General features: G+C 47.1%; 3 protein-coding genes and 1 long non-coding RNA gene across 6 annotated transcripts; 3 read left to right on the top strand and 1 right to left on the bottom strand.

The window, feature by feature from the left end:
• Nucleotides 1–19,929: 19,929 nt before the first annotated feature.
• Nucleotides 19,930–23,625, top strand: LOC125546379 (pectin acetylesterase 5-like). Of its 2 annotated transcripts, none has more exons than XM_048710635.1 (11): nucleotides 19,930–20,180; nucleotides 21,352–21,484; nucleotides 21,632–21,711; nucleotides 21,785–21,874; nucleotides 22,007–22,131; nucleotides 22,205–22,265; nucleotides 22,518–22,571; nucleotides 22,671–22,748; nucleotides 22,836–22,941; nucleotides 23,045–23,190; nucleotides 23,297–23,625. In XM_048710635.1, the coding sequence occupies exons 1-11, from the start codon at nucleotides 19,962–19,964 to the stop codon at nucleotides 23,405–23,407; spliced, it is 1,203 nt and encodes a 400-aa protein (XP_048566592.1). In that variant the 5' UTR covers nucleotides 19,930–19,961; the 3' UTR covers nucleotides 23,408–23,625. The 2 variants fall into 2 exon arrangements, with proteins under 2 accessions (XP_048566592.1, XP_048566591.1); XM_048710634.1 differs by having other exon boundaries at nucleotides 22,202–22,265.
• An 868-nt stretch (nucleotides 23,626–24,493) lies between these two features.
• On the top strand, nucleotides 24,494–31,817 carry LOC125546378. The gene is made up of 2 exons (XM_048710633.1): nucleotides 24,494–24,537; nucleotides 28,179–31,817. Exon 2 carries the CDS (start codon nucleotides 28,856–28,858, stop codon nucleotides 31,589–31,591), a length of 2,736 nt encoding a protein of 911 aa, XP_048566590.1. The 5' UTR covers nucleotides 24,494–24,537; nucleotides 28,179–28,855; the 3' UTR covers nucleotides 31,592–31,817.
• Nucleotides 31,818–44,537: 12,720 nt separating this feature from the next.
• On the bottom strand, nucleotides 44,538–47,727 carry LOC125546377. The gene is made up of 3 exons (XR_007300619.1): nucleotides 47,400–47,727; nucleotides 45,145–46,618; nucleotides 44,538–44,750 (listed from the first exon to the last, which is right to left on the bottom strand). It is a non-coding gene; the product is annotated as an uncharacterized LOC125546377 (long non-coding RNA).
• Nucleotides 47,728–62,639: 14,912 nt separating this feature from the next.
• Nucleotides 62,640–67,460, top strand: LOC125546376 (pectin acetylesterase 5-like). Of its 2 annotated transcripts, none has more exons than XM_048710631.1 (11): nucleotides 62,640–62,783; nucleotides 63,402–63,531; nucleotides 63,883–63,962; nucleotides 64,059–64,148; nucleotides 64,882–65,006; nucleotides 65,488–65,548; nucleotides 65,673–65,723; nucleotides 65,830–65,907; nucleotides 65,998–66,103; nucleotides 66,215–66,360; nucleotides 67,123–67,460. In XM_048710631.1, the coding sequence occupies exons 1-11, from the start codon at nucleotides 62,769–62,771 to the stop codon at nucleotides 67,246–67,248; spliced, it is 1,008 nt and encodes a 335-aa protein (XP_048566588.1). In that variant the 5' UTR covers nucleotides 62,640–62,768; the 3' UTR covers nucleotides 67,249–67,460. The 2 variants fall into 2 exon arrangements, with proteins under 2 accessions (XP_048566588.1, XP_048566587.1); XM_048710630.1 differs by having other exon boundaries at nucleotides 62,659–63,316.
• The last annotated feature ends 3,789 nt before the right edge of the window (nucleotides 67,461–71,249 follow it).

The raw sequence follows: 71,249 nt of genomic DNA, 5'->3' as shown, positions 1-71,249 counted from the left end.
ATCATCATCCTCAAGTTATGGCGTTGGATGTTCCTGATGGTGACTAAGATGGCCTATCCAACCTGGAGATTCTTGCTAGCAAGGAAGTTGTTTCACCCCCAGCGCTGAAGACAGTGCGACCGTCTGTGTCCACTACATAAGCATAGTTGGTGATGGAGCCTTGGCGGTAAGGTGTAGTCCAATAATGCCCGCTTCATCTGGCTTGATGCCACAACTCTCACTTAGCCTCTTAGGTAATTTCTAAAAAAGACATATATGATATCTGAGCATGTCACATTACTACAATAAGTCTATATCACATTACTACACTAAGCATATCATCAAATTCTATACTAAGAATATCACATCATTACTACACACTAATAAGCATATGATGCATCACACATTACTACACTAATTAAGCATATCATCAAATTCTACACTAATCATATATCATCACATTCTACACTAAGCATATCCTCAAATTCTCCACTAAGGATATCACAACATTATTATACCAAGCATATTACATTACTATACAGTAAGCATATCATCAAATTCTACAGTAAGTATATCACAACATTACTAATTAAGCATATCAAATTTCTACACTAAGTAACATACCATGACATGGTGGTTAACATTCATCCTTGTCAGGCGGGTCCCGAATGGCATACCAACGTAGTCATCACATGGAGGAAGTATGTACCAGAGGTTGCCCGATTTGTCCTCGCCCAGCCTCATTCTTTGGGCATAGAGAGCTTCATCAAGTGGGTCCTCATCATCTTCGTCCTCCAATTTGAGGTAGATAACAGCCAGCCTTGGAGTTTCTCTTTTGATGGAGAAGTTGATCAATTCACCCAAGTGAGATGCATGTGGGCGATCAACGATTCCATTCATCTCTTCCAATCTGGGATATCTTCCGTCCCTTGTCGACCTCCATAGTGTAGGGTCCACTAGGAGCGTTGAAGATCACAGTGTCACCGGTAATGAACTCATTGAACTACGGGAAACAGCTAATTTGCCGTCAGGGGCATCTTTGCCGTCAGCTTTTCGTCGCGCAGACGACAAAGAAAGGGTTTGCCGTCATCCGCAGACGGCAAAGAAAAACTAACGGCGAAGTATACTTTGCCGTCAGCGAAAAAAATACAGACGGTGAAGAACTCACTTTGCCGTCTAAAAAAATAAACATGAACGGCAAAGATCTTTGCCATCTGCCTAATTTATTACAAATGGCAAAGAGGTCACTTTGTCGTCTGCAAGAAGAAACACATAGAGTAAAGATCTTTGTCGTCTCCGTTTTTTATTACAGACGGCAAAGACAGCTCTTTGCCTTCTGTAATAGAAAAAACACAAACGGCAAAGAAGAAGCACACCATGCGGATTGATCCCACGGATCGATGACAGCTCTTTGCCGTCTGTAATAGAAAAAACACAGACGGCAAAGAAGAAGCACACCACTGGATTGATCCCACGGATCGATGACGTGGCGTGATCTGGTCCACCCAAGGTGCACTCCCACGATGGGCAGCCCAACCCACCGATCTCTCTCTCCCTTATCCCACGATCTCTCTCTCTCCCACGTGACTCTGCCTGTCTCCCACGTACCCATCTCTCTCTCTTACGGGCAGACTACAGCGGCAAGATCGAGTGGCGCAGGCGAGGAGAGAAAGAGACGCGGGCAGCGCGGCACGGGCCGGCGAGCTCTGGCGCCTCCTCCCTCCGGCGAGCAGCGCGGCGGGGCCTCCTCCCTCCGGCGCCTCCTCACTCCGGCGAGCAGCGCGGGCGGCACGGCACGGGCCGTTGAGCAGCGCGGTCTCCTCCCTCCGGCGCCTCCTCACTCTGGCAAGCAGCGCGGGCGGCACGGCGCGGGCCATTGAGCAGCGCAGCCTCCTCCCTCCGACGCCTCCTCACCCCGTCGCCCGTCCCTGCTCGCCGGCGAGCGCCGCCAGCTCGGCCCCCGTCGCCCCCGGTGTGGCCGCCCCGTTCCCCATCCCACTGGCGGCGCGGCTGGCCCCTTAACTCGTCCTCCCGACGCGGCCGTCCCCGTCACCAGCCGGTCCGGCGCGGCCCTGTCACCAGCCGGCCCGGCCCGGTCCCTCCTCGCCCCCGGCGCCGCCGGTCACCGCTGACCGCCAGCCTCTGCGCTTCGGAAGGAAACCGCGTCGACGCCTCGTGATACCGGCATGGCCGGCCCCATCCTCCGTCGCCCCCGGCGCGGTCGTCCTGTCCCCCGTCGTGCTTGGAAGGTCTCCTCCCCATCAACGCCCCGCTCCACCGGCCACCGCTGGCCGCATCGGCTTCTGCCCGTCATACTCGGAAGGTGTCCATGCAAGCTTCGGGTGAACTTGGCAGCCCTGTGTAATCTGATTTTTTTGTCTTCATAGATGATTGTCAGACTATTGAATGATTGATTGTCAAACTACTAGTAAAACGCAAAAACATAAGTGAAGATTTTGCCTACGCCTTGTTATTAGCTGTTTTCATAATGAGCAAAAAAATCCTACACCTTTGATCATCTAGGAGGGTGTCTGTTTCCAGGGACTTATGGGTCTAGGGATTTAATAAGTCCCTATAAGGTCCATCTAAACCAAATAGGAGGGACTTAAAGTGGGCATTTGGGACTTATGAAATAAGACTCTTAAGGAAGGACTTATAGGGACTTATAATTGTAATATGGTTTTATAGAGACTTATAAGTTCCGGGAACCAAACAGGTAGGGACTTTTTAAAGACTTGAGATTTATAAGTTGTGACTAAAAAAAGTTCTATGACTTATGAACCAAACAGGGCCCTAGGGCCACTGTACCTGGACTATTGTTACCTATGTTTTCTAAAATAATAAAAAAATGTTTGCTGTCTGGGATGTATGAGGCAGACGGCAAAGGCATAGTCTAGCTTACGGCAAAGATGGTTTTCTTTGCTGTCTACTACTATCGGGCTTGATGGCAAAGAGAGAGTTGGCTGACGGCAAAGTCTTTGCCGTCTTTCCTATGAAAAGCTGACGGCAAAGTATTCTTTGTCGACTTATCTTTGCCGTCTGCTTCCTGACGGCAAAATCTTTGCCGTCTGGATTTAGGTCTTTGCCGTCTGGGACTCACAGACGGCAAATTACCTGTTTCCTGTACATTGCAAGGGACGATCTGTGTAAGAAAAATCAATAAACAAACACATTGCATTATTGGAAATAGCAACAAAAAAATAACTGACTGTTAGAAACTTCATATGATATGTTGCCCCTGCAGGAACAAAATACGGCTAGAAGTAGATGCCAAACTGCGTGCCAGTTGCAAGGTTGGTTGCGCACCTTGACATTGTGGTGGCTGCGCTATTCTACACAAAATATTATTGAAAACTAAGTATATAATCACTCTGTACACTAGTAAACCAATTTCTACTAAACATAATTGGAGTTTATTTTACACAAAACATACTGAAAACATATTGAAAACTAAGTCCACGGAGGGAGACACAAAGCAACAAATTCTACACTAGTAATTTATAGGAGTTCATTTTATATATTCCTAATATTCTAGACACTCAAAATATTTCTAATCAAAATGCATTATAAATATCGGATTCTACACCGGATTATCACTAAAATTTCTACACAAAGCAATCCATGCAACTAACTTTGGATTCTACATCACACAAGCAATCCATGATATCTATACCTATACTAACTTGAGACTCCCAAAGAATTCCCACATTAATCAGTACTTGGGAGCCATTAATCTTGTGGGGCCGAGTTATTACGCTCGAGATCAACCCGTATATCCAATACAGACATCTTATTTTTTCGATTACAAAAAAATGAGATGACTCCTTCACCGTGATCTTCCCTAGAGTTCGTTCAAACTTTATCAAATTATCAATCTGCTTGCACCGGTAAAAAATCAATCTCTCTTTCGTAGAAAAAAAGAAAATTAATCTCTCCACGACCCCTCTCCTCTTTCTCTACACCCCATAAAAAAATCAATCTCTCCACGACGTCTCTCTTATTTCTCTCTCCATGTCACCCGACCGCCGTCCACTCGATTTCTATTAGTTCCAGCCGCTTCGAGAAGTGCGTCCTCCAGCTGGAAAGATCAGGCACACATTTTCCATTAGGGAGACTACACGTGAGTGTTTAGATGAACTAAGCCAGGGTTCTACTGTTGTACGTCACATATTACAGGGTGAACTACATCATAGGATCGTGCAAGATTGCATTGGGAAGGAATCTAGCCGACTGACATTATCGTAGTGATGTGGCCGCTGATCTGCATGTGGTATCTCTGCCAAAATCATCCAGACTGCCACAACCTTCTAGAGGAAGGAAACATGAGCTGCTGCACGTATTGCTGCGAGACCATGGGTTTCCTGGTGGACTTTGATCCTCCCATCTTAATCTTAACTAGCAAAGTGGCCCGCTTAATGCGTGAGCTAGGATTTTATGAAATTAAATGTCCAGAATATATTATTTGATTTTCCAAGGGAAAACTGAAATCAAATGTGGTGACAATTTCAAATATCAGGATTTTGCGAACAAAGTTTTATCTTTGGTAAGTTCGGATTTTTATTGATAACATAAGTAGATGTGTTGTCTGGTAATTCTTTACATTCTAATCATGCATACAATACAAACTGTAGTATTATGATCGACAACATTCTTAAAATTATAGTTGTATTTTTTTGACATTTTTATCATGTTGCTTGGTTTTTTATGTAAACAAAAAATTAATAGTTCTGATTGTTTTCGTGTAGTCATAGGTTAATTTTCTCCCGGTATGCAAGGTTGGAATATTTATTTAGTAATCTTGTACTAAAATTAATTTAGTTTATTTATATACTATATACATTTTATTGAAAACTTTGTTGGTAGGTATTTGGTTCCATAGATGTGGACCTGTCAGAACCAAGGGTGGCTTATATGTTGACTTTATATAATTTGCTGGACATACAAATCACTTTTTCTAATATAGGTTTTTATCAGATTTTCTTACATAGTGTTCCCCAGTACGAAGGGTGGACACTGCGAGAGAAAACTTTGTTCTTACTACTAACTAACCCTTAATATATTAGGCTTAATGTGTATTCATAGTACCAAGCTGCATTTACAAAACGTCATTTGGTTGATGGATCCCATCACTATGATTCTTCACTTTCCCATTCTGTAGTCTTGTTGACTTCTTGGTTCTTCTTTCCCCTACGTACTCATACTTTCACACAGCGAGAATGTTCATCTTCCCCGATCCCGTTGCATTTTCCTAATTCTCTCTGCTCACTGAATAATTGTTGTTGCCGGATAGCTCCCATCAACTTACTTTCTTGATTCGTTGCATTGAGGTTAGTGGTCATGAAGAATCGAATACAGGGTTCAAATTAATGTAATATAACAATGTCCCAATGCTCTCATTATCGGTTTGCATATTTTTTGCAATATTTCACAAAGAAAAATCAATATATAATAGCAGAATACGAGAAACAGGTATGATTCATTGCACATATGAAATATGACAATGTCTCGACGCTCTTACTATTGGTTTGCATTAAATAATAAGCTTGTAGAATCAAGAATCACATAATATAGAATCAGGAATCACATAGTACTTTCGCATGGTAGTACACCATATTCTACCTGCCATATAATGTTAGAATAGGTAAGTCAGATTTTAGTTTCAGGTTATTTTATTTAATAGGAAGTGGCCTCCTTTAGTGAAAGAAACATCATGCTGAAATCATGTTATTCGTTCATTCCATTAGAATATTTTTTGTATAGACTATGTTCTTGACAACATCATCCTCATTGTTACCTTCATCATTTACCATTACCCGCATTCAATCCCTTTTTGTTACTATTGAGAAGGCTACGTATAACTATCCATGCGTGAAAACTTGTTCAGATAGATATAGTCCTACCTTGTTTAGTGATTGCCCCCGGTCTTTGTTGATAGTTATAGCAAAGAAAACTAATATTATCTCCTTTTTAGAACAAATGACAATGTTGATTTAGTTGTTGATATGACTATTCTTGCAATATATGACTTTCTCCAACATGTGTTTCAGTTATTATCTGTGTGCTTCATTGAATCTTCTTCCAAGTTGAAATCGTCATGCGTGTACCATTGCGTAACCTAGAACTTTGGTTGATACACAATGCCGAAATGCCAGTGGGTGGAGAAGGTTGACCCAAATTGTTGTTTGCCGGAGGAAGATGATGTAGATGTTGTATTCTAAAACAGCATTTTTGCACAATGGAGAGATATTGTGTTTGGAGAGATCGAGTCCCTATATACTATAAGTGAGAGTTTGTATTTTTTCCGAGAGATTGCGTCTATGTTTGTCACTGACAATCTGTATTTCTTTGGAGAGATTGTTGTAGAAGTTGTACTCCAAAATATTCTGTTTGGTCAGTTTTTCCCACTCGAGCCGGTTTCGGCCTTATTTGATCATATTAACGAGTTTGCCGACTAAATCCGATCACTTCTCGAGTTGTTGGCCTAAAGTGTGCAATCCGTTTGAGTTTATGGACTAGTGGTGCATTTCACTTTTTTTGAAACTGTCACCGGGGGGGGGGGGGGGGGGGGCCCCCCCACCTGAATATATTTCAAAAGTGTAATCAACAAAGTTTAGGCAAGACGAGAGGATAAGAAATCCCGCCACAAACCGGCATGGATTTTTTGGTCCGCCTTTGAGAGGCGGTGTGACCAGAGTGCGAGGTCGGAGATTACTGCCCTAATTACATCATGTGGGGTTTGGTTAACCCCTCTAAAGGTCATCGCATTCCGTGCATCCCAGATTTTCCAGAGTAGTAGCAGAAGAATGAATGGCCGCACAGACTACGGCAGGGTGGGGTGACATGGCGTGCTCCACAGCTCTGCAAGCGGTGAGCAAACTGGTTGTAGTCCGAGAGCATCCCATATGGCAACAACAGCGGGGCAAGTGATGAAGAGGTGAGCACGATCCTCCGGTGCACCGTCGCAACGGGGACAGGATGATGACTCGATGATGGACTTATGGCGTAGATTGGCTCGAGTGTTAAGCCCGTCGAGATAGAACAACCATCCAAACACCCTCACCCGGCTAGGGACCCTCGAGTCCCATATGTGGACAAGGTTTGGGTCGGCAAGCTGAGAGGCAAGGGCGTCGTAGGCACCCTTGGTAGCGAAGGCGGCCCCGTTGAGCAGCGATCTTTCATCCGGAGCTCCCGTAAGGTGCACATCCCGCAACAACAATCTCAAGGAAGCAAGTTCATTGGTAGCAGTTAAGGTTAGCCGGCTATGCAAGCCCAGATCAATCCCATCCATCAAAATATGTGCAACCATCGCATTTGGCTTTGTGTGGTGGGAAAATAATGCTGGGAAGGTGGTGGCAAGAGGCTCTGAGAGTAACCATCTATCTAACCAAAAGAACGTGGAGGAGCCATCTTCAATCCTAACCTGAGAGATCTCACGTAGAGCATGGAGGTGTTTGGAAATAGCCCTGCCTAGGAAGGAGGCATTTTTACCTAGACCTATATGCAATGGGGAGTGATGTATAATCTAGTTTTTCCAAGGCAGAGGGGGAGAGTGTAGGAATTTGAATGCAAATTTCAACATAAGGCAAAAAATTTGTGCTCGTAAGTTTTTAACACCTAGACCACCTGCTTGCTTTGGCATACACACCCGGTCCCATGCACCTAAGCATTTTGCCCCCGAGAAGGTGTCACCATTTGACCAAAAGAAAATGCGTCTACGCTTATCAATTTCCTCCAGGACGCTTACAGGGAGGGAGAAGCACATCATGAAGTATGTGGGGAGGCTATCGAGGACGGCGGAGAGCAAGATCAGGCGTCCTCCGCAAGAGAGAAGGAGGGCACACCATCCGGCCAAGTATATATCGCAACGGTCTATGACTGGTTGGAACGCGGAGGGGGGCAATTTATGGGGAGAAAGGGGAAGCCCAAGGTACTTTTGCGGGAAGGCAGCCACGGAGGTGCCAAGTGTGGCCGCCACCGCGGTGGCCATTTCTGGCACAATATTTAGGGGGACGAAAGTGGTTTTTGAGAAGTTTATGGTTGGCCCGGTGGCGTTAGAGTAGTCATCGAGGATACGCTTTAGGTTGGCGGCTGCGGAAGCGTCTGCCCTAATAATAATTAGGGTGTCATCGGCGTACTGAAGGACCGGGCAATAGAGGCCTGGGGTGCAAGCAGGTTTTGCTCACAGGCCTTTATGATCATTCTTTGGAGCACATCGGCAATTATTATGAAGAGAAACGGGGATAGGGGGTCCCCCTGTCTTAACCCATTTTTGCATTGAATCCATGGGCCGGGGGTTCTGTTTAGAAGGATGGCTGTTTTGCCAGTGGTAAGTAGTGATTCTATCCATTTAATCCATTTATCAGGGAAGCCCCGGGTAGCAAGGATGGTAAGCATGGAGGGCCAACAGACGGAGTCGAAAGCTTTTGAGAAGTCGAGTTTGATCACATGTTCTGCAGGGAGGGCCACAGATGAGGGCTTTCCTTCTAGCGCACATGTGTAGGACGTCGGCCGCATATGGGAAGTTCTCAGAGATAGTGCGACCAGACAGAAACCCTGTTTGATCCTAGTGGACCAACAACGGCATGACAGGCTTAAGGCGGTTGGTGAGAAGTTTTGCAATGGCTTTGATAGGGCAGCTTTGGAGCGATATGGGGCGGAACGCGTCCGGGGTAGGGTGCCTGGAGCTTTTGGGAGAAGGATTATGAAGGCTCTATTCAAGAAGGAGATGTCTGCAGACTGGTTATAGAAGCAGTGAAAGAGGTCTATTATTTTTTGCTTCAAAATGGGCCAGAATTTTCGGTAGAAACCAGGTCCAAAGCTGTCCGGACCAGGGCTGGCAAACATGTTCATTTTCGCGAAAGCATCATAGATTTCCTGACCCGTAAAAGGAGCCTCCAACTAGAGAAGTTGAGGGTAAAGAGATTCTAGTGAGAAGTTCTATGTTGGGGAGAAGGGGGTCCCAAAAATGGAGGTGTAGTAGGATGTTAGGATTTGGCACTTGTCCTCATGGGCAGTGTAATCCTGATTATGAAGAGAGATAGAGAGAATTTTATTGTGGCGGCGGCGGTGGGGCGCCGAGGCATGGAAAAACCTTGATTTTTCGTCCCCGTCGATAGTTTTCTTGATTTTCGCCTAAGTGCAAGCTATGGAGGAGAGAGGAAGCGGGATTCCTCGGTCTAATCAAGGAGATTTATCGTTTACCTGCAGTTTGTCTCGCGGGTGTTCAGAGGGATTACACTTTTACGCCATACTCGAAGGGCAAGGCGACATTTTTTTAGGGCCCGTGCGATCGTGAGGGGTGCCGAAGGACGGCGTGGAGCCGATGCCCAGGAGGAGGCGATAACCCGCCTACAAGCCGGGTTTTCGGCCCAGCCAAGTTCAAATCTAAAGAAGGCGGTGCGGGGGCAGCAGGTGCTAATCGAGATGATTAGGGGCACATGGACGGAGACATAGCGTGTGAGGCTCGAGATTGAGGACTCGGGAAAGGTCCGATCCCAAGAGTCGTTTACAAAGACACGGTCAAGGAGTTCTAAGGTCGGCTTATCCCGTTTATTGGACCAGGTGTATCTCCTATCAAGGAGAGGTAGCTCAATGAGGGCCAGGTTATGAATCCATTGGTTGAAAAGATCTGCCTCACTTTGTCAGAAGGAGTCATTGTTTTTGTCCGAGGCATATCTCATTAGATTGAAGTCTCCGTAGATCATCCAGGGCATCTTTTGGCCGGGGGCCGCCGCCTCAAGTTCCGAGAGGAAATCCAACTTAAGCAAGTGGTCTGTTGGGGCGTAAACATTGGTGATTGTTAGTGGGAGTGGTGAAGCTAATGATGAGAAGGAAATTGTTTGAGAGAAACGGGATTGGGTGTATGTGACCGCAGAGAACAGTGAAGAGGAGCAGGAGGCCATCATCCCCCCTGATGTGCCATCCGCATCTTTGTGATGAGATATGTCAAGATGAGCAGGGATGAAGGATCGAATTTTTCGAACGTCGGGAGAGTTTAGTTTTGTTTCCTGAAGGAAACATGCATGTCATTTGACGGAAATTAGTTCTGCGAGAACGTCCGAACATTTCTGTGTTTGGCCAAGACCCCGTACATTCCAGCAATAGAACGTAAATTTTGTGTTAACCATAACATTTTGGGGCACAAAGGTGAGGCGGGGAGCAGTAAACTAAATGGCCGATCATATTGAAAATAAACATGGGCGAGGGGCGGTTATAGGGAATATAAAGGGGAGACTAGAGGGGCTAGCACAAACTACGCACGGGAACGACACGTGCACCCTTGACTGTTGCCACAGTTCGGCAATGCAAAAAAAGCTAGCGAGGGTCTGATCCTCTAGTTGCTGAAGTGAGGGGGGATGCATGCATGTTGGCCAACGGTGCCAGGGAGATTGGAGCGGCAATTCATGGCTCCGGTGTGGTCACCGCAGAGATCTCACGGACGTCCTCCGTTGTAGCGCCACACTGAACGGCAATGCGGGATAGTGCAGCAACGTTGGCAAAGGGGGTGGACACAACATCATCAAGGCCGACGTCGTTGATGGCCGAGGCGAGCCCGCGGGACGTAGAGGAGAGGTCGAACTTCTTGGCCTTATCCTTGATGGCCTTGGTCCTCATGTCGACGAAGGCAGGGCCCTCGATTCCAGCAAGGCGGCGGCTGCGGCGCAGGGTCTGGGTTAGGTCAGCCTCGCGCTTGTCGCAGGCCCAGAGGCGATGAGCGATGATCTCGTGGTCACCCTCGTCCCCAACTGGTCGTAAGAGTGGAGAAACGGGTTCATTAGACGAGGGAGGTAGGGAAAGCAAGCTGATGGAGTTTGAGGGGGGGGGAGGGCGTACCAAGCGGGTCGTTGAGGTGGGCCTCGTCGCCCTCCTCGTCGACGGCAAGGGCGGAGAAAGAGTTCTCCACCATGATGCCGTCGGAGGTGATGGAGTTGGCACTATCATCATCGCCGTTGGCGTCAATGAAAGCATCGTCGTGGACGGGGGTGGGTGCGTGAGACTCATGGAAGAGCGGGGACTGGCTGTCGGTGGCGTCGCCGCTGCTGGGGGCGGCGGTGGGTGACGGAGGGGGCATGAAGTTGTCGTCGTGGTGGATTCCGTTGCAGGGGCACGGTTGAGTGCCGTTCACCCAGACCCCATGGACGTGGGGGATGGCCTCCAGCTCGGGCCCATGGTCGTCGTGGTCACCGTCCAGGGGGACAGTGAGCCCGCCGAAGATGGCCAAAGTTTTGATGATGGAGAGCCGAACCTCCACAATTTGCATCAGCGGTAGACGCAGGATGCAGCGGTCGGGGAGGCTCGTGGACGACTCCACTTGGACGAAGGCCCGCATGGTGGTGAAGTTTCCAGGATGGAGGCAGTGGCGGTCAACGCAGCAGAGCATGCCCAGGTGGCCAAACACGAAGTTGGCCCCCTGGTGGTGCCACAACTCGAGGGGGTAGGCAGCAACATCGATCTCGACGAGGCGGTCGTAGACCATGGTGGCTCGGTTGTCGGCGTCTTCAGGGCGGAGGAGCTCCATCTTGATGCCTAGGAAGGAGGTGGGGAAGAACTCGACGACCTCCTCCCTACCCTCCGCGGAGTCGAACACCAGCAGCGCAGAGCAGCCGGAGGCAGCCGCGAAGTGGAACTCCGCCGAAGGAAGGCGCGAGTCGAAAAGGTGGCGGATAAACTCGTGCGGCTCCACCATAGCCGTGTTGAGGTCCGTGAAGGCGAAGTGGCTGGCGTCGTACACCAGCCCATGCGGGACAAAGATGTCCGGGATGTGGGCGGGCGAGGCGCCGACAGGTGGGATCCCCGCCGGCACGGCCGAGGAGGCCGAGGTGGCAAGGCCGGGAGGAGGGGCGTGGCTGCTGACGGATGACGCGCGCATGGGTGGTGGGGACGCATGCTGGGAGGCCGGGGCGGAGTCGCCGTCAGATGAGGGCGTGGTGAGCATCGCGTGGGGGATGGTGACGGCGGGCGAGATGGCGGGAGGCGCGTCTAGGTTGATGCGGACGGAGCCAACGCGGATGTCTCTCTGCTGGCCATGGGCGATGGCCCTAGCTTGTGGGTTGGTCATTGTGGGAGGGGAGCGTCGGATTGGGATATGCGAGAGGGCGAGAGGCATTGCAGAGAAGCACTCGAAAGCTTTGTGTCCATTGAAGCCGCAGCGTGCACAACGAAGAGGGTCTCGGCAGTCTTTAACTAGGTGGTCGCTCGCCCTACAACGGAAGCAAAGAGGCCTGGAAATGATGCGTGGCGGCCGGCCGACGTGGTGTGGTCTAGCCGCTGGAGAGGAGAGAGGGGCGGGCAGGCGCAATGCCTCGGGAGGGGGCGCATGTTTTGGGGAGGAGAGCAAGGCGTCAAGGTACGGGGTGCGTGATCCCGGCTGAGCTCCGATGGGACCTGGCGAGGGTGTGGGAGGACGGACCAGCGGCGATGGCAGGGAGTTCTCGACAGGCCTGCATGTAGGGGATGGGTGGGCGTCGGTTGCTGGGTGGGCTAGGTTCACATGCATGACCAGCTGGGAGCCCGGGGATTGAGCGGTGGGTGTATGGGCCGGGGCCATGGAAGGCTCGTCTGCATGGTCAGTTCGCATTAAATGCGAAGCGATGGGCGTCGCTGAGGGGGAGCACGCGCCGAGCGCATGCGCATGCGCGACCGGAGCGACGAGTGAAGGTACGGCCACGCAAGCCAGTTGTGTAGGAGCGTGGGAGGCAACGGGGCGGTGTGCGGGGCTAGGCTGGCAGCAGCCACGTTTGGGGGGCGGGGCGGGAAGGGGCGCGTGCGGGGCGCCAAGGATTGAGGCGACTTGGGCGGCACGCAATCGTCCAGGGGTGTGTTGGGCCGGGTTTGCGTAGCAGGCCAGGGCAACCAGAGTTGGAGCGGCAGGGATTGGAGCCCCGGAATCCTACGCGACAGACCTGGAGTGGGCTAGGACAAGCGACAACCCAGGGAGAGCTAGAGGTGACCGTTGAAGCATTTCCTTTTGAATTTGAATGGATGACACCAACGTGAGGAACAAGTTCTCTTGGTAGTGAAGGACAGCGAACGCGGATACCCCAACAAAACAGTGGTCTAGGGATGTTTTAACTAAGTAAGCACTAGGTTTTGCCTTAGTTGAGTGAAATGCAATCCAAATGAGTAGGTTTGGGTCAGAGTGAGGTGTAAGCTGAACATTTGGTGGAACTAAGGGTAGTTTGAACTTGCGATGGATGTAGAACCGAAAGCTGTGACCATGGCGTAGCAGACTGACCTTGGTGGCTACCAATGACGAGCTTACCAGGGATGTTGGAGCAGAAAGGCAAGCTGAAGGGAGTTCCGTCGGAGAAGACGGCCGAGACGGGAACCGGATCATGATGCCTGCAGCCTGAAGTCGCCACAGGAGCGGATGAGCCCGGCAATGGCGAAGGAGAAGACCGTGAAAGAGAGCACGTCATGCTCGTCCACGATGACGCCATATTGACCGAAGGCACCATCGAAAAGCGCACAGAGTATTAGCTCAACTGTGTCCGCCGAGAGCAGCAACGGGAACTGGATTATCCTGGCCACCATGCGATAGCCAGAGCGACTGCTAGGCGCCCGGCCAGCCACATTGGTGCCGAAACGCCGGAGGGCCTCGGCTTCGAAGTCGAAGCTTTGGAAGGGGCTGATGTGGAGGAGGTCAGCCATGGTGGAGCAAGTGGCAGCAGCGGTGGCATTTTCAGAGCAGAGCGGCTGCTCAGGCGGGGGGAGAAACCGCATTGAAAAGAGGCGGTGCTGGAAGGGTGTGTCACACACGAGAACCTCAGCAATGGCTGGCGAGGCGACTCTAAACAGGAAGTGTTCGCCGTCGATGGCACGGACCAGGAGGTCAGCGGAGAGACCCCCCAGGGCGGCCTGAAGTAGGGCAGCCACAAGGAAAGTGTCGAACTTGAGGCTGGCCGACGAGACATGGACAAGGACGTCCACCGCCGAGTCCGACGGGGCAGAGACACATGGCACGGCGAGAATGCGGCGGAGTTGGTCTTGGAAGTCTAGCCCCATGGCATCACCTACGCGAAGGAGGGCGCGCATGGCAACAGCAGAGGCATTGATGTAGCGGCATGGGGGGTGAAGCAGGGGGTCGAGCTGCTCCCCTTCGTAGAACGGCGTCGGCGGCAGGGTTGCCGGCACCTGCGGCCGGCAGGCAGACGAGGAAGGCGCATGGCAGGGCGTGGCGACTTTGGGTGGGGTGGCCTGGTGGTCGCCGGGCGGCGGCGCATGGGGGGCTCAGGGCTCCGAGGGGCGGGGGAGGGCATGGCCATCTCCCATTTCACTCTTTTTGGTTGGGACTATATGTGAACTGCATTGTATCTCTGGTTTCAAAAAAAGAAAAGAAAAAACACCTGACGACGGGACGAAGAGGTGATTTGGAGCTTGCATAGGAGGCTCGTGGTGCGGTTCGAGACGGTAGAAAGCCGGTCTTTCACCAGCGAGCAACTGCCTCCTCTGGTCGAAGGGCGGCCATTTCTATTCCTCTTGGCCGTGACATCATGGTGGACTTGGTGTGCAAGGGCTGCGCTGATGGCAGCATCGTTTCCTAAGTGGTCTGTCCAAGGCGACGGTGAGGCTGTATCCAAGTGAAGATTGTGCTGTGCCCGAATGGAAGCACACCCGACGACGCATGAGCTGGATCCAGCTCGTGTCGTGGCGGAGCCATGTGCGGTATGCACATTTAGCAACACCAAAATTGTGGAATCACAACAAGTGAAGATTGTGCTGGACTCATTTTTCGCTATGTTAGTCTCTAGGGTCCTCCTTATAAAAGACACATGGACCAGGCCCGGGCCGAGGGGTATGCAACCAGTGCGGCCACATAGGGCCTCCAGTTCAGAGGGGCCCCCAATTTCCTAGCACTACACTTCACAGGCCATATATAGGTTACAGGACTATTGATCCTTTGCGCGGCTGCGTCAAGCCCGTGCGTCTATTCGCTCAATGCTACCATATCCTGCGCGTCGGTGACGACTCGAACCAGCGCCGCAACGCCTCCTCGTCAGTTTGCCAATCGACAAAATTTCTTTGCCATCCATGCGCTATAGGCCATGGCTATCGCCAATCAATCCTTTGCCTTCCCTGAGCCGTCGTTTCGCCAAAAGCCGGGTCCCGGCCAACCTTTCAGCCACCATGGAGGCATGGACCTCACCGGGAGAAGGTCACATGGCCACCGCTGGCGCTACCAGCGCCACCTTGACCGCTGCCGGTAGTTCTTCCGGCAAGTCAACCACCTGGTCAATGGTGATCTCAAGCTCACGTTATGAATTCTGTATCGGAATTTTATAAGCACATCAATTTCTATTGCACGTTTTTCTAATCCAATTCGGTAGAAAGTGCAGTACATTGCTGTACCAATTTGTCACAGTCTATCAATTCCGGGTCTCTAGCATTATTCTCCGACAGAACTACAGTCCATCAGTTTTCTTTTGCACATTGCGCCATCTAATTTGATTGTTGCCAAATTTACTACTCCCTTAAAGTTGCTCAATTAGTTTGGATCGGAGGGAGTAGTTGATTTTACTCTACACTAGTGAGCCCGTATCACTATTTGATTTTATTCCATGCAATTGGAAGGAATGTGGTATACACAATATTAGTTTCTTAGAAGTATCACTGAGTGAAACACTACTGCATATAGTAGTTCTGACAAAGAAGATAATATTTGTTAAGTGATGTCTTATTTATAGATTATATTTGTTAGCGATAAAGAAGATTTTTTTTAAGAAATAGGCCCCATTTTAGAGTTTGGCACGGGGCCTCCAATTTCGCTGGCCTGGCCCTGACAGGGTCTAGACTGTAATTTTATATTTCTAGTAGGACTATGTGTGAACTGCATTGAATCTCTGGTTCCAAAAAAAAACACCCGACGACGGGGAGAAGAGGTGAGTTGGAGCTTGCAGAGGAGGTTCATGATGCGGTTACGCGCCGTTGAAAGCCGACCACCAGCAAGCAACTGCCTCTTCTAGTGAAAGGGCACCCATTTCTATTCCCGCTGGCCGTGACGCCATATGGGAGGCAGGAGCAGCTTTGGTTTGGTGGGGCTGCACCGATGGCGGTCTCATCTCCGTAAGTGATCCCTCCAAGGCGACGACGAGGCTGGATCCAACCGGAGGTTGCATCGGACCAGATTATTTTTCCTTCTCTTAATTTGGGGTCCTCCTTGTAAAAGACAAAGGGACTAGTCTATAATTCTGCTGGAACTCTTTGTGAACTGTATTGTATCTCTGGTTCTTGTTTAATGCAGTGTGTGGATCCATGCCACGTTCCAAAAAAAAAGGAAAAAACCCGACTGGCACATTGATATCTATCCATATGCTAGCTTGTCCAACTGCTCACTGATTGATAGTTGATCTTGACCGGCCTCCCTCCAAGGATCACCATCATACAGCTTGATCGCTCTTACTGTATTATTCATATCAAGAAAATGCCCTCTCAACAGTTACTCTAAGGTTGGAGTGTCTGAGATTAAATAGCTCCCGTGCAGTCCTAGGAAAGTTCCTACCAGAGAACTCGTTGAGATGGTATCTTGTTTTTCCTGAAGGGTGAAAGAATACCCGGCCGACATGCATAGCCAGCATCTCTAAGGTAGAACTTGCCGTCGGGGATGTTGATCCCATCAGGTCAACTCATGCTGTCAGTGAGAATGTTTGCATCATGCGCTAACCCCTCCCAGCCATCCAGCACATATGTGAACTTTAGATGAAAGTCAACAGCAGCAAGCACATTCTGGCTTGTGTAGTGCTTCCTCCCCCTGTATGCTGCAGACTGTGACTTAGAAACTTTGGCAGTGACATGAGTACCATCTATTGCCCCAATGCAGTCCTGAAAATGGCATCACTAGCCTGTGTTAGTGCTGAACTTGAACAATACAAGCATATCAAGCCATGAAAAGTGTATATTGTCAATGCTCACCTTAAAGTATGGATACCATCTTGGGCTTCCGCGAATCTTGGGTGGAGTCTGGCCAGATGGTCTCCTGATCATCTCTCCTCTAAGCTCCCCAACAGCAAAAGCACCTTCTTGAAGTACCTAGAGATGGTCTCCATTGATCTCCTGAACGTGTTGTGAATGACCCTGAACCTCTGGTTATAGCCAACAACATGGAGGAACATGGCCACTTGCTCTTCGACACTGGTGTTGATGCTATCTTGTAACAGGCCCCTGCTCCTGAAGGTCTCGACAAGCCTGGCAAATGATGCTCTTTTCATTCTAAGCATCCACAGAGCCTTGACGTCATTGCAGTTGTAGATGTAGTTCAGATTTTGGATCCTCTCCTGTTCCCGGGGAAACAATGGACCATAGCGGATCAACGGTCTCCCAGCACGACAAACAGCTCTCTGGTGCGTGAACATGACCCATGCCTGAATCACACTAATCAGTGCTGCTGCCTGGATTATCAGCCTCATCCATGCGTCCATAACCTAGTCGATATCGACGGTTCGTTCAGTGGGAAATTGATCCTACACCTAGCTTAAAGGCCTAACCACTGAGCTAACAAAGGGGGAGGGGGTGCTGCTTACCGGCATCGGAGACGAGGACGGCGTAGGGGGGGCATGGCACAGAGTAGGTCGACCAGACAGTGGCCAACAGCAAGGGGAGCACCAAATCTGCCGCAAACGCCGCCGCCTCTTCCGCCGCCGCCGCCTATAGCACAGATCAGAAATCGCAGCCGCCGCCGGTGGTGAGGCAGTAGCGAAGAAAGGGGGCAGTGGCTATGGGTGAGCGAGTGAAAGGGAGGTGAGGCTAATTTGACGCCAGGACAGCGCGCCATATTTCCATCTCCCGCCATCCCCCCTCGCCCGCGCCTTGCTCCCGCCCGTGCGACCTCGCGCCGCACTCAGCCTGGCTCGCGAGAAACTGCCGCCCGAGGGTTTCCAGCGAGCCAGGCTCTGGGCTACTTTGAGAAGCGTGCGATGCAGGCCCAACAAGAAAACCAGGCAACCAAACAGGCCTCTCCCTTCCCGTGTGGGCCTGGTTGGGCTTGGTGCGGGCAATCAAACACGCCCATAGTTTTCTCCTAGTAAATTTGTAGAAGATTCCTTTGACAGCCAACAGGCTGCCCGAAAACGGAGAATCCCTAGATTTTTAGTAGCTCTCGATATAAATTCATCAACTCCATATTTTGTTTTTAACATATACATCGATTTCTCATACACGACACGACAGCAACACCTTTTCACTGCGAGGCACCTTCAAGTAACATCATCGTCGACACACCATTGCAATGCCATCGCCGACACTACATCACCAAGGTCCTCATGAACATGGTCTTCATCACCATCATCGTCAACACAACGCCGTCACCTCGTCCACAAGATGGACACTAGCGTCCTCTCGCAGACTTTTTTGCAAGACGCGACCTCGACGATGGCAATGACCATGTCACGACGACGGCATCAACTATGTCACCCACAATGGCATGACTACATCGACACGGCGTCACTATAGTGACGACCTCTTTCACGGCCACACGGTTCTGGCAAAACAGATGTGTGCTCAATGGGTTTCCTCTGGTCCTGGAAAAATCGGTGTACTCCTCGCCGACTACACCCTCTGACATCCGCAAGGTGCATCCTCCACATCCGTAGCACTACCATGGCGTATTTTTTTTGCGCCTCAGGCTTTGTGTGGCTTCATCATCCATGACGACTACGCCCTCGACCACGGCTACATCATCATGATCAGCTACCTCGACATCGACATTAGTGGCTACGTCTACAACAACTCATCGGCAACAACTCCAGTCAACAATGTATGTGTTGTCACTAGCATCCACGTCACTCCCGTTGTGACTATGGGAGGGAATAGAGGAGAGACAAGGCACCAGAAAGGGACACAGTCACCGCTCTAGGTGTCGACCCATCAGAGACGCAGTTGATGATGGCGCGGCTGAGAAGACGACAGGAGCGCACAACTTCAAATCCAGCCGCAATCGTCCGCTTCACTACCGCTATGAATGAGGGAGGATGTTACAAGTATATTGTGTTTAAGATAGAAATAGGAGTTAGAGATAGAATATATTAAATCATGTATGACTTGCCCTCTACTCGAAGTCTCTCTCACTCACATGTACTTCTATATATACCCCATATGAGAGTCAGATCAATACGGCAAACAACACAAACATTAGACATCCTATAATTTCCACATATCCAAGCGGAGGTTGCATTGGACCAGATTGTTTTTTCCTTCTCTTAGTTTGTGGTCCTCTTTGTAAAAGACAAAGGGACTAGTCTATAACAGAGCTGGCCAAATGGACCAGCCCGGCACTACATGGCCCAGCCCGGCCCGGCCTGCCGTGGCGCGTTTAATAGTCGGGTCATGCCGTGCCAGCCCATGTCCGCCGCTCCTCGGCCCACGCATGGCCTGGTTATTAAACGGGCCGGCCTGTGGTTAGCATGCCGAGACGCATGTTTTTCAGCTTATTGGGCTGTAATTTATGTCATATATATAAAACAATTTTTGGAAAAACATAAAAGATAATTAACGGGCCGTGCCGTGCCGGCCCGTGTGCACAGCCTCTAGGCCCAGGCACGATCGAAGGCGTACCACGTGCCAGGCACGGCCCGTTTAGCCCCTGCCGTGCCTGACCCCATGGCTGGCCGTGCCGGCGTGCTCGTGGCCTGGCCTGATTGGCCCGGCCCGTTTGGCCAGTTATAGTCTATAATTCTGCTGGAACTCTTTGTGAACTGTATTGTATCTCTAATTCTTGTTTAATGCAGTGTGTGGATCCTTGTCACGTTCCAAGAAAGAAAAAGAAAAAAACATCCGACTGGCACATTGATATCTATCCATGCTAGCTTGTCCAACTGCTCATTGATTGATATTTGATCTTGACCGGCCTCCCTCCAAGGATCACCATCATACAGCTTGATCGCTCTTACTGTATTATTCATACCAAGAAAATGACGTACCAGCGGCCCTTCTTCTTCTACTTAAGCAAGAAGGTATTGGAGCATTCAAACCGTGCAGCTTAACAAGAAGATATGGCGCCAATAGCGGCCCTGCTCCTGCTCCTGCTGCTGGCTGCTTCCGGCCCTCTTCGTCCTATGCTATCCGGCGCAGCGCCGCTGGAGCCCGTAGCGGTCAGCCTCCTCGCCGGCGCACAGGAAAAGGGAGCAGTGTGCTTGGACGGTACCCCGCCGGGGTACCACCTGCAGAGAGGCTCTGGTGATGGATCCGGCAGCTGGCTCCTCCATCTAGAGGTCCGGAGTTTCATCCATCCCTTCATCAGTCACCCGTTAATTTTCCTATTTCGCCGTCTTTTTTCTTGTCTCGCACAAATTAGCAAGCAGTGAAACAACAGCAACAAAGATCTAGTGTCACAGGCTCACAGCCCTAGGCATCGTCTTGGAGTCATCTTGGTTGCGGAGTTCTGCCACTGCTTGTTGGGGTGGCGGCCCTAGGTCAGTGTGGCCTGGTCTCTTATTCGGCAATGTTGATGGTTTCGAGCGGAGTTGGGTCATGGCTGGGTTTGGTAGTCGGTTTCTTCCAGTGTATTTCAGAGCCCCTGAGCCATCGGGTCTTCGTGGAGTCAAAGCTGCAGAGGAGGAGCCTTGGTGGTGACCATGACACGAGATTGGTGGTTGGTTGTGGAGGCCAGTCCGTGCAGGCTCTGTGCTTTTGCCGTGCAATGTTCTATGTTAGAGTTATCTAGTCACTGACATCTATAGTCGATTGCTTGGCATGGGACGACATGGTTCTCAGCCCCTGTTGCCATGAGATATTCGTTGGTGGTCGTCAATGGTGAAGTCGGAGTTGTTGGCTCGCGATGGAGTTATGCGATTACGCTTGATGACAACTTCATGGTGTTTTTCTCCTAAACGGTGTGTGTGTCTTCGTGTGGGTAGTCGGGTTGGCCGGTGTTGCCTTGTGTTATAGTGGGGTGTTGTGATAGTTTTTGATTGGTTTCCGGCTAATTAACTAGGAAACTCTACTTACTAATAAATGAGATGATGTATAGATTTTGCCTTCGTTTTGAGAAAACAAAACAAAAGAAGATCATAACTCAGCATACAATTTTCATGTCTCACCATTATTAGCCACCATCCATCCATCATTCACCCGTTAATATTCTATGTATTGCCATGTTTTTCTTTATCATGTCCAACACAAGTTAATTAGCCAGCAAAAATTAAGATTATATTGATGATGGGACGATCTTGTAACGTTCTTACCCACACAATATTTCAAGATATATACAGACCTAACTCCCAAATTATGTTTGGCATCACGCACATGCCGCCCACTCCACGTCATTTTTTGGACCAAAAGATGCCTTCCTAAATGCATGATGGGATGGGATGTTTAGCAAGTGGACTCAAGGCAGGCGAATTAATTAACTGACATGTATATTTCCTCAACTGAAAAACCCAGGGGGGAGGCTGGTGCAGCACACTCAAGGATTGTTCTGGTCGCAGAATGTCTGTTCTTGGTTCATCAAACTTCATGAAACCACTACAGTTCGCCGGTCATGGGATTTTTGACAGTGACGAGATATATAATCCTGGTGATTACTGGTGCTTCATATCCAATCCACTCGCTATATATTTGTTCCATCTTTTTCCATGCCCTCGTTCTGTTTGTTTGTTTGCGTAAGTGATTCTGTAACCTCTTTGATATGTCCTTGCACTAATTTTGATCATCACATTATTAGATTTCTACAACTGGAATAAAGTCTATGTGCGGTATTGCGATGGGGCGTCATTTGCTGGGGATGCAGAAGGTCAAGCGCAGGTGACTTTCTAGGTCATGGTCCGGTGTTGTTGTTTTGGTCGCTAGAGGTAATTCTCTGTTGGTAATTTTTCAGGATGGAACCACAGTTTACTTCAGAGGGTTGCGCATCTATGAAGCAGTTATTGGCGAACTCATGGAAAAAGGACTCGCCAATGCCACACAGGTCATACTTCATTTACCGAGTTCACAGAATACCAAGAACCATTGGCACAAAAGTATTCTGCATGACAACCATTAGTTTTGACAATAACCATGTGAAAATTTAAAATAAAACTCATATTTCTACATATTTCAGGTGCTCTTTACAGGTTGTTCTGCCGGAGGTCTAGCCACGATACTGCATTGCGATGATTTTAGTGCACGGTTTCCACAGCAGGTTTCAGTTAAATGCTTTGCGGATGCTGGGTTTTTTCTTGACGTGTAAGACCCCTGAAAATAAATGTAGTCCACTAGCATTGTATACCTGAACTAAAGTACCACTTTTTTCTAGCAGAAAGGATATTTCTGGAGAAAGGTCCTTTTGGTCTTTCTACAACCGAGTTGTGCAGCTCCAGGTTAGCTGTCGGGCTTGCTTGAGACTTTAAAGGATATGTCTTATTTATGATCAAACATTCCGGTCATCTTCTAATTTTTTATGCACTTTCTCTGAAACATGAATACAATAGTAGGCTTTTGTAAAACTCTAGTTCTTCATGTGGTTAGTCTTGTGCAAAACTGCAAAAAAATTCTGTCCATGTGATTGATGTCATTTGATAATAAATACCTTTAGTAATTTTTCTCGCCTTCTTTTGCTAACTTAATTTCAGAATGTTAGACAAGTGTTGCACAAGGACTGCCTTGCCAACAAGGACCCAACCGAGGTAGTTTCCGCTGTATATTTTGAATTGCTTCCCACACTTCCGCATGCCATCACCAGATTATGTCAGTAAGTTTGTTATCTGAAATAATGTTGCTCCTAGTGTTTCTTCCCCACAGAGCTTATTAAGAGCATCCGCACCCCCATGTTTATTCTCAACTCTGCGTATGATTCATGGCAGGTATTTTCAATATTTTTTATTGTTATTCTAATATCTACTTATGTGTATTGATGTTATGACTGTTTTATATGTGGTTCTTCACCATAGATACAGAATGTTCTCCTACCGAGTTCATCTTCCCCTGAAAAGTCGTGGTTGAGTTGCAAGGACAATATCGGAAACTGCAATTCAACCCAAATTAAAGTTCTTGATGGTTGGCTAAGCTTGTCAATCTACTTCCTTTTTACCCTCTCATTCATCACCGGTGCTCTTCCTGTTGTCTGGAACACTAAATAATATCTCTTCTTCTTCGATAGAAATCAGGAACACAATGATCAATGATTTGAAGGTCATCAATGATAAGGCAGAATGGGGCATGTTCATTGATTCATGCTTCACTCACTGCCAAACGCTCTTTCGCATCTCTTGGAGTTCACCAACATCCCCAAGGCTGGGAAATAAGGCAGGGAGTTCAAAATTCTACTAGAAACTTGAATTTTCTGTGTTATATTTGATGCACCATATTGTCACTTGGATTGATATAATTTCGTTACCATTTTGTGGAGCAGAATATTGCAAAGGTTGTTGGAGATTGGTACTTTGGAAGGAGCCAAGGAGTGAAAGAGATTGACTGCGAGTATCCATGCAATCCAACATGCAATAGTCTGCCACCACCATGATCTGTTACTACTCCCTCCTATCCATATTAATTGATGCTGCTTTAGTATTGTACCAAAGTAGCGTCAATTAATATGGATTGGAGGGGGTATATTGGATTGTGTTGATATTTACTATGTAAAGATTCAAGACAAAAACACAATCTTCATATTGGATTGTGCATCAAAGAGAAAAGCAATGATCACACATAATGAAATTAAATATGGCAGATGGGTTACAACATATGGAGTAAAAATAAAAATAAATATTTCAAGTACATTATCATTGGAAATTTTCCCAAAAAGATGCATTATTTTGTTGATTCGTCAAATGTTGCTTCAAAATTTCAGTTCATGTTTATTTTTGTCCAGAGAAAATAGGGAATAACAGAAAAGTATAAAAAAAACTCATTGTGAACAACTATTATCTCAATTTGTACTCTATTTTTTTAGGAGTTGTTTAATATCTCCTCAATATTTTTGAAAATTCGGTGTTGAGTGACATGTAAAACGACATTTAGTCATGTTTGTAAGCATGAACGCAAGTGAAAGAACATGCGGTGCCCCCATGTTTGGTTTTGGTAATTGATGACAATCTCTATGGACTAATGGTTGCCTTGAGTTATATTTGAAGGTTTTTGTCCATAGGCTTTTCTTGGAGTACATGTGTTGGTTTCAAGGAGAGTTTGTGTCGACCAAGGTGCTATTCAAGGAATTACCTAAAGATTGGTCTTGTGAGAGGTTGATCAAGACTAAGTCAAAGAGTGAATCAAGTTGACCAACCCACAAAGCGTAGAAGATGTACCGAGAGGGATCAAGTGATCCCATGGTATGGTATCCCATGGTATGGTAAGCATTGTCAATTACACTTCGTGTACTAACCCATGGTCTTCGTGAGGGTTCTTTGTGGGGTTAGGTTGCGGTGTGCAAGTTCAAGTGGAGCATCCCCGAAGAGATCAAATGCTTGAAGCTTGCCGTCCTTTGTGGTGACAATGGACTTGTGAAGATGTGCGGAAGAGTGGCTCACCCATAGTGGAGTATGGGGGAGCAATCAACTAGTCTTCATCAAGTCAACCCAATCAAGAAAGGTGGTCCAACTTGAGGGAGTCAAGATCGTCTTCATCTAGCTCAAGTGGACCATGTGCAAGGCAAAGGTTTGCCCTTGATAGGTTTTCTATTTTACCGGTCTCATGATGGTAGTTGGGAGACTGGGTTATAGGATCGATTGCCGTACTATCAAGGGGGCTCTCGATGAGTAGCTTGATCGTATCGTTCGCTGAGAGCTCAAACCATTGCATCCTTGCATCATATTTCTTGGTTCTTGTTTGGTTCTCTTTGAGAGTCTTAGAGCTTTTGGTCATCTTGATGACAAGCTTGAGTTCATCGAAAACGGAGTTCGCTTGCATACTCTATGATGTTTTCATTGTTGGAGGTTTTGCCGGTTCTTCTCGGTTGGAGGTTTCACTCCTCTATTTGTTGGCATACCTCCACTGCCTCTTCTTACTATAACCAGTCGTTGTTTTGATGCTACTCGTCGTCTTGTTTCCAACAAGCTTGAGTTTGCTCAATTCGGAGCTCATATGCAGAAGTTATGGCAGTTCTTGTTCTCTTGAGTGTGGTTTTGTCAGGGTCCGCGTTGGAAAGGTTTGGGTGGATTCATCACGTTCACGTCTCCTTATTTTCCCCTCCTTCTTCCTTGGAGCTTCCTCCGTTTTCTTGCCTCCCTTGTGTGGCTGCCGTTGTTGGTTGCGGTAGTACTGCTCCCAAGAAAGCGGTAGTACCGTAGGCATCAGCGGTAGTACCGTGCAGTGGCATGGTAGTACCGCAGGTGCCCACGGTAGTACCGCTCCCCTGGAGCCGCACTATCGCTGCCCACCAGGCTAGTGCCGCCCCTTTGCGGTAGTAGGAGCGGATGTAACTTTTTACATCCACACCTACCGCGGTAGTACCGCTTTCGCCGTGCGGTAGTGCCGCGCTATGCGGTCAGTCAGTAGTACCGCCCCTCGGCAGTACTACTGTGTCGGGTTTTTGCTACTTCCGTTTCTTTGCGGAAGTAGGAACGGAAGTTTTCCTTTTCCCCTGGCTGGGACTTTTGCCTCGCGGTAGTACCGCATGGGGGGCGCGGTAGTACCGCGCGTGCGGAAGTTCCGCCCCCAGCTCCTGTGCGTCTGTTTATCGGTTCTGTGCTGGGGTTGCGGCAGTACCGTGGGTCAGTACGATAGTACCGCACAGCCGTGCGGTAGTACCGCTTGGATGCAAGCAGTAGTACCGCGCGGCCTTGCGGTAGTACCGCTGGCCAGGCGCGGTAGTACCGCTGGCCGCGGGCTGGTTGGTGGGTAACGGTTGGATTTTTCCCCACCTATAAAAGGGGGTCTTCTTCCCCAATGAACCTTATCCTTTGAACTCGTGTTCTTCCCCCATTGTTGACCTTCTTCGAGCTTTCTAACTCTCAATCCCTCCATGGATTCTTGCTAGTTTTTGAGGGAAAAGAGAGAGGAGATCTAGATCCACATTTCCACCAATCACTTTCTCCTCTATGTGAGAGGAACCCCTTGGATCTAGATCTTGGAGTTCTTGGTGTTCTCCTTCTTGTTCTTCCTCTCATTTTCCTCCCTAGTATTAGTTGCTCCGGTGGGATTTGAGAGAGAAGGACTTGGGCACTCCGTGTGCCCTTGCCATTGCATTTGGTGCATCGGTTTGAGTTCTCCACAGTGATACGTGGAAGTGAAGTTTGAGAAACTTATTACTCTTGGGTGTTTGGGCACCCTAGAGCTTGTTCCTCTTGGGTGCCTTGGCGCCCTAGACGGTTGGTGTTGTTCGGAGCTCAATCATTGTGGTGTAAAGCTCCGGGCAAGCGTCGGGGTCTCCAATTAGGTTGTGGAGATCGCCCCGAGCAATTTGACGGGTACCGGCGACCGCCCCCAAGGGTTGCCAAAGTGTACGGGTTCGGTGACCGCCCCCAAGGGTTGCCATTTGTATGGGTTCGGTGACCGCCCTCAAGGGTCCCTTAGTGGAATCACGACATCTTGCATTGTGCGAGGGCGTGAGGAGATTACGGTGGCCCTAGTGGCTTCTTGAGGAGCATTGTGCCTCCACACCGCTCCAAACGGAGATTAGCATCCGCAAGGGTGTGAACTTCGGGATACATCGTCGTCTTCGCGTGCCTCGGTTATCTCTTACCCGAGCCCTTTACTTATGCACTTTACTTTGTGATAGCCATATTGTTTCTTGTCATATATCTTGCTATCACCTAAGTAGTTTATCTTGCTTAGCATAAGTTGCTGGTGCACATAGGTGAGCCTAGTCGTTTTAGGTTTTGTGCTTGACAAATTAACTGTTAGGTTTATTCCGCATTTGTTCAAACCTAAACCGTAATTATTTTAAAACGCCTATTCACCCCCCCCCCCTCTAGGCGACATCCACGATCTTTCAGCAAGTGGGTAATACTCCACTTAAATACTATCAAATTCAAGGGGGGCAACTTTTTGATGGCCAGCCTCTACGTACCTCACTGTCATGACACACACTTGTCTGTCTCGCTTCCATCTCCATCGGAGCTAAATTTGGCGGATCTCGGGTAGCAGGTCCCGATCTGGTAGTCTTGCCTAGGATGGTAAAAAGGACACAAGGGACACGAGGTTTATCTAGGTTCAGGCCCTCTCGAAGAGGTAAAACCTTACATCCTGCTTTGTTGTACTCCCTGCGTCCCGAAATACTTGTCGGAGAAATGGATGTATCTAGATGCATTTTAGTTCTAGATACATCCATTTTTATGCATTTCTTCGACGAGTATTTCCGGACAGAGGGAGTATTGATTATGGATGATGTACAGAGTATAGGTGATCTACTACGAGATCAAATGTGAATGAATCTGCCCTCTACGGCCTTGGCACCCCGGCTTATATAGATATCGGGGGTCCCTAAAGTTTACACATGGTCGGCCGTATCTAAGGGGCAACCGTTCTGAGGACTATCTCTATGCCTTGGAGTATGCGCCAAGTCTTCGTGTCCTTCCTTCTTGAAGCTTCTGGACCAGACGAACGAGGCCCACCATGGACAGGCTTAGGGAGGGTCCTCGGCCAAACCCAAAGGGTGGGAAACCGACATATGCTGAGCACCCCCTAATCAAGGACTCCATCAACCTCCCTAAAGACTAGCTTTCATAGGCTTTAATAGAATATTCAACACATGAGCTTGGCATTATATCATACCAAAACTCACAATTTTCTTATCACATTTGCAGAAAAGACACCCCCTTGTAGGATGTGTCTATATCTCTATCGTTATGTGACGTGGATACATATTGCACGCATCTAACGTCTGATCTGATGTACACGCCATGACCGGCTCGCATAATCCCCGCCCTCGCACTCCCATCGTCACGCGCCGCCTGCCATTCTCGCTGCAGCGGTCGTGGACGCCGACAACCGCACATGTCGACATCGCAGTTCGGACGCTGCCGCCACCCCCGTCAAGCCATGATTTAGCACCACCTTGGTCACGCTGCCGTCCTCACCCCATCATCGTGCGCCCCGCCTGTCCGCTTGCGTATATAAGTAGTTGTTTTTGTGAATGGTGTTTAGTTGAGATCTAACATTTCAAATGGCCTTTACCTTCCATGTAAAGGCCATTCCGAGGGCATATAAGTAATTGTTTTTGTGAAAGATGTTTACTCAGTCACGCGGACCACTGAGTGCTTACAATTGGTTGGGATGACAGTCCAACAATAGGATAGATGTCTAGTCATCTTACCCTATTTTCGCCGGTTATGACAACTTTTTTCTGAATTTTGCAGCACTGTTTGAGACCTTGTTCTGAACCTGGATTTTTAATTATATGGTTGTGTGCATCAAGAAATGCAGAGGCTGGGGGTATTCCTCCTTTTCGGAAAAAAAATGCCGCAAAGCCCTGGAAGAATATCACATACTCCAACGATCTTGGAATGTATGGAATGTATATGGTGTGCTATTTGCTACAATTATATTGACTGGGCACAATATCCAACCAACTGAACCAGTCCTTCTCTTCTTTTCTGGAACTAGCGAAAACCACTGTTCTTTGATTGCGATTGTTATAAAATTTATCTGGTTTGAAAAAAAGTTCTCTGAAATTTGTTTCTAGCTGAACACCACTTGGAGGTACCTGGAAATATATAACTTGCTGAAGTATAGAAGTCCATATGTACTTGTAGACAGACCACGCTGGCACGCTCTTCATATCCTTGATTCCAAATTGTAAGGGTGTGATTTCTAGGACGGATTACTCATCTCCTATGCATTATTGGCTTTGTACGTCTCTTGGTGCCTTTTATTGCTTAAGATATGAATAAACCAGAGTAGCTAAATAGTTAATCATTTGTGTATTTAATCCATAATATTAATAAAGAGTTCAATTGTATTGAAGCAGGGAAGTGGACACGGACTGTGGTTTCCCTGAGCATGAGAATATTACGAGTAATAAAATCCTTGCACCATGTGCCCGCCCACGCTCTCCCCACCCGCGCCCTCGTCCGCGCCTGCGCCTGCGCCGGCGGGGGCGGCCGCAGCTCCCTGCTCCGGCTTCGCCTCCTGGTTTATGCCCCTGCCGCCGCCGCCTGCTGGCGGCCCTGTTGGCGTCCAGCTCGCGCTGCTTAGGAGAACTTCGTCCTTCCGGTGCTCATCTGCTGCAGCCTCGCCAGATCCAGATTCGCTGCCGGCAGGTCAGGGCGGATCTACCTCTTCAGGCGGCTTCGTCCCCGACTCGCAGCCGCCAAGTGCATCTCCGAGCCAGGCTTTGGTTGGGCCGGGGCTCGCCGCCCCTGCTGTGGCTTCCTCGCGCATTCAAGTCCCAGGCGAAGCCAGCCTTAATTGCGCTGTTGGGAGGCAGCTGGCCTTCTTCCACCATGCTGCTGGTGCGTCTTCAATGCCGGGGTTGCAGCCCTGCGCGGGGCGCGAGGATGAAGTGACCGGCGACTGGCGCCTCGTCGCATCGCGTAAAGGCCCGCGCCGCCCGGCTTTGGCCGCCCCGGCATTCAAGCCGGCGCCCATTCCCCGATGGCTCCTAGGCCGGTGTTGTCGGTGCCTCTTCCGCGGTCATCGTGCTGAGGGGTGCCGCGACCCAATTCGCTGCTCCCGCTGCCTACAAAATGGGCACAAATCGCGCGGCCGTCAAAACCTCTGGAAGCCTCTGAGCTCTCTTGACAGCCTAGCCGTGCCTCCACCACCTCTCCCCCGCCCTACTGCTGCTGTCTTCGGGGCATCTCGCCTGGGTCGTGGCTGGGAAGCCCCTCGCCCGCTGCTGCTGCCTGCTACCCCTCGGACCAACATGGCGCGGCCTGGTGGCGCCTCGCTACGGCCTGGTGACGCTTCGCTACGGCCGGCGGAAGACTTCGTTGTTGTCCCAGCGACGCCTGAGATGCAGCTGGAAGCGGCCGTCCTCTCCTCCAACGGTGCGGTCGCTTGGCTCGAGGGTGGCCGGCAGGACGTCTCCTGCCGGCAGGTGGCCTCTGAGCTTGCAACGGCCCTGGGCGCGCGTCAGGCGGACGGCGAGGTGGTCCAGCACTATCCCAAGCAATTCTTTGTTCGGTTTATGCATCAGCACCACTGCGCCGAGGCTCTGTCCCGCGGTGATCTTCCCGACGCTGGCTACCGCATCTATGTGCGTGAGTGGAGGCTTGAAGCGCACGCCGACAACGAGGACCAGCTCCACCACGTCCGGCTCTGCTTGGAAGGCGTCCCGCTGCACGGCTGGAACAACTACATCGCCACCTTCCTCATCGACCGTGGCTGCTCTCTCGACTACATCGAGCCACGTTCCCTTCGCAAGGAGGACACGAAGGACATGGCGCTGTGGGCATGGACGGCCGATCCCAGTGCCATCCCCAAGGTCAAATGGCTAACGCTGCCGGCCCGTGGTCACCGCCGTCGGGGACGGCGCGGCCTTCGTCATTGCGTCATCATCCATCTGGACCTCCACGAGGACCACTCCAAGGCCGGCGACGACGATGACAACCCGCCGCCACCGGAAGTTCATGAATTCACCTGGTATAGGAAGTTTGTCGATGGCACGTACACCCCAAGGGATCGCCGACCTGCGCAGGGGTGTACTGAGCGGCGCCCAGATAGGCGCCAAGATGACGGCGACCGCGACGGCCGGCGCGGGCGCGATGGTGGCCGTGCTCGGGAGGGCTGGGGCGCCAAGGTGCGGCGCTCGCTCTCTCGCAACACTCGTGAGCGCCACCGCGATGATGGCCAGGACCGCACCAGGGACCGCTCGGGGGGGCACCGACGGGAGGGCAACGCTGCTGTGCTTGCCCCCCTTGCATGCCCCGGCTCTGCTGCAGTTCTGCGAGGCTCGGGATCGGGTAGTGGTGAGCCAACTCGTGTCCTCGAGCTGCTGCCCGTCCAGCTGCCGGCGGAGCAGCTTGCGCGTGGGCGTAGCCCCATCCGTCACGCCTCGCCTCGCTCCTCCAGGCTGCGATCCCAAGATGAGTGCACTCCACCGGTGTCCCCGCCGCTCTCCCCAACCACGGTCCTGCCGCCAAGCCCTGCTTCTAAACGTGACGAGACCAGGAGCTCCCTCCTGTTGGGTGCGACTCATAGCCAGCCTCTGCTAGAGCTGTGCTCGCCTGAGGCCATGGTGAGGCCCCTTCCATCGCCGTCCAGGCCACCTGGCTTCCAGTCGTCGCCAACGCCGCCGCTGGTCTGCGTCGGCACCATGAGGCGTACCCCCTCCCCAGTGCACCGTCGCGCCGCACAAGACGGAGTGGAGACCCTGGCGCCCATCTTCGAGGAGCGGCAGCTGGGCATCCTCGCCCCTCCTGCGTCGCCTCGTCCCAGCCCTCCAGTGGCTCGTCGGAAGACCCTGGCAGGAGTTAAAATCTCCAACAAGGGCGGCCTCTCACTGCAAAGGATCAAACGAGCGGGTGCAGGTGTTGTTGCAGCTCCAGCAGCCAAGGTGGCGGAGAAGCTCATCTGTCGCACAATGGGAATCACAAGAGATGGAGAAGATGTTACTGAGGCTACCTTGAACGACTTCACAGCCAAGTTTAAGGAGCAGCTGGCTCCAGAGGTGATCATGGCCATGAGGGAGTTCTTCCACCTTGTTGATGCTGCTGTCAACGGTGTCGAGGATGCATTGCTGGACCATGGTGGTGAGGGTGCGCTGGAGCTTGCTCAAGAGGGCCATCTAGCACAGGAAGTCGTGGGATCGCAGCCGGCTACGGCTTGATCTCCCAGTCTGCATGCTTGGGCTGTTTTAGTTGATTATGTTAGTCCAACTAAGTAATGTGTCATGGGGTGGCCCTGTTGCTTTCGTTTTTAGGTGTGTGTGTTGTATCAGGGGTGCATGGCGTTGCCTTGTGTTGGGCTACATGCGGTGTTGTACTGCTCTAGTTGGACAGCTGTATCAATGGCTACGTTCTGTGTCCTTTCTAGCTACATGGTCAGGACCGTCAGGTCTATGTGCATGATGGTGTGTCCCATGCTGATACAGCCGATCAACACGCTCAGTTGGAACGTCCGTGGCTTAAACTGCTCAGCTAGGCGGGCAACAGTCAGTGCAACGATCGCTGCCTCCTCGTGTCAACTCGTCTGCTTACAAGAGACGAAGCTTGCCAGTGTTGACAAGTTTGTTGCTGCCTTCCTTGGTGGTAACAGACTCAAAAATCTCGCGCAACGCCCAGCCATTGGGACTAGGGGAGGGATCCTTTTATTGTGGGACGACAATGTTCTTGACGTCTCCGATTTCTCAGCTTCGACCTATTGCATCTCTGGCATGGTCCGCATCCGTGCGACCGACATGTGTTACAAACTCACTTCCGTCTATGGTCCCACAGACTATGCTTGCAAGGACGACTTCTTCGCCGAACTTACCGCCCACAAGCCTTTGGCTGGTGTTGGTTGGCTTGCTCTAGGAGACTTCAATCAGATCTATCGTGCATGTGACAAAAACAAGAGAAATGTTAATCGAAGTAGGATTAACCGGTTCTGCGCTACTTTGCAATCCTGCGAGCTCAAGGAAATCCATCTTCAGAATAGACGCTTCACGTGGAGTAATGAGCGGGACAACCCAACGCTTTGCAAGCTTGACTCCTTCTTCTGCAATGCGGAATGGGATACAACATTCAACACCCATGTCTTGCATGCTTTGTCGTCCTCCCTTTCCGATCATTGTCCGCTCCTTCTCGCGGATGACAGGGGCCCCAGAAGGCCACGGTCCTTCAAATTCGAGAATTTCTGGGTATCTTTGCCTGGATTCAACGAGGTGGTTCAGAAGGCGTGGGACGAGCACGTGGGTCACACGGAGCCTTATCAAGTCTTGCACCATAGGCTCAAGAAAACTGTGATTCGGCTCTCCGAGTGGAGCAAGAAGCTCTTTTCCAAGGCTAAGATTCAACTACATGCAGCCCTGCTTGTGATTCTTCGCCTCGACATTGCACAAGAAGAGCGGATTCTTTCTCCCGAGGAACGTGACTTACTTTCTAGGCTCAAGCGGAGGGTTATTAGTTTGGCGGTGCTTGAGAGGGCTAGGAAAAGCCAATGTGCCAGGATTTCAAATCTGAGGGATGGTGATGCAAACACCAGATTCTTTCATCACCGCATTAATGCCCGAAGATGGAAAAACTACATTCATCGTATCAAACATGCACAAGGGTGGGTGACTGAACATGAGGTAAAAGAAAAGATCATCCATGACCACTTCTCTGAGGTCATGGGGAGGAGAGGCACGTGCAACAAAGATTTTAATTGGGAGGAGCTCAGCACCGAGCCCCATGACTTGCATGACCTTGGCAACACCATCACGGAGGATGAGGTGTGGGGGGGCATTAAGGAGATGCCTGGCAATAAGGCGCCTGGACCGGATGGCTTCACGGGAACCTTCTTCAAAAAGTGTTGGGGAATCATCAAGCATTCCGTCATGAGGGTTATTCAACGCTTCGATTCCCTACACACCTCCAACTTGCAATGGCTCAATTCTGCCAATGTCGTTCTCTTGCCCAAGAAGGAGGGTGCGGAAGGCATCTCTGATTACAGACCTATTAGCCTTGTCCACGCCATTGCCAAAATCATTGCCAAAGTTCTCTCACTTCGGCTGGCCCCCCACATGAACGACCTTGTCTCAAACGCTCAGAGCGCCTTCATCAAGAGAAGAAGCATACATGATAACTTCATGTGTGTGCGAAATTTTGCTAGACGCCTGCACAAGTGCAAGACCCCAGCTCTTCTGTTCAAACTTGACATCAAGAAGGCTTTTGACTCAATCAAGTGGGAATACATCCTTGATGTGCTTCAACGGTTGGGGTTCCCCGACAAATTCCGGGCTTGGATTGCCGCGCTTCTATCCACATCTTCATTTCGGATCCTTTTAAATGGGTTGCCCGGCCCTCCAGTGAAGCATAGGTGCGGACTTAGGCAGGGGGACCCCATTTCCCCCCTGCTTTTTGTCATTGCGATCGACCCCCTCCACAAGATTTTGGCCCTTGCAACTCGAAAAGGTCTCCTGCATAAGATCCGTGGGCGTGGGGCCATGGTGCGAACCTCCCTCTATGCTGACGACGCGGCGGTTTTTGTGGCTCCTATCAAGAAGGACATTGACAACCTTGCCTCTATCTTGAGAGGCTTTGGCGAGGTGACGGGCCTATGCACCAACTTCCAAAAAAGCTCCGTCGTGCCAATCCACTGCAATCACCTTGACCTTGACCATATTCTTCAGAGCATGCCAGCCGCATGGGCATCTTTCCTGGTTAAATACTTGGGGTTGCCTCTCTCTGTTTGGCAACTTAAGCATGTTGACTTCCAATACCTCGAAGACAAGGCGGCTGGCAAATTGGTCACTTGGGAGGGCCAAGACATCACTACCATCGGACGCACGACCCTCGTCAAGTCGGTCATCTCCTCCCAAGCGGTGTACTCTATTACGCCTCTTATCGTGCCAGCAAGATCACTTCATAACCTAAACAAAATTGAGAGGGCTTTCCTTTGGTCCGGCGCGGATAAAACAACGGGAGCCAAGTGCAAGGTCAACTGGTAAGTGGTGTGCCGACCAAAGGAGTACGGTGGATTAGGAGTCCTCAATACCGACAAGTTCGCACGTGCTCTGCGCCTTCGCTGGCTTTGGTATGAATAGACGGAACCCCACAAGCTGTGGGTGGGTTTTGGCAATCCTTGCACCGAGGATGACCGCCAGTTTTTCTACGCCTCTACCACCATCACTGTGGGTGACGGCTCTAGAACACCGTTTTGGGATGCCCCCTGGCTTCTTGGTCGCAAGCCCAAGGATATTGCGCCGCTAATCTACGAGGCATCAAGACGGAAGAATTGGTCGGTGTGTGAGGCTCTTCGAGGGAATGCGTGGATCTTCAAAATCCGCCACAACACCACTATCTCCAGCAACCACATTCGGGAATTTTTCACTCTTTGGATGCTTGTGCACAACTTCCACCTTGATGAACAAGCCGAAGATGAAATTGTTTGGAAACACGCGAATGACGGAATCTACACGGCGGCTACCGCATACAAGGCTCAGTTCCTTGGCTTGACCCTCTCTCCCATGGACCGCATGGTCTGGAAGGTTTGGGCTCCTCCCAAGGTTAAATTCTTTTCCTGGTTGGCATTGCAAGATAGGATTTGGACCGCCGATCGCTTGGAGAGGCGTGGGTGGCCAAATTGTGGCCTCTGCCCTCTTTGCAAGAGGGAGCAGGAAAACGGTGCTCACCTTTTCTTCAAGTGCCGCTACACGATTAGGCTTTGGAGAGCCATCATCGAGAAGATTGGCTTACATCACATGGATACATCAACGTGGCACCTCCACGAAACCGTCAAAGAGTGGTGGGACAAGAGAACCGACTGTACCAATCCTAATTGGCATGCTATGGCCTCCCTCACCATGCTTGTCTCTTGGACAATTTGGAACGAAAGAAATGCTAGGGTGTTCCGTCACAAGTGCATGCCACCGCCTGTTATCCTTACCACCATTCTGGACGAGGCCAAGCTTTGGGTAACCGCTGGCGCTAAAAGACTAGGGAACTTGTTGTTGCGCGAGTAATTGTCATGCCGCTACTGTGGGTGTGTTATATAACTCTAAACTCTATTCTCTACTTATTTAATTGATGAGGCAAATCTTTTGCCTCCGTTTCAAAAAAAAAAGAATATTACGAGTTACAATCTTCTAGTGGGTATATTTTTGGCATAACGGAGAGCAGCTTTTGACTGAAGTTTGGTTTGAAAACTAAGCACTTCTGCAAACCTATCAAACATTAATCAGTTGTTTATTTATACCTTACAATGTGCACTGTTTGATCGAAGTTTGTTTTGACCATAACATCAGCACAGTACTTTCAAGGGGATAGACTGATAAAAGATGGAAGTTGTTTGTTAATATTTATCCCCCCGCCACCCTACATCTGAGCCTCAGTATGTTGTTCCCATTAATCAGTTAAATACCATTTCTTTTCCAGGCGTTGAGGTGACCCATTTGCTTCCAGCCCGTACTTCTCTAAATGATTACTTGGGTGTGGATGTATTTGAAATTGGGCGCTGACATTTTCATAACCATAGTTTGCTTTTCTGATGGTTGATGTTTATGCTCACTGTGGGCAGATGTGACTGGGAAAGACCCTACAAAAAGTTTCTCTGTTAAGCTATTTGAAGATCAAACACATTGCTCTTGGACCATTTCATGTGTACATTACCTTATTTAATTTCATTCATTTGACAACTTAAGAGCTTATTGCTCTATCATTTCGATTTCATCTCATGAGGGTATTCTTCTTTCAGTTGTTTTCTGCCCTCTAAATGCGACACATGTCGTTGTTAGATTTTCGTAAAATTTTCCCTGCCATGAAGGACATCCAGTATGTCGGCGTATCATCATCATCCATGAAAAATGATACACGCAGATGTCCAAAAATCCCCAGCATCATCTGATTCAAATGTATGCTATTTTCGTACGGATCTTTGATGTATGATGCGGTTTTTCAATCACCGAGAATAGCTTTGTTTAGCTCTCTTCCAAGTTTAGACACTATTTGTTAGTGTACTTCTGTAAAAAAAAAGAGTGCATGGTCTATATCTTCTTTATTTGTCCTTCATATCAAATAAGAATTGCCATTTGATGTGATGCTTAGAAGCTATGACATAGGCTCAAAGGATCAAGAATTTCTTTCACAAATTCCCTGGCTCTGTGTGGTGATTGATGAGGTCGGGCGTCTTAAAAATCCATCCAGTGTATGCAAAACTGCATTTCAGTTAGTACAAAAGACTTGCTTCTTCCCTACAATGTGAGACCTCTTATCTAGCGAACGTTCGCTAGTAGGGGGTGACTTTTGCGAACGTTTTGATGACAGTTTTTGAGAGGAACGAAAATATGAGTAAAAACAAGAAGAAACTGTAATTGTTTAATCTCGTGTGGCAACTAAAACTGCCAGAAAATAACATTCTATTGCCACCCCCCTTCCCAACGAACGCCCACCAAATAGCATTACTGTAAAACTATTAACATTGCGGTGGGAATATGTTGCAATTTTAAATAAAATTTGGTCATATGAAATATCTGGATTAATAACATATAGAAAACTAAAAATACATATTATATATTGTATTGGATTATTATATAGTTGCAAAATATTTATTTAATATAGGCAGTATTCTATAATGAATTTTGATGAGGTGATATGTGTGCATGTAGAAATAAATAAAATTAGTGAGAAAAAGCTAATGACGAAAAGTAATTCTTATGCATATTATGGTGGACCTTTAATGATGTGGCATGTGTGCATGTGTTAAGATAATAGAGTAAGGGCATCTCGAACGCCGATCCTCAAACCTCTCGCAACAGTCCGGGCCACGCTGTTCGGACCACGAAAGACATCCTACGCGGGCCTGTATCAGTCTGCGGGACGGTCTGGACGCGATATCTCCCGCAAACCGGAGACAAACGGGGGGGGGGGGGGGAGCTTTGAGGGAGTCTGAAACGCTCCCAAGCCCTCGTCTAACCGCCCTGGCCCACCACCCCCCTCCTCGCCCGCGCGCGCTTCCCGCCCGTCGTCCAGCTGCCCACATTCATGTCGTTCTAGAGCGCGCTGCTCCACATTGAAGGCGCCTCAGGGCGGATGCAACCTCTCACTGCCATTGAAGCGATGCGCCGACCAAGGGCGCCACCTGCTGCATGCCCGTTTAAACACGCCTCCTTGCCGCATTCAAACGTCTCCATTAAACCCATGTGGAAGCCAAGAAACCTAGTCCGGCCACTCGTCCATTCAGCAATGGGATGGCATTAAACGCTACGCCGGGCAGGCTCCTCCCATCCGCCCTCCATTCAAACTAGGATAGACACCGAGCAAGAATCGCACCACTCCGCCGCTCCCCTATCTCCTTCTTCCACCATTTTCTCCAATCTTTCGATGGCATCCGACGAGTCGAAAGAGCAGTTGTACGACATAAAAGTTGGCTGGGTGGCCCACCGAGCCCGGCGGATACGAGCGAGGCAGCTTGCTGCTCCACCTCCCTTGCCTAGCCCGATAGAGCAAGTTGTCGCCCCAAGCCGGTGCGTGGTTCAGCAACACGCTGCTCCAAGCCAGGTCGTAGAGGAGTGGTGAGTTGCTCCTGACCGGCATGGCGGGGAGCATGGCGGCACGAGCATCGCCGCCTCCAGTGCCTGCGACCGTGCATCTGTCGTCGACGCGCGCGCATCCATGTCATGCAGGCATAGAAAGAAGCCGGTTGTGCGGAAGTCGACGAGGTGGCGACCAGCACGTCCGCGCCCACCGCCATTGATACGTCTCCAACGTATCTATAATTTTTATTGTTGCATGCTATTATATTATCTGTTTTGGATGTTAATGGGCTTATTTATACACTTTTATATTATTTTTGGGACTACCCTACTAACCCAAGGCCCAGTGCAAATTGTTGTTTTTTTTGCCTATTTCAGTATTTCGCAGAAAAGGAATATCAAACGGAATCCAAATGGAATGAAACCTTTGGGAGAGTTATTTTTGGAACAAACGTGATCCAGGGGACTTGGAGTGGACGTCAAGAAATCAACGAGGAGGCCACGAGGCAGGGAGGTGCGCCTGCCCTCCCTGGGCGCGCCCCCACCCTCGTGGGCCCCTCGTAGCTCCACCGACCTACTTCTTCCTCCTATATATATCCATGTACCCCGAAAACATCCAGGAGCACCACGAAACCCTATTTCCACCGTCGCAACCTTCTGGACCCAAGAGACCCCATCTTGGGGCCTTTTTCGGAGCTCCGCCGGAGGGGAAATCAATCACGGAGGGCTTCTGCATCAACACCATAGCCTCTCCGATGATGTGTGAGTAGTTTACCTCAAACCTTCGGGTCCATAGTTATTAGCTACATGGCTTCTTCTCTCTCTTTGGATCTCAATACAAAGTTCTCCTCGATCTTCTTGGAGATCTATTCGATGTAACTCATTTTGCGGTGTGTTTGTCGAGATCCGATGAATTGTGGTTTATGATCAAGATTATCTATGAACAATATTTGGTTCTTCTCTGAATTCTTATATGTATGATTTAATTATCTTCGCAAGTCTCTTTAAATTATCAGTTTGGTTTGGCTACTAGATTGATCTTTCTTGCAATGGGAGAAGTGCTTAGCTTTGGGTTCAATCTTGCGGTGTCCTTTCCCGGTGACAGCAGGGGCAGCAAGGCACGTATTGTATTATTTCCATCGAGGATAAAAAGATGAGGTTTATATCATATTGCTTGAGTTTATCCCTCTACATCATGTCATCTTGCTTAACGCGTTACTCTGTTCTTATGAACTTAATACTCTAGATGCATGCTGGATAGCGGTCGATGTGTGGAGTAATAGTAGTAGATGCAGAATCGTTTCGGTCTACTTGTCGCGGACGTGATGCCTATATACATGATCATGCCTAGATATTCTCATAATTATGCACTTTCCTATCAATTGCTCGATAGTAATTTGTTCACCCACCGTAATACTTATGCTATCTTGACAGAAGCCACTAGTGAAACCTATGGCCCCCGGGTCTATCTTTTATCATATAAGTTTCCAAATCTATTTTATTTCACAATCTTTACTTTCAATCTATATCATAAAAATACCAAAAATATTTATCCTATTATTATTATTATCTCTATCAGATCTCACTCTCGTAAGTGACCGTGAAGGGATTGACAACCCCTTTATCGCGCTGGTTGAGAGGTTCTTATTTGTTTGTGTAGGTACGAGGGATTTGCGTGTAATCTCCTATTGGACTGATACCTTGGTTCTCAAAAACTGAGGAAAATACTTACGCTACTTTACTGCATCACCCTTTCCTCTTCAAGGGAAAACCAACACAGTGCTCAAGAGGTAGGAGCCATCATCGAGGAGAAGTAGAACACTGGAGGCCGCGGTCGCTTGAGTCTCGGAAGGCCACCGTCGGTGACCTGTCTAGTTCTCCTTTAACTTAATCCATTCTGGGCACCCGTCTGAGCTCCACAGAAACACCCTTCCCCTCTGGCTGAAGCACCCTCTTTGCCGTTTCGATGAGCGACGCAACCGAACATAGGGAAGATACGGGGAAACAATATGCCTGTGGGACTCTTGGCGGTCCGGTTAGCGGGCTTCCGGACATGTGGAAGACAAAGGGATCCACCGCGGCCGGCCGTAGACTAGTGTATCCGTGTCATGAGAGTGAAGCTCCGCGTGACCACATGTGCACATAATTTTTCCTTTTTAGTTGAAAATATGTCCAAAATCCAAAATGTAACCGTTTTCGTCCGATTTGTATGAAACCCATCAAGTTATATAAAATCTGGCTGAGTTTGCATGAATTTCATCCGGTTTGCTGAAAAGGAGTTTGAAATATATGCGATTAGCGTTGGATGTCGTCCTCCCGCATCTGTGTCCGTGGATCCTCTATTGAGGACGAATGCGGGAGGAAATTTGTGGGTTGATGTTGGAGACGTGCTAATGGAGATGAACTATATGTAATGCACGGTCAACCAGTAAATGCTCGTGGTCACTTTGCAACTCTCTCTTGCAGGCGGGCCACACCAGGAATGGCGACTCGTGGGTGCACAGCCACCGCCGCCGCCGGCCCGTCCACCACCACCGTAAACATCCAATGCCGACACGGCGGCGGCCGATCCCGCCATTGCTCGTGCTCCTTGCTCCACCATGGCTTCGTTCTCCTCCATCTTGCAGCTATAGAACTTATTGGAGACTTCATATCTCTCAATTCGGGCATTTACTTGGAATATTAAGTTCAACTCCTGGAACATCTCATATAATCGATGATGTTCAAAACGTCTTTGAAGTCTCGATTCTAAGCCGTAAAGCATGGCACACTGAACTATCGAGTAGTCATCAGATTTGCTCTGCCAGACGTTCACAACATCCGGAGTTGCTCCTGCAGCAGGTCTTGCACCTAGCGGTGCTTCCAGGATGTAATTTTTCTATGTAGCAATGAGGATAATCCTCAAGTTACGGACCCAGTCTGTGTAGTTGCTACCATCATCTTTCAACTTAGCTTTCTCTAGGAACACAGTAAAATTCAAGGGAACAATAGCATGGGCCATTGATCTACAACAACATAGACATGCAAATACTATCAGGTACTAAGTTCATGATAAATTAAAGGTCAATTAATCTTATTACTAAAGAACTCTCACTTAGACAGACATCCCTCTAGTCATCTAAATGATCACGTGATCCATATCAACTAAACCATGTCCGATCATCATGTGAGATAGAGTAGTTTTCAATGGTGAACATCACTATGTTGATCATATCTACTAGATGATTTACGTTTGACCTTTTGGTCCCAGTGTTCCAAGGCCATATCTGCATATACTAGGCTCGTCAAGTTTAACACGAGTATTCTGCATGTGCAAAACTGGCTTGCACCCGTTGTATGTGAACGTAGAGCTTATCACACCCGATCATCACGTGGTGTCTCGGCATGACAAACTGTAGCAACGGTGCATACTCACGGAGAACACTTATACCTTGAAATTTAGTGAGAGATCATCTTATAATGCAACCACCTTACTAAGCAAATAAGATGCATAAAGGATAAACATCAGATGCAATCAATATATGTGACATGATATGGCTATCATCATCTTGTGCCTTTGATCTCCATCTCCAAATCACCGTCATGATCTCCATCATCGCCGGCTTGATACCTTGATCTCCATCGTAGCATCGTTGTCGTCTCGCCAACTATTGCTTCCACGACTATCGCTACCGCTTAGTGATAAAGTAAAGCAATAACATGGTGATTGCATTTCATACAATAAAGCGACAACTATAAGGCTCCTGCCAGTTGCCGATAACTTTTACAAAACATGATCATCTCATAGAACAATTTCTATCTCATCACGTCTTGACCATATCACATCACAACATGCCCTGCAAAAACAAGTTAGACGTCCTCTACTTTGTTGTTGCAAGTTTTACGTGGCTGCTACGGGCTTCTAGCAAGAACCGTTCTTACGTACGCATCAAAACCACAACGATTTTTCGTCAAGTGCGCTGTTTTAACCTTCAACAAGGACCGGCCGTAGTCAAACTCGATTCAACTAAAGTTGGAGAAACATACACCCGCTAGCCACCTGTGTGTGAAGCACGTCGGTGGTACCATTCTCATGAACGCGGTCATGTAATGTCGGTTCGGGCCACTTCATCCAACAATACCACCGAATCAAAGTAAGACGTTGGTGGTAAGGAGTATGACTATTATCGCCCACAACTCATTGTGTTCTACTCGTGCATATAACATCTATGCATAGACCTAGCTCGGATGCCACTGTTGGGTAACACAGTATTTGAAAAAAATTCCTACGATCACGCAAGATCTATCTAGGAGATGCATAGCAACAAGAGGGGAGAGTGTGTCTACGTACCCTTGTAGACTGAAAGCGGAAGCGTTTAGTAACGCGATTGATGTAGTCGAACGTCTTCACGATCCAACCGATCCAAGTACCAAACGTACGGTACCTCCGTGTTCTTCACACGTTCAGCATGATGACGTCCCTCGAGATCTTGATCCAGTTGAGGACAAGGGAGAGTTCTGTCAGCACAACGGTGTGGTGACGGTGATGATGAAGTTGCCGGTGCATGGCTTCTCCTAAGCACTACGACAATATGACCGAGGACAATATGACCGAGGTGGTAAACTATGGAGGGGGGCACCGCACACGGCTAAGAGATCGTCTGTTGTTCTTTGGGGTGCCCCCTACCCACGTATATAAAGGAGGGGAGAGGAGGAGGCCGTCCTAAGGGGGGCGCGCGCCATAGGGGAGTACAACTAGGATTCCCAATCCTAGTTGGAGTCCCTTTCCTTTCCAAGAGAGGGAGAGAGGGAAGGTGGAGGAAGGGAGAAGGAAAGAGGGGGGTGTCGCCCCCTCCCTAGTCCAATTCAGACTGGCCATGGGGGGCGGCCTCCCTTGCGGCCCTCCTCTCCTTTCCACTAAGGCCCATGAAGGCCCACTACTGGGGCCCGGTAACCCCCGGTACTCCGAAAAATACCCAGAACACTTCGGAACCATTCCGGTGTCCGAATATAACCTTCCAACAAATCGATCTTTACCTCTTGACCATTTCGAGACTTCTCGTCATATCAGTGATCTCATCCGGGAATACGAACAAGCTTCGGTCATCAAATCACATAACTCATATTACAAATCGTCATCGAACGTTAAGTGTGCGGATCCTACGGGTTCGAGAACTATGCAGACATGACCGAGACACATCACCGCTCAATAACCAATAGCGGAACCTAGATGCTCACATTGGCTCCTACATATTCTACGAAGATCTTTATCGGTCAAACCGCATAACAACATACGTTATTCCCTTTGTCATCGGTATGTTACTTGCCCGAGATTCGATCGTCAGTATCTTCATACCTAGTTCAATCTCGTTACCGGCAAATCTCTTTACGCATTCCGTAATGCATCATCCCGTAACTAACTCATTAGTTACATTGCTTGCAAGGCTCATAGTGATGTGCATTACCGAGAGGGCCCAAAGATACCTCTCCGATACACGGAGTGACAAATCCTAATCTTGATCTATGCCAACTCAACAAACACTATAGGAGACACCTGTAGAGCATCTTTATAATCACCCAATTACATTGTGACGTTTGATAGCACACAAGGTGTTCCTCCTGTATTTGGGAGTTGCATAATCTCATAGTTAGAGGAACATGTATAAGTCATGATGAAGCAATAGCAATAAAACTAAACGATCTTTATGCTAAGCTAACGGATGGGTCTTGTACATCACATCATTCTCTAATGATTAATGATGTGATCCCGTTCATCAAATGACAACACATGTCTATGGCCAGGAATCTTAACCATCTTTGATTAACGAGCTAGTCTAGTAGAGGCATACTAGGGACACTCTGTTTATCTATGTATTCACACATGTACTAAGTTTCCGGTTAATACAATTCTAGCATGAGTAATAAAAATTTATCATGATATAAGGAAATATAAATAACAACTTTATTATTGCCTCTAGGGCATATTTTCTTCATTGCTTGGAAGGCTTCTTATGATGTGTATTACCGAGAGGGCCCAGAGATACCACTACAAGGATCCGGGTCTATTGTAACAAAATTGGTCGTCGCAATACATGTCGATTTGTGGCGATAAGTACCTATTGCCACAAAACAACATTTGTTGGCAGCCGTTGCGACTGGACGCATGGTAATAGGTTATTGCCACAAAAAAACAACCGTGGCAATAAAGTCTGCTATTGCAACAACCATGCAGGAAGTTGGCACATATTTTCCCGTGGTAACACTCACCTGATGCCACAATTTGCTTTGTGGGGATACCTTTAATGCAACGTGTAACAAATCATGGCGACTGATAGCTCGTGGCGATAGACATTTGTGGCAACAACCTATGCCAACGATGCTCGTTTTGTGGTGCATGCTCTTCCGTGGCAATAGTCAATTGTGGCAATAAACTATGGCAACGATACTTGATTTCGTGGTATTAGACATTTTGCCACGAACCACTACACTTGTGGCATTAACTTATCGCAACAAATATTCCAATCGTCGTAACAGGAAATTGCAACATAGTAGTTTTAGTGGTGATAAATAGGTAACACAACAGGTGAAATGTTTGTTGCGAGAAACTATTGCGACAATTTAAACTTTTCGTGATGCTAACATGTGGCAACCGAAAGTGGATTGTGGTAATAGCCTATTGCAACCATAAAAAAAATACATGCATTCAATTACAATATTCAAAACCATACGTATAATATATAGATTCATAAAATTCATAATTCTCATAGCAAATATCCATCAAATGATACTCAAATGTAATTTGGCCATCCTAATTAAGGCCAAGACTAACTGTCCAGTCGAGCTAGATCTTTGGATCCTGCAATCAAGAAATCAAAAAAATAGTTCTAGTTAATGAGTCCAACATAACATACATCATACAATTATTCCAGCCCTTGTTAAAAATAACTATCACCAAACTATTTGTGTCAACAAGCATGTAACTGAGGGATCAGAACAGTTTTACAAGTGTAAATGTCTAAAGCATAAGCACAAGTACATGTACTAAAAGCATCCACTGTTGATTTAAGTTGTGACTCAATCTGGAGTTTCGGTTAAGTTCATGTCCCTAGCTAGCACATATTCGTTTTTTCAAAGTTGTGACTCGATGCAGCAACAACACATTGTGAAAGAGAAGAAGCAGCTAGCTAATTATGAAGGCCATACATATAAAATGCAGGTGAACATTAAGAGAAAGCAAGGTCGTGACTTACCACTTTAAACATTTGAGAATTCCTTGTTCAGCTTGTATGAGCGCACTTGAAGAAATAACAATTAGAGCGCACTTGAAGAAATAACAGTTAGCCTTGCACCTGGAGTCTTATTAGGACTAGATCTCTGAAAAAGGTATTTTGCAAGTTTGGACTACTATCTTATATGTCAATCCTCTTCGTTGGCACCTGCAAATAGAGTTTGCTCTTCAATCTGGATTTAGTACCTTTAAGAACCAGTTGGACAGTGTCAGAAATACTAATCAAGTTAATCATAAGGCATGTAAGCAGGATCTGATGAATATGGCATGAAACACCAGCAATGTGAAGCTGGAACTAGGAAGAACAAAAAACAGAGTAAAAATGTTTAAGAAAGGGAAAAATGGGCAGTTTTTTCACATCAGGATCAGTATATTTCCTTGGAAATATCATCAGAACCCTGCAAAGAACCCAGGCGATCTCCAGAAAATTGAGGCCCCTGGACTGTGGCTAACAACAAATGAACTACATGCCACATAATCAAATTAAACCAACATCTAAGTAGCCAAAATGACTGAAATTATAAGGGGAAGCAAGCATATTAGGAATAACATATATACCTAAAACTTAAAGTTCTGACATTGACAGAAGTAGCTAGTTTCATTCAAATCTAACTCTGCATATATACTCCAAATCTAACTAGGAGTAGCTGTTTGGGGCAAGTTGTATTGGAAATTAAACTAAAATAATGCATCTGTTCTAATGTAGTGGTCTAGTACAGCATTGACTGTACAAGTTATTTTCCATGCTTGTCTCAATTAGCATGTTAGTGCCTTCTAGTACTGACCAACTCAAGAAAAGAGCCTCTAATTAGGAACGATTCCAGCCATGAGATGGGCAACAAATAAACATGACAGAAGGAATTCCCAATCATACAAAAGAGGAACATGGAAATTAGAAATAGCCATGTGGTGATGTCAATATGAACAAAATATTCACATTGACTATGGGAATGCGTCAGGCAAGGGAAACGTACATGCCTGCTTGTTCTGGCGACGGATGATAGCATAGGCACAACAATGATGCTATAGTGCTCCATGGACGAGATCATGGGCCTCACCGCCCTAGGACACACAGAGGAACCAAGGATGCCGCTCGTATCGGTGCGGCCGTCAGCCATGACCACGTCGTCCATCTAGGGCTTTCCCCTCTCGTATTTCGATCAGGTGTACTGACTGGTTTTTTGTGGCTCCTTGAAGAAGTGGCTGAATCGCACACGTACAGCTGGTTGAACCAGACCTGCAGTAGGCACTTACCCCTTCGCCAAAGGGGCCCACGACCTAGGTCCCTCTTCTTCATGTTCTCTCTTCTCCAACAAAAACAAGCAGTTCGGGCACTCTCAGATCCATGGCGATGAAGAACACATATACAGGATTTGAAGCCCCCTAATTTTTGGGGGCCCTGTGCAGTCACCCACCTCACATCCTCGTCAACGGCCCTGCAAAGAACAGTGTGCATCAGACAAGAACCACCAGAGATAAAGCATCAAGACAAACCGAATACGAGATAAAGCATCAGACAAGAACCCTAATTTTTGGGGGCCCTGTGCAGTCGCCCTGGAATTAAATGTGGAACCTATTTTGCGCATAATGTAACCAGGATGGATACTTGGTAAAAGGTGATGAAGTCTTACATTTACCTAAATAAAAAGGTAACCCTGATGGGTAGTTGTAAAAAGTGATGCTATCACCCATTGGATTATATATCAAACAAGCATATGAGATTGAGATACGAGAAATATAATAATTGAAGTGAAATAAATAGACAAGTTTCTGCTGTATTTTCATAGTGAAGTTGGGATATACTACACTAAAATGATCATACATGTACTAGAACCCTTACCATGAAAAGCACTATGTATTACACCTACATTCCCTATCAGTAAAGTACATGTCCGTGTTGCTCTTCACAATTTCTAATACCCAATTTGACAATCAGTAGACCTATTTAGCTGAATTAAAAAATCGCACAGGTATTCGGGTATGTATGTATACGTGCCAGTTTGAGAGTATTCGAGTATGTATGAATATGTTACGGGTATTCGGGTATATGCATCTCCACCATGGGCAGGAACACGTACGTACTACTATTATTACCAGGAGAATCAATTAGCAGCGGGCATGTACCCTCGATGTCGTCCTTGCATCTTGCTCCCCTTGGCACTAGTACACAAACAAGCAAGCATCCTGTTGGATGGATTATTGTGGAAGGTAGCTTACATATGGATCGATTCCTCGTGGATGCTAGCGGATGACGAGGACCGGTGGCTCCTAGCGCGGGAGGCGCGCATGGTCCATGCGCTAGTTCTGTGCAAGCCGCTTCAATTCTTCATGGCCGCCCGGAGGGAGGGATGGCTGCCGACGACCCCGGCTAGATCTGCCCAGGATTGCGGCGACTGCGCGCTCCTCATGGCCGCCTCCTCGAGCCTGGTTGGGAGGAGGGAACGATCCTGGGGCCCAGGGTTGCGTTGGCGACTTATATACAGAGAAAGGGGCGAGCGGTGGCGGCATGAGGCGACTTGCGGCGTGGTATGCGGTGGCTTCGATGGGTAGGCGTGCGTGTGAAGGATAAGGAGAGAGAGGAGATAAAAGGATAGGGCACCTGCAGGGCCACAGCCGTTCGATCTAAGCAAACATAACAGTTCCGATGTGTGATCCATGAGAGGGCCATCTTGACCAATCAAAACACGGTGTATTTTTTAGTGGTATATTTTTGCACTCGGTAAAATTTTAATATTTTTTTTCTTCCCTTATCTTTTTCTTGCTTTTTTAATAAGGCCTATTAATGGATATAAATAGGATTTTCTTTAACACCAAAATTTTGCCAACATTTTTATGCACTTGTGATTTAAATTTGAATTCTATGCAATAAATGACTATAAATGCATTAAATGTACGAAAGAACCCATGAAACTTGGGAATTGTCACTCAAATATGGTCTACTTTCTGTGCAAATTTAAGTTGTGCCATTTCAAACCTATTTCCGTACTTGCTTCACAAAAAATACCCATTTTTTACACTATAAAACTAGAATTTTTTTAAAACAAAAGTTTAGAAACTCTATTTGTCAACATTGTTTTTTGTTTTGATGTTTGTCAATATTTTTTGTAATGGCAAGATGCACCTATGTGCTCAATTTGGGCACATTATCATAAACTATGCAAGAATATGGCCATCACCTTGGAAAGTCATGAATATTCATACATGATACCTTGTTTTGTGAAGATTCTTTTCTTCAAAATGATCATATTGCAAGTTTAGTATTTTTTTTCTCGCAACTAGTAGACATAAAAGGACTCGATGCGAAAGGATTGCATTTACTGAATTTGTATTCTTTTCTTTAATTTTTTCCACAATGGGGTCATCAAAGCGGGGAGCTGGGGGGGGGGGGGGGGTAAATCTGATCGTATCGCATCCTCTAAAAATAGGAAACTACCAAGTCATGCCTACCTATACAAGAGATCGTGTCGAGGCTTCATCAAAGCGGGGACATTCTAGAGGATCTTGGCATGTACTCTAGCTCAAAGAAGATTGATGCAACACTATTTATAACCCACGTCAAACGACAATGACAAGGGCTACTGGCTACTATCTGTGACATGGGAAGTGGGGTGTCCCAAGCACACTATAATTGAGTACACTAGCAAGCAAGGGATTACTATACATTGAGATTATGATCTACTAGTTAATATTAAAAAAGCATTAAGGTTGCAGACGACTCGCTGGAACCATTTGCGTCCTTGATCTGCTATCCCGACGGCCAAATGCAGTACGCTTCTCTACCTCGCGAGAGCTAGCGTCTTTGGTATGCTATCTCGCCTGGTTCAACTCCGACCTTCCTTCACTCCAGTACAGCACCGACCATAACTCTCTTCGGCTGACAGTCCAGGGGCAGCCAAGAAGGACGACCCGGACGCCTGACAATCATCTTCAGACCTCCCTTCGCTTTGGATCAGGATGCTCGGTCGATGCTGGTAAGATCTCTCTCTCGCTCTTCAGTGCCTCCCCGTTCTTCTACCAAAATGGATTTTTTAGGGTCCTAGAAATGTGCCCCCAAATCCCGTACAAATACCGCTCCAAGGGGGACGACTTTAGGTTTCCAGTAAAAAAATATGCGGGCTGGGCCAAGATACGGGATCTATTAGTCATTGTTTGGCCCATAAACCGCATATCATCCGATTTTTGGGGATCGGGTCAATATGTGGGATCTGTTAGAGTTGCTCTTAGCCCGATATACAAGGAATAACCTATGGGTTGCCCTCATAGCCGTTACTTTCGTGGTTACCTGTTTAAAGGCTCTTTCTTCCCAGTAAGCTCCATACTCTCACATCTCATATCTAACGAAACATCACATACAAGAAAATATTTATATCTCATTGTGAGAAAAACATATATTTTTAGAAAATTTGAATTTGCATGCAAAACTAATAGCGAAATTATTGTTTGAGAGTATTCGAGTATGTATGAATTTGAATTTGTGCATTGTTTGATTTGGATGTGTTTAATTTTTCATGTTATTGCATATTAAAATATAAAGAGCGCCTATACATCACTAGTGGCGCAAGCAACGCTAATTGACACTCACCCGCCGCGCGCCCTGGGCTGACCCAGCTAAGCGAGGTCGCTTTGCCCAGCTCACTCGCTCGGCTGTTTCCATCGGTTCACCATGTTGAGTCTAATGGAGAGTCTGACCGTAAGTCATGGAGCCGGCTGTGGGGAGCCTTGGTTCCTTCAAAAGTCAAAGTCTTTACCTGGAGACTAGCTAATACGTCCATCCCGACGGGTGCGGTGCGTCACCACCGTAGCATGGCTGATTCGGCGGAGTGCTCGATATGTCACGCGGCAAATGATACTTGGCGCCATTCCCTTTTCGACTGCCATATGGCCCGGTGTGTTTGGGCATTTGCTTATGAAGACCTCACGGAGACGATCATATCAAACCGATCGGAGGATGCGAAGCTATGGATGTTATGGCTGGTTGATACTTTACCCTCGGCGGAATTAGCATGGGTGCTTGTGACGATGTGGGCCATCTGGTGGGCAAGGCGTCGCGCCATCCACGACAATCAGTTCCAAAGCCCACTGAGCACCCATGTTTTCATTAGCAAATTCCTGGCTGAGCTGGAGATGATTCCCGAGAAGAAGGCAAAGCCTAAGGGCCGGCAAGCAAATCTCAGGGACCTGCATGTAAAATCTGGGGACCTGCATGCAAATTCAGGGAGTTCGAACAACCAGATGCAACCTAGCTTGTGGATTCCACCCGCCAACCACGAGGTCAAAATGAATGTTGATGGTGGCTTCTCGAAGATCGGCGACCGGGCAGCGTCAGCAGTGATATGCAGAGACAAGCGAGGTATGTTTCTCGGTGCTTCTGCCATCATACACGACGGACTCCTCGATCCCGCAGTTCTTGAAGCACAAGCTTGCAGCGAGGCACTCTCGCTCGCTATGGACCTGCATGCCCAATCCATCTGTGTCGCATCGGACTGCCTCGAAGTGGTGACCAACATAGAGGATGAAGTCCCATGCCGATATTTTGCTATCTTGCAAGAAATTAAGTACCAGAGGAGGCTTTTCCACGATGTAAAATTTATTTATGAAAGTAGGAAACATAATGGGGAGGCGCACGCCTTAGCAAAGGCTGCTGCCTCGCTTAGCTCAGGGCGCCATGTGTGGCTTACTAGTTTGCCCGATATCATCTGTATCCCTATGTTTCTGAACGTTTAATAAAGGGTGCAGTTGCTCAAAAAAAACCATGTTGAACGGTCGACTGGTTGACCGTTGACCCATGGCATAGTTGACCGTACACATCTATATAAAGTTTAGAATTATAAAAAAATTCAACTTTGAAAAAAGTTTGTGGCTTCAAAAAATGTTAATGAATTTGAAAATGTTCAAGAATTTGAAAGAAATGTTTCTCAATTCTAAAAAAGATCACTAATTTTAAAAAATTCACAGACTCAAAAAAGAGTCATGAATTTGAATTTTTTAATATATTTCAGAAAAAGGTCGTCCATTCTAAAACAAATTGCGATCTCGAAAAAAGTTACCAAAGTCAAAATAAGTTCAGTATTTGAAAAAACAACACAAATTTGAAAAAATCGTGGCATGAAAAAATATTGGCGAAAATGAAAATGTTCATCCACTCAAAAAAAAAGTTTGTAAATTTGGAAAAAAAATCACGGTTCCAAAAAATTAAAAAAATTAAAATAGTTCCCCAATTTATCAAAACACATTCACGAATTTGAATAAGTTGGTAAATTTTAAAATTGTTGCTACTTTTTTAAAAAAATACACAAATTTCAAGGAAAAAGTTACTGAAATTTAGAAATAAAAATGGAAAATGGAAACTAAAAAGTAAAAGGAAATAGGAAAAGGAGAATAAAAACCAAATAGTAAACTGGAATAAAAACAAAAAAAAAGCTGCTGAGGATAAACCTAGCCGAAAAAGAAGAAAAACTAGGTTTTTTTAGACAAAAGAAAAACTATGCGGAAGTTTCCAGAAGCAAAACCGGGCCTAAGTCACGGAATGGCAGCCCAATTTAACTCCTCGCTGGTCAGCCGAACACCTTTCTTTTTAATGGGCCTTAGCCCAGCCGTTCATTATGTTTAAGAATAAGTTTATTTATTAACAATAAGTGTACAAATGGTGTTTAGTCTGTTGGTAATCACTTCTTTCCCTAGGTAGGAGGTAGTATGTTCGATTCTTTGAATGGATCATTTTTGTTTCTTCATGCATGCCCCATTGTTGGTCATTTTATTTTGTTCACGGGCCTGCATGTTCTATTTTTTTATATGAAGAATATGTATATATAATATGCTCTCATGCTAATATCTACTCCCTTTGTATCACAATACTTGTTGCCCGTATAATTTTGAGAACAATTTTTTAAATTTATTCTCTATTTTCAATAGGTTAAGTGAATGAATTTATGCGTACATATCGGAAGTAATTCCAATTTGAATGGATCATTTTTGTTTCTTCATGCATGCCCCATTGTTGGTCATTTTATTTTGTTCACGGGCTTGCATGTTCTATTTTTTTATATGAAGAATATGTATATATAATATGCTCTCATGCTAATATCTACTCCCTTTGTATCACAATACTTGTTGCCCGTATAATTTTGAGAACAATTTTTTAAATTTATTCTCTATTTTCAATAGGTTAAGTGAATGAATTTATGCGTACATATCGGAAGTAATTCCAATTTGAATGGATCATTTTTGTTTCTTCATGCATGCCCCATTGTTGGTCATTTTATTTTGTTCACGGGCTTGCATGTTCTATTTTTTTATATGAAGAATATGTATATATAATATGCTCTCATGCTAATATCTACTCCCTTTGTATCACAATACTTGTTGCCCGTATAATTTTGAGAACAATTTTTTAAATTTATTCTCTATTTTCAATAGGTTAAGTGAATGAATTTATGCGTACATATCGGAAGTAATTCCAATTTGAGTAATATATGTATCTCAATTAAGGTTCAAGTAATATAGAAAAAAGTTGAAGACCTATGTACAAGCTTATGTCAAAGACAAAGATTGTTGAAATACCTAGTCTCAATTACAAGAAAATGACTGCCTCGCGCAACGGAATCTGTTTGTTGCAATATCGCTGCCATATTGCAACGCCGATGCAGTTTGTTGCAATAGGTAGCCACTTTTTTGCAACAATATGTGTAACTAATGCAACGCCACGCTGATGTTGCAATATTTTTTTGAATATTGCCACAAATAGTTATTCTGTTGAAATACCTAGTCTCTATTACAACAAAATGGCTGCCCTCGTGCAACAAAATTTTTTTGTCGCAATACCATTACCATATCGCAACGCCGACACAATTCATTGCAATATGAGCACTCTATTGCGACAAATCTAGTATTTATCGAGACAAAACTAAGTTATGGCAATATGTGCGGCCTATTACCACAACCGGAGAATTTGTGGTAATATTGCGTTTTATTGCAACAAAACGTAGTTGTAGCAATAAATTTTGTTGCAATAGACCGGAATCCTTGTAGTGTACCTCTCCGATACTCTGAGTGACAAATCCTAATCTCGATCTATGCCAACTCAACAAACACCTTCGGAGATACATGTAAAGCATCTTTATAATCACCCAGTTACGTTTTGATGTTTGATATCACAGAAGGCATTCCTCCGGTATTCGGGAGTTGCATAATCTCATAGTCGAAGGAATATGTATTTGACATGAAGAAAGCAATAGCAATAAAACTGAACGATCAATATGCTAAGCTAACGAATGGGTCGATCTTGTCCATCACATCATTCTCCTAATGATGTGATCCCGTTATCAAATGACAACTCATGTCCATGGTTAGGAAACCTTAACCATCTTTGATCAACGAGCTAGTCAAGTAGAGGCTCACTAGGGACACAGTGTTTGTCTATGTATTCACACATATTTAGGTTTTCGAGCAATACAATTCTAGGGTGAATAATAAACATTTATCATGAATAAGGAAATATAAAATAACAACTTTATTATTGCCTCTAGGGCATATTTCCTTCAGTTTCTACTCAACCATTGCAATTAATATTTTCTGATGTCTGGGGCCCTGCCCCTAGCGCTGTTGGTAGACACGCATACTACGTAAGCTTCATTGATTAGCAAATTTTCTTGGATATATCTTCTTAAGAAAAGATCCGATGTTTTCCATGTCTTCAAAATTTTCCAAGCACTCGTTGAACGCAAGTTTGATAGCAAGATCATTGCTGCCCAATCCGACTGGGGAGGGGAATACGAGAAATTAAATTCCTTCTTCCAAACACTTGGCATATGACACCATGTGTCGTGCCCCCATGCTCATCAATAAAACGGTTTTCCCAAGCGCAAGCATAGGCATATAGTTGAAGTTGGTCTAGCTCTTCTAGCAGGTGCTTCCATGCCCCTCAAATTTTGGGATGAAGCATTTCTCACTGCTGTTCACGTCATCAATATGCTCCCTAGTCGTGTTATAAACAACGAAACTCCCATCGAATGGCTTCTTCACATCAAACCAAACTACACGTCCCTACGTGTCTTTGGTTGTGCGTGTTGGCCCAATCTCCATCCATACAAGCCTCACAAACTCATGTTCCAATCAAAACAATGTGTCTTTCTTGGCTATAGTGCCCAACACAAGGGGGTTAAGTGCCTAGATGTCTCTACTGGGCGTGTCTATATTTCTCAAGATATCGTTTTTCATGATACCAAATTTCCCTTTGCCGACCTCCATCCCAATGTCGGTGCCATACTTCGTAAAGAAATCCTTCTTCTACCACCTCTCACCGGCCTTGATGAAGGGGAACGAAACCGTGATGATTATATGTTGACTAACCCTCAAACCACTCAAACCACCGTGCGTGAGTTGTGTGATGATACAGAAAAATAGGACTAAAAATGGTGTCACCATGCCATATTCCATGTGTCACGGCCCAGGGAGCGAATCTGCCTCGGAATCCCGCACCAGCGGTAGACCTGCTCAGCGAATCGGCTTCGGGATCCGCAACCGCTGGCAGGACAGCAGAATCACCTCTGGAGTCCGCGCCCTCAGCCACGCGTGGAGCTACCGACCGCGTGCCTGCGAGCGAGCACGCGTCTGCCACGCGACCCCCTGTGATTCGTGGTGGCGCCTCCACCAGCCCGAGCGAACCACACGCCGCCACTTGTTTGCCTCCCATTGGACCTACGGGCGTCCGGTTCCCGGTGCAACCCGTGTGCTACAAGCAGTGTGATCTGCGCCGGCCAACAGGTGCGAACCCACCTCTAGCGCAAAGGACACTGGCCCATCATCACGGTGCCATGATGAGTCCCACCAGATGGGATCTTCTGTGGAGCCACTGCGTTGCATGCCTTCTTCCACAGCCACTGAAGATCTAGTAGCAGATCCTGCTGCCCAACCTGCTGCTGCTTCGCCTCGCTCGGCCTCGGGATCAGAGTCTCCAACAACTTCTACAGATAGCACGGGATCTTCTGTGCCACCCATGCAGACCACTTCACCTCCACGTTGTACACGGCTACAACAAGGGGTAATAAAACCAGTTAATTATAAGCATATTAAGAAATATGGCATGGTGTGTTCTATAGGTGAACTAGGTGAACCACACACACTTCAAGAAGCCCTTGCGGATGAAAACTGGAAGAAGGCCATGCATGAAGAGTACATGGCATTGAAGAGAAGCAAAACATGGCACTTGGTTCCTCCATAGCAAGGTAAAAATCTTATTGATTGCAAGTGGGTGTTCATGATCAAGAGAAAATCTGATGGCACTATTGATCGCTACAAGGCAAGACTTGTGGCCAAAGGATTCAAACACCAGTATGCTATAGACTACAAGGACACATTTAGTCCAGTTGTAAAAGTTGCCACCATCCGTCTTGTTTTGTCTATTGCTCTGTCCAGGGGCTGGAGTCTCAGACAGCTAGATGTACAGAACGCGTTCCTTCATGGTGTTCTGGAAAAGGAAGTGTACATGAAACGACCTCCTGGGTTTGAAAAGCAACATGCACCTTTGCATGTGTGCAAGCTTGACAAAGTGTTATATGGGTTAAAGCAAGCTCCAAGGGCGTGGTACTCAAGTATCAGTCAGAAAATGCAAACACTTGGCTTTGTTCCTTCTAAGTCTGACACTTCATTGTTTATTTGTAACAAGTGCAATGCCCACATCTTTGTTCTTATCTATGTTGATGATATTATTGCCACAAGTTCATCTGATGAAGCCATCACAGGACTATTGAAGGATCTCAGTATAGAGTTTGCTCTTAAGGATCTTGGAGATTTGCACTATTTCCTAGGAATAGAAGTGAAGAAACATGAGGATGGACTTCATCTATCCCAAGAAAAATACGCAACAGATCTAGTAAAGAAGGCTGGCTTACAAGGTTGTAAATCCTCACCTACTCCATTATCCAGTTCAGAAAAATTGTCTCTAACAGAAGGGCAAGCCTTGAGTCAAGAAGACAACACCAAATACAGGAGTCTAGTAGGTGCAGTTCAATACACTAGTGCAGAACCGGGCTATAGCACCGGTTCGTAAGGGCCTTTAGTGCCGGTTCTGCAACCGGCACTAAAGGGTGGGGTTTAGTCCCCCCCCCCTTTAGTCCCGGTTCTGCACGAACCGCCACTAAAGGCCCACCACGTGGCGCGAGCCCGCGCCGTGGTATGGGGGACCTTTACACCAACCGGTACTAAAGGTTATTTCCAATTTTCTGAATTATTTGATGGTGTAGTGTCTAATCAAACCTCTTAAATACTCAAGTGTGGATCACTCATTCCAAATCGTCTAACTTCCCGGCTGGTCACCCATCCTCTCACTACTCCAGCCTGAGCACACTTAACTTCAGAGTTCTATTTCCCCTAGTTTCCAAGTCTGCACTTGCTGTTTTGCTGACAATAGTAAGCTGTCAATCCTATTAACCCTCAGGACTTTAGCCACAGTTTGACCAAAATTCAAAAAAACTGACATTTGAGCATATCTTTTTTCCTTTTAGAATTTGAGGATTCTAAAAATTTGCAAACAGGCCTATGGCTGTCAAAATCGGATGCAGATTTTTGTGCTGAACATTTTGATATATTATATGTTTTTTTCGACATCGTATGCAGAAGATATAGTTGTTTTACTTTTTCATCACACATTTTGGAAAAACATGTCCAAATTGAAGTTTTTAAATTTTCCTAACTAGTAGATGTAGTAACATAACTACATCTCGAAGGATTTTAATTTTTGAAGTTTTTATCATTTTCTTTTGTTTTTTCCGAAATTGAAATGGCTATACACGCGGCGGGGGGGGGGGGTGTGGTAGAGTTTGAAAATTGGCCTATAGTGTCAATTTGTGACACAAACCGGTACTAAAGGTCACAAACCGGCAGTAAAGGGGCTCGTGGGGCCCCGGCCTGATGCCAGCCTTCCACCACCCCTTTAGTACCGGCTCGTGGCACAAACCGGCACTAAAGGTTCAACACGAACCGGCACTAATGCATAGCCGTTCGAACCGGCACTAATGGTCACATTAGTACCAGATCAGTTACAAACCGGGACTAATGTGCTTCACATTAGGTCCTTTTTCTACTAGTGATATCTCACACTTACAAGACCTGATATTTCATTTGCTGTTAACAAAGTCTGTTAGTTTCTTCATGCACCCACCACTATTCACTTGACTTTTGCCAAACAAATAGTTAGATATGTCAAGAACACTCTTAGCATTGGTCTCAATTTCAGCAAGTCATCATCCACACTTGTTAGTGCTTTCTCAGACTCTGACTGGGCAGGATGTTTGGATGATAGGCGTTCCACTGGGGGATTTGCAATGTTCTTTGGTCCTAACTTGATTTCGTAGTGTGCAAGGAAACATGCTATTATATCTCCAGGTCTAGTACTGAGGCAGAATACAAAACATTAGCAAATGCCACAGCTGAGATCATATGGGTGCAGTCTTTATTGAAAGAGCTTGGTGTAAAAAGTTAACAAGCTCCATGTCTATGGTGTGATAATCTGTGTGCTACCTATTTATCTGCTAATCTCATTTTTCATGCCAGGACAAAAACACATTGAAATCGATTTTCACTTTGTCAGAGAACGAGTAGCTCAAAAACAACTTGTTATTCACTTTATGCATTCCAAAAATCAGATTGCAGATGGATTCATCAAGACCTTACCCACTAGAAGCTTTGAAGAGTTCAAGCATAATCTCAACTTGATGAAGTTGTGATTAAGAGAGGGTGTTAAACACAATATACAGTGTGTCATGTACGTCACATATGGAGAGTCCAGACTTCGCGTGAGGAGCTAGGATAGATAGTTGGTTCTGATGTAACGTTATCTCTTGTAACTACCTGTATCTCTTGTTCTCCAAGTTGTATCTCTCCTGTAAAATCTCCAATGATGTATGCGCTTCGAGGGAGGTGTGTCCCTGCTTATAACACGTAGCACGTCGCCTCGGGTTGAGGTAAGACATTTCCACATATCGCACAATCTCATGAGGGTGTTCTTCTTTCAGTTGTTTTCTGCCCTCTAATTGCAACACATGTCGTTGTTAGATTTTCGTAAAATTTTCCCTGCCTTGAAGGACATCCAGTATGTTGGCGCGTCATCATCATCCATAAACAATGATACACGCAGATGTCCAAAAATCTCTAGCATCATCTGATTCAAATGTATGCATTTTCGTACGAATCTTGATGTATGATGCGGTTCTGTAATCTCCGAGAATAGCTTTGTTTAGAGCATCATTAGCCGGACATAGCAAATATGGTCCTTAAACACCGACAGATGCGCCCGGTCAGTGACCGACGTGTCCGTTTTGAGCCCCTATTTATCCGTCCGTGCAGCCACACTTCTTATTTTTCTTCTCATATGCCCGATCACTTGCATCGTTGCACGTGACTGGTGAAGATGAAGAGAGAGAAATAAAAGAATAAATAAAAAAGAAAAAATGGTCCGGGATGGGGCCGCGTCCTAGGTGGCGGAATGCCTAGGCGCGCCCGAGCGCGTCCGCGACCCTCATATCCTCCGCATATTTGAAATGGATATGATGGTTCGTAGACAGCCCGGACGTATAGGGATGCTATGAGGGTCCAGTTGGGTCATGTTTTTTCTTCTTTCTCCTATCCGGTCACTGACCAGGCGCGTCCGTGGGCGTATAAGGGATGCTTTGAGGCGTCCGGCTATAGATGCTCTTAGCTCTCTTTCAAGTTCAGACACTATTTGTTAGTGTACTTCTGTAAAAAAAAAGAGTGCATGGTCTATATCTTCTTTATTTGTCCTTCATATCAAATAAGAATTGCCATTTGATATGATGCTTAGATGCTATGACATATGCTCAATGGATCAAGAATTTCTTTCACAAATTCCCTGGCTCTGTGTGGTGATTGATGAGGTCGGGCGTCTTAAAAATCCATCCAGTGTATGCAAAATTGCGTCTCAATTAGTAGAAAAGACTCGTTTCTTCCCTACAATGTGAGACCTCTTATCTAGCGAATGTTTGCTAGTGGGGGGGAGGGGGACTTTTGCGAACGTTTCAATGGCAGTTTCAGTTGTTCGAGGTTTATAGTTTCTTCAAATTAGCATAACAGTTTCTGAGAGGAAGGAAGATTTGAGTAAAAACAAGCAAAAACTGTAATCGTTTAGTCTCGCATGGCAACTAAAACTGCCAGCAAACAACATTCGATTTGCCACCCCCTTCCCAGTGAACGTCAACCAAATAGCATTACTGTAATACTATTAACATTGTGGCGGGAATATGTTGCAATTTTAAATAAAAATTGGTCATATGAAACTTTTGGATTAATAATATAGAAAAAATTAAAAATACATATTATATATTGTAATGGACTACATAGTTGCAAAATATTTATTGAATATAGGCAATATACTATAATGAACTTTGATGAGGTGACATTTTTACATGTTGAAATAAATAATGAAAAATAATTCTTATGCATATTGTGGTGGGCCTTTAATGATGTGGCATGTGTGCATGTGTTAAGATAATAGAGTAAGGGCATCTCCAACGCCGACCCTCAAACCTCTCGCGGTCGTCCGGACTGTTGAAGCCATCCGACGCGGGCTTGTATCAATCTGCGGGGCGGTCTGGATGCGATATCTCCCACAAACCGGAGACAAACACGGGGGAGCTTTGCAGGAGTCCGGAACGCTCCCAAGCCCTCGTTTGACAGCCCTGGTCCACTAAAACACCCTCCCCTCGCCCCGCGCGCTTCTCGCCCGTCATCCAGATACCTGCATTCATGCCGCTGTAGAGCGCACCCGGTTGAACACGCCTCCTTGCCGCATTCAAACGCCTCCATTAAACCCGTGTGGAAGCCAAGAAACCTACTTCGGCCATACGTCCGTTCACCAGTGGGCCGACATTAAACGCAACACCGGGCAACCTCCTCCCTCCGCCCTCCGTTTAAACCAGGACAGATGCCGGGCAAGAATCGCACCACTCCGTCGCTCCCTATCTCTTCCTTCCACCATTTTCTCCAACCTTTCGATGGCATCCGACGAGTCAGAAGAGTAGTTCTACGACATAAAGTCGGCTGGGTGGCCAACTGAGCACAGCGGATATGAGGGAGGCCGCCCGCTGCTCCACCTCCCTTGCCTAACCCGACGGAGCAAGTTGCCGCCCAAGTCGGCGCGTGGTTTAGCAACATGCTGCTCCAAGGCAGCTCACGGAGGAGTAGTGAGTTGTTATAGATCGGTACGGCGTGGAGCATCGTGGCACGGGCATCATCACCTCCGGTGCCTGCGACCGCACCATCCGCCTTTGACACACGCGCCGCCGCGCCTTGCAGGCAAAGAAAGAAGGTGGTTGCGTGGATATTGACGAGGTGGCGGCCAACACGTCCGCACCCACCGCCATCATCGAGGAGAAGTAGAACACTGGAGGCCGCCGTCGCATGGGTCCCAAGAAGGCCACCGCCGGTGACCTGTCCGGTTCTCCTTTATCTTAAACCATTCTGGGCACCCGTCTGAGCTCCACGGAAGCACCCTTCCCCTTCGACTGAGGCACCCTCTTTGCCACTCCGATGAGCGGCGCAACCAGACATAGGGAAGATACGGGGGAAGAATATGCCTCCGGGACTCTCGACGGTCCGGTTAGCGGGCTGTTGGACATGAGAAAGACAAAGGGATCTGCTGCGACCGGCCGTAGACTAGTATATCCGTGTCGTGAGAGTGGAGCTCCGCGTGACCACATGTGCACATAATTCTACTTTTTTAGTTGAAAATATGTAATGTAACTGTTTTCGTCCGGTTTGTATGAAACCCATCATGTTTATATGAATTCCGGCCGAGTTTGCATGAATTTCATCCGGTTTGCTGAAAAAAAAGTTTGAAATATATGCAGTTAGCGTTGGATGCGTACTCCCGCATCCGTGTCTGTGAAATGATCTCCTATCTACAGACGGATGCGGGAGAAAATTTGCGGGTTGCGTCGGGATGAACTATATGTACAACACGTAAGGCTGGCTATAGTGGGAGTAACATCACACTTTTTTAAGATAATTTTACTTATATGGCACATATTTAATGATGAGAAAAGTGATGATGGTAACTTAGCTAATTACTGTAACATCACACATACCAAGACAACATGAGTCTATAGGCTAATAAATGAACCATGACATGACACCACACATATGTTACTATCCACTGTGGAGGTAGTAACATAGGATAGTAAAATATGATGTTACTAGTCTAAGTTACTCCCCATTCTGACTAGTCTAACTTACTCCCCATTGTGACTAGTCTAAGGTCTAAGAGCATCTCCACTAGGCTCCCCAATAAGCCCCCAGAGGCACTTTTTCAATGCCGGCGGGCGAACAACTCTCCACTCGCGCCCCCACGACCTTAAAAAACGCCGGATTTGACAAAAAACAGAGCCGGCGGTACCAGGGCGATCCCAGGCCACCGGGGGGCTGTTGGGGGCGGAGAGAGAAGATTTTGCATGTCAATGGCCCACTGTCAGCCTCTCACTCGCCTCTTCATACTTTTCCTCCCGGTCCCCACCCACGTGCCCACATACTCGCCCCCCCTTGCTGGTCGCGGCCGGCCGGCCACCTCCTTGCCGCACGCCAGCCTCTGCCTCCTCCGCCGCCCTCTGCTCACATACCTCCGCCGCGCCGCCCTACCGACAGCGCGCCGCCGTCGCCGCCCTGCTCGTCGCGGGCCGGCCAAGCTGCCTATCGTGTCTTCTTGCCTTCACGGAGGAGGAGCGCGCGGCTGCGCGTGGCCGGGGCGGAGCTCGCCAGCGCCAGCCTGGGTGTGGCCGGGGCAGCCCGCGCCCGCGCCCGCCTCTGCGTGGCCGGGGCGAAGCTCGCCCGCGCCCGCCGGGGCGTGGCCGAGGCGGAGCTCGCCCGCGCTCGCCGGGTGTGGCCGGGACGGCCCGCGCCCGCCTCTGCGTGGCCGGGCATGCACAGGCAGCAGCAGCCGGACGGGCGTGCTCGACACCATGGTCCGGGGTGCCACAGCACCGCGCCCAGGTCTTCTCGGCGGCGTCGAACGCGACGGCGGGGCAGGGAGGGCGCGGGCCACGCAGAACGGGAGCATGGGGGCGCTGTCGAGGCCGCACGCGAGGAGCACGAGCGCGCCGAGCTCGAGCAGCGCGTATCCGGTAGCGGCGAAGACGACCGGCGCCCATGACGCGCGCCTCGACCTGCTCACGGCCAAGGGGCTCAAGGTCAATGTCAAGGCCAAGACGGGCGCGACCTGCTCTAGCTGCGCGACGAGGAGGTAGTCGGACGCCGCCACGGGCAAGATGCTCGACAAAATGCCGCTCTGTTCGTGGGAGTCCAACACTGCTTGTGGGGATGCAACGAGTGGAACATTTTCTCCTCCAGGTCAAAATTTTCGCCGGCAGCCCCCCAAGGGGCAAAAAAAAATGCCTCCTGGGAGGGCAAACGGCTGGAGATGCCCTAAGGCGTGTTGCAATGCACGGTCAACCAGTAAATGCTCGCAGTCACTTTGCAACTCTCTTGCAGGCGGGCCACACCTGGAATGGCGATTCGCGGGTGCACAGCCACCGCCGCCGACGGCGCGTCCGCCACCGCCGGAAGTCGACACGGCGGCGCCCGATGTCGCCATTGCTGGTGCTCCTCGCTCCACAATGCTTCGTTCCCACTAGTAGTATTGTAAGACTCGCGCATGTGCTGTCGACTTGCTTCGCCTGATAAAGAAAGGCCACCGGGAAGTCGTCGCCGATGCGGCCGCGGCCAGATCCACATCCACCAACCACCGCCCCACCCTCCCGCTGCCGCCCGTCGCCACCAGCCTCCCCCTCATGCATCCCCTCTCCTCCTCCACCTCCGCCTCCGCCGGGCCGGCGACGCACCGCCTGCGGCTCTGGTGGCGCCGCCTGGGCCGCCGCGGGGCCGCCGGGGCCGCGGCCTTCGCCTTCGCGCTCCTCGCCGCCGCATTCTTCCTCGCCCCCTCCCGCGACGCTTCCGCACCGTCCACCGCATCCTACCCTTCCTACGGCCACCGGCTCCCCACGCTCGTCGACCTCACCCTCGTCGCCGGCGCCAGGGAGAGGGGCGCCGTGTGCCTGGACGGGACCCCGCCTGGGTACCACTGGCTCCCGGGGTTCGGGGAGGGGTCCGACAAGTGGCTCCTCCACTTGGAGGTCACGGCCAGCGTCTCGCCGGCTATCTGTTCGATCTTTTGCCTCAATGGAGATGACTGAAGCTTTTTTTGGTGTTGGGCTGCAGGGTGGAAGCTGGTGCAGGAACCTGACATGGTGTGCTCAGCGTAAAGAAACAAATCTAGGTTCTTCTGACCACATGGGAAGGCGGGCTGAGTTCGTCGGCATCCTGAGCGACGACCAACTGCAGAATCCAGGTACATTCTACTAGTGTTCTGCAGATGCCGAATATGCAGCATTGGCTCCAGTGTCCAGTGTATAAATGAGCGTATATAGCTCGTTCCAATGTCCTGCAGTTTTCTACCGTCAAATATCCTGAGGATTGTCGATGATTTACTCGAGTAACTTTCAGACCTTTTTCCTACTGTATTTTTAGACTAGACGTTGCACATACTGTAATATCTAGCTGTTCTGCTTGAGAACGAGGAATCTTTTCTTCACTAATTACGTTGGAACGCTCTTTCTGATACACTCCCTCTAGTAATATCTATCAATACACCCACAACACTCACGACATCCGCTGAGAAATGTTTCGCTTAAACCTGCAGATTTTTACAATTGGAATAAAGTGAAGGTAAGGTATTGTGATGGTGCGTCATTTTCTGGAAACGTTGAAGAGGAATTTCAGGTCAGCAGAACCTGCTGTAAATTACTTGTCAGTTCCTACTAAATATGGCCCAGTTCCTTAACAGATATCCTGAGTAATCCTCTGTGATCTATGCAGGACGGCACCCCTTTCTTCTTCAGAGGCCAGCGTATCTGGGAAGCAGTCATGAGTGAACTTTTATCAAAGGGCCTATCCCGTGCTAAAGAGGTAGCCTTCCTAGAAAAATAGGTGTGATCATTGATATCTGGGTTAGATAGAAGCAAAGTTTGAAGTGTATGAGCCGCAAGATTTCCTCTTGTTGCCATATTAACAGATTAGTTGTATTGGTCACACCCACAACTAGCGCCACTCCCGCAATGAAATGAAGAAATAGAATAGCAACTTGACACCATCCAAGCACTAGACAGTATGGCATTTTTTTTATGTTCATATCACTTCTCTGTAAATGAATCAAAGATTATGTTGTCCTGAATGGATATCTTTGTGTTTTGTTTATAATCTACAGTCACTCTAAGATATGCATTTTGGATGTAGTGACAGACTAATGATTCAGGCCATATCTAGATATTGAAATACTATTTCCGCAGGAAATCTTCATCTATGTCATCCAGTCATTCATATTATTTCTTTGTAGCAGTGATTCCGACAAAAAATGTAGTGTGTAATATTCTTGGACTCTTTATGCTCACGCAAAGAAAGAAAAACATAGGTTCGGCCTGGAGATTGGTCTAATCAATGATAGCATGTCAGTTTCACTAGGTTTTGGTGAATATTTAATTTATGGCCGAATTAAGAATTTGAGATCAGTTGAGGGTCACTCGCTTTTATGATTTTATCTTCAAACCTTTTGATTTCATTTATCGTGTTATCTCTGTAATGTCACTTATTTTTCTCATTCTTTTTGTTGTGATACGCTGCTGATCATTTCCTACAATTTCAGGCTTTTCTTACAGGCTGCTCGGCTGGTGGCCTATCCACTTACATTAACTGTGATGACTTCCGTGCACTTGTACCAAAGGCGTCTACTGTTAAGTGTCTTGCTGATGGTGGTTTTTTCCTTGACGTGTATGTGCTTGATTTGATTCTGCTGTTACTGTATTTCATCATGTCCCACTCAGAACCCATCCCTAATTGATTGCCCTAGCGTATTCAGGGATTAATTTTTCGTTGTGATATCTGCTGCAGTTTAGTATAAACTGGTGACACTACCAATTGTCACATGGTACATGTGAAAACTTCATCTCGATGTTAATTTACCAGTGCTTGGTATTGATATGATTTTATTCAGTGATAGTTTCGAGTGCTTAAAATGTTTATATCTTAAACCACTTGTAAAACACAGTGAAAAGAGATTGTCATCTGTTATGCTCACCCGAGATGAATCAGCGCTGGTTCAAGATCAGTTCGTTGTTTATGCTTGCCATTTCTGATCTTCTAACATGGTCTCCAGTAATGCACAGTTAACATATGCGCGCCTAAGTTATTAGTTCTTTTGAGTAGCAAATAATGTTGGCTCTATTTGACTGGTCCCTTTGGTTCATTACAGGGAAGACATTTCTGGGAGAAGATATATGCGTGGATTCTATAACGACGTTGCTCGTCTACAGGTCTCTCCCTCTCATTCTCTCTAGTTCAGGCAGTAGTGTTCTTCCCCCTGCAATCGTCCATTTCTTGTATTAACACTCAACCATATGTGCTAGATTCATGTGTTCTCTGAATGTTTTGTTGCAGGACCTGCGGAAAAAGTTTACTCACTGCAGTTCAGATATGGAGCCAGGACAGGTTAGCCTTTAGTTTATTTCATGTCACAGTTATGATATTAGTATCATTTGTGTCGCCATTACTATCAGGCTGCATGCTAAGCACTACTCTATCCTGTGCCTGCCAGTGCATTTTTCCACGGGAAGTTGCAAAAGGCATCCACACCCCAATGTTCATTCTCAATCCAGCATATGATGTTTGGCAGGTACAAATTTGCATCTGTTGTAAACCTTTTCAATGTTCTGTAACAACATCAATAAAAACATGATACACTTGCCACTCTTCTGTTTTCCAGGTGGAGCATGTTTTGTCTCCAGAAGGATCCGACCCTGAACGCTTGTGGCAAAATTGCAGGTTGGATATTACTAAATGTGATTCAAAGCAGTTGGAAACTCTCCAAGGTTATGATAGAACAAACTCATGATATGTGCCCCTGCCTTTCTTTTGATATAACATATCTGCTTCCATGTAACATCTACACTTCACTGGCTTAACAAGTATTCAATTTGCAGGTTTTAGGAAAGAGTTGCTTGATGCTATAAGTGAATTCAAGAAGAAAAAGGATTGGGGCATGTTCATTAACGCCTGCTTTATACACTGTCAATCAATGAACTCCTTGACTTGGCACTCCCCATCTGCCCCTAGAATCAACAACAAGGTAGGTCATACGTTCATCTATACTGCAGCGACTCTGTAAAGGGATGCTAGAGTTTTCGTTTTAAAAATGTAGATCATCTTGTGGTAACTGGCATAGGAGACAGGATTTTCAGCACCTGGGTGCCCCTACACCCTCTATGAACAGTAATTAAAAAAAAAACTGAATCTTTGGGACATCAAACTTGATCAAACTTTTGGTGATCTTGCAAAGTTTTAGCTAAAAATAACATTCGAGGAGCCCTCACCTAAAAAAACAAAATTATTGTTCAAAGTTTATGTACATTTTTGAGCAGTGATTTTTTTTTGGTGAGGGCTCCACGAAGGCTATTTCTTGCTGAAACTTTGCAAGCACATCAAATCTTTGATCATCTTTGATCCCTGAAAGTTTCAGATTTTTTGATTTTTTTTTCTTTCAAATTTTCCTAATTTATTGTTCATGAGGGTGTAGGGGCACCCGGGAGCTGTTACACCTTTCTCAACTGGCATAATCTTGAAGTTCTAAAAAATCTATTGTCTCAGAAACTAGGATGTTTTCTGGAAAGGAGAATGATTTGGTTTACTGTAATAACGTCAGTGTGAGCTACATGAGTATCCTAGTAGATGCTAAGCATATATTTCATCATAGAAGGAACATTATGTGACACTCTGCAAGTACTGCCTATCTACCAATATTCTGAGAATAAACAGTATCAATCCATTACAACCCTGTCAGTTCAGTTATGCGAGCATATACTAACTCAATTTCAATCATGTTGAACAACAGACAATCGCTGAATCGGTGGGAGACTGGTTCTTTAACCGGAGAGAGGTGAAGGAAATCGACTGTGAATACCCCTGCAACCCGACATGCCACAACGCAGTCCTCGATCAAGCTTACAAGGAAGAATGACAGACATTTTCCGCCAAAGCATTTTGGTGATTTTCAGCACAGTTTGTCCTACGTGTGCTCAGAAATGGGCAGTAGTTCAGTTTTATTGAGGGAACACCGAGCTCAGATTTGATTCGAACATGTACTCGAGAAGTGTTGAAATATAGAAACTGTAGATTGGCAGAGGGAGACAATTGATAACTGATGATATGATATCGGTATGTGTGTATGTATGTCCTTGTGGAGAGGCATGAGCCTGTCAGCTCACTGCCCATGCATTATTTCCATGCAACCGTAATAGCCGGCTAGTAATTAATTCGCTTACATGTAGCAAACAGATTTACATACTTCAACAATCAAGGAGGATTTTGACTTGAAGTGGATTTAAACCCGTTCAAACCCTCAAATCTCATGCAAGCGAGCAAGCCCTAAGCGCATGAGGTTCTTTAGAAGGAAAGTGCTCCAAAGTCTGCGCTGAAAGTCTGAATCACACATTTAGCATCCTTTTTGCTGCATTAGCAACTCCCCATAAAAGATGCCGTTACTTGTATTATATGGTTGATTTTGCACCAAAGGCAAAACTGATAGAAAAATTATATAGTCGATTCTGCATAGAAGGGAAAACTTGAAGAATGTAACATATTACAGACACAAGTTTTGGTAGTAACCAAAATGAAGCCATGTCGAAAGCTAAAGAGAAGGGTTGTATCAAAAGATATGGACATGATCGACACTTCTGCACATACAGTTTTCACTCGCTTGCTGTTGCACTAAAACAGATAACACATGATCAAGAAACAGATAAAGAAGCCTGCCCTGGTTACACCGATGTCAGGATCGCAATAGCCAAGACCATAAGCAAACACTGACAAATAGATGTATAAACTTAGGTTGATTACAATACCAGTGACTTGGAGTAACTTGGATAGACGGTTCAACAAATTTTCTCTACACCGTGTATATCCTTCAGTATTGTGCCATGAAAGAAAGCCCCATCCCTCATCGTAAAGCTTGACTTTCGAAAAGCGTTTGATTCGGTCTGCTGGTCTTACCATTGGATCCACCACTGTTATGCTAAATGGCATTCCAGAGAAGTGGATTCAGTGCAAGAATGGACTTCGGCAAAGCGACTCCCTATCCCTGTATCTGTTCATTATTATTGCAGATATCCTGCAACAATTGATCATCAAAGCCCACTAGGACGGTACCCTCCTGCATCCCTTGTGCCCTCATCTGCTCTGACCTGTCTTTCAGTATGCTAACGACACTCTGATCATCGTCAAAGGCACGACCGATGCAGCCAAGCACCTTAAGCGCATTCTCGACAACTTTGCTGCAGCCACTGGCCTACAGATTAACTTTACAAAAACGACTTTCATCCCTCTAAATGTTGACCCTCAGGATGCTACTCAAATGACGTCGGATCTTGCCATTAATATATCCTCATTCCCTCAGACCTAGCTAGGGTACCTCTCTCTCCTCACAAACTTTCGCCGTCAGCCTTGCAGCATGTTATTGATCGTTGTGATACCTATCTTGCTGGCTAGTGTGCCTTTCTTCTTTCGCGTGGCGGTCAAATGGTTCTTCTATCGTCCGTCCTTGATAGCCTTCCCACGTATTTTATGCTCTGTTTCTCTCTTACCATTTTGGTTATTGAAGCGATTGACAAACGTAGACACACCTTTTTCTGGTCCAATGATGATACTTGCTTTGGGGCTAAATGCTTGGTTGCTTGGGATAAAGTGTTTACTTCTCAGGATGCGGGTCGTCTGGGTGTCAAAACCTTCGCGCACAAAATTGTTGTCTTCTGCTGAAATTTGCTTACAAGTTTTTACATTCCACCAACCTCCCTTGGAAGGACTGGGTTTTAGATCACTCGCCGCTCCACATTGGTCATGGCAAGAACAATTCCTTCCTTGCAAAAACCATTTTTAAGCATTTACAGAGTTTGAGAGAGATCTCTCAGTGCACTATTGGAGATGGTTGCTCCACCTTATTTTGGTTAGATCGCTCGATAAAGGAGGAACCCTGCTATTTTTTCCCACCATACAAAACCAAATGCCATGGTAGCCATTATGCAGGATGGGATCGAACTTGCTCTTCGTAATTGGGTAACCACTACTGCGATTGCGGGACTTGCCTCTCTAAACTCTTTGTTGCAGGATTGTGTTCTCTCACAGGCTCCGAACACTCGCCGCCTGCTCAACCGCGCTGCCTTCTCGACTCAGGGAGCACATGGGGCTCTCTCGGAGCACCTCTCCGACCCCATGCTTGCTACCATTTGGGACTCAAGGGTGCCCAAAAAGGACATGATATTTGGGTGGCTCTTCTACCTTGATCGCCTTAACACCAGGAAGAATCTGCACAAAACGAACATTCTGGATACCGAAGTCTGTCCAAGATGTTCTCACCAGGTGGAAGACCGTGAGCACCTTTTCTTCACCTGCCCGGCAGCTCGAAGGAATTGGCGGGCTACTAGCATTCACCTACATTTCGCGCCTATTGGAGATCTCTTCAGGACGACTCTACCAGCTACGTAGCCCACCTCGATTTTAGCGTTCATGTTACTCCTTATACTCTAGAAGATTTGGGATGCACGGAACAAAAAAGTTTTCCAGGGTCTAGATCTTGATGCTTCGGAGTCCAATAGAGCTATTTTAGATGATCTGGTTGTATGGGCTCATCATCTTAAGTCAAAAAGTCTAAAGGAAGATGCATGTCTGTGAAGGAAATATGCCCTAGAGGCAATAATAAAGTTGTTATTTATATATTTCCTTATATCATGATAAATGTTTATTATTCATGCTAGAATTGTATTAATCGGAAACTTAGTACATGTGTGAATACATAGACAAACAAAGTGTCACTAGTTTGCCTCTACTTGACTAACTCGTTGAATCAATGATGGTCATGTTTCCTAACCATAGACATGAGTTGTCATTTGATTAACGGGATCACATCATTAGAGAATGATGTGATTGACTTTACCCATCCGTTAGCTTAGCACGATGATCATTTAGTTTGTTGCCATTGCTTTCTTCATGACTTATACATGTTCCTATGACTATGAGATTATGCAACTCCCGAGTACCGGAGGAACACTTTGTGTGCTACCAAACGTCACGACGTAACTGGGTGATTATAAAGGTGATCTATAGGTGTCTCCGATGGTGCTTGTTGAGTTGGCATAGATCGAGATTAGGATTTGTCACTCCGATTTTCGGAGAGGTATCTCTGGGCCCTCTCGGTAATGCATGATGACCCACAAGTATAGGGGATCTATCGTAGCCCTTTTGATAAGTAAGAGTGTCGAACCCAACGAGGAGCAGAAGGAAATGATAAGCGGTTTTCAGCAAGGTATTCTCTGCAAGTACTGAAATAAGTAGTAACAGATAGTTTTGTGATAAGATAATTTGTAACGAGCAACAAGTAACAAAAGTAAATAAAGTGCAGCAAGGTGGCCCAATCCTTTTTGTAGCAAAGGACAAGCCTGAACAAACTCTTATATAAGGAAAAGCGCTCCTGAGGACACATGGGAATATCGTCAAGCTAGTTTTCATCACGTTCATATGATTCACGTTCGGTACTTTGATAATTTGACATGTGGGTGGACCGGTGCTTGGGTGCTGTTCTTACTTGAACAAGCATCCCACTTATGATTAACCTCTATTGCAAGCATCCGCAACTACAACAAAAGTATTAAGGTAAACCTAACTGAGGGAGTCCTGGATTAGGGGGTGTTCGGATAGCCGAATTATACCTTCAGCCGGACTCCTGGACTATGAAGATACAAGATTGAAGACTCCGTCCCGTGTCCGGAAGGGATTTTCCTTGGCGTGGAAGGCAAGCTTGGCGATACGGATGTTCAGATCTCCTACCATTGTAACCGACTCTATGTAACCCTAACCCTATCCGGTGTCTATATAAACCGGAGGGTTCTAGTCCGTAGGACAATATACACATCAACAATCATACCATAGGCTAGCTTCTAGGGTTTAGCCTCTCTGATCTCGTGGTAGATC

Source organism: Triticum urartu, chromosome 3 (genome assembly GCF_003073215.2).
Source record: "Triticum urartu cultivar G1812 chromosome 3, Tu2.1, whole genome shotgun sequence".
NCBI lineage: Eukaryota > Viridiplantae > Streptophyta > Magnoliopsida > Poales > Poaceae > Triticum > Triticum urartu.
The sequence above is the reverse complement of the archived record's forward strand: the minus strand, read 5'-3'. Positions and strand labels throughout refer to the sequence as shown.

What these genes read in the sequence shown, in the direction of transcription:
- LOC125546379 (XM_048710634.1), top strand. Translation starts at nt 19,962, where the DNA reads ATGGCGCCAATAGCGGCCCTGCTCCTGCTCCTGCTGCTGGCTGCTTCC. An exon ending in GCTGGCTCCTCCATCTAGAG is followed by an intron (nt 20,181 to 21,351) that starts GTCCGGAGTTTC and finishes TGAAAAACCCAG; the next exon opens with GGGGGAGGCTGGTGCAGCAC. An exon ending in CCAAATTAAAGTTCTTGATG is followed by an intron (nt 22,942 to 23,044) that starts GTTGGCTAAGCT and finishes CTTCTTCGATAG; the next exon opens with AAATCAGGAACACAATGATC.
- LOC125546378 (XM_048710633.1), top strand. Translation starts at nt 28,856, where the DNA reads ATGTGCCCGCCCACGCTCTCCCCACCCGCGCCCTCGTCCGCGCCTGCG.
- LOC125546376 (XM_048710630.1), top strand. Translation starts at nt 62,975, where the DNA reads ATGCATCCCCTCTCCTCCTCCACCTCCGCCTCCGCCGGGCCGGCGACG. An exon ending in CGACCAACTGCAGAATCCAG is followed by an intron (nt 63,532 to 63,882) that starts GTACATTCTACT and finishes TTAAACCTGCAG; the next exon opens with ATTTTTACAATTGGAATAAA. An exon ending in GCCTATCCCGTGCTAAAGAG is followed by an intron (nt 64,149 to 64,881) that starts GTAGCCTTCCTA and finishes CTACAATTTCAG; the next exon opens with GCTTTTCTTACAGGCTGCTC.